At 35.0% G+C, this 60,948-nt stretch overlaps 1 protein-coding gene across 1 annotated transcript; it reads right to left on the bottom strand.

Annotated features, from left to right (window-relative positions):
* Positions 1 to 4,637: 4,637 nt before the first annotated feature.
* LOC134695295 (uncharacterized) lies at positions 4,638 to 26,998 on the bottom strand. Its single transcript, XM_063556518.1, has 7 exons — positions 26,899 to 26,998; positions 24,477 to 24,898; positions 17,301 to 17,469; positions 16,474 to 16,619; positions 14,041 to 14,068; positions 12,349 to 12,408; positions 4,638 to 7,078 (listed from the first exon to the last, which is right to left on the bottom strand). Exons 1-7 carry the CDS (start codon positions 26,996 to 26,998, stop codon positions 4,638 to 4,640), a joined length of 3,366 nt encoding a protein of 1,121 aa, XP_063412588.1.
* Between the last annotated feature and the right edge of the window lie 33,950 nt (positions 26,999 to 60,948).

The raw sequence follows: 60,948 nt of genomic DNA, 5'->3' as shown, positions 1-60,948 counted from the left end.
TTGACATGCAAATTAAAAAAAAATAGGTGAATCATTTTAGTTAATTAACGATTGACAACATGTGAGATTTAGTAAGGTTGCCGGGCTATAAGGAGGTGTTCAACCAGATGGGGTTCATATCGGGAGTACGGGGCATTAAGCAGCTTTTGAGATAGAGGGACCCGTGAATATTTTGGTCTTTTTGGTTGTACATTTTTATTGTAGGAAATCTGGTAGCGGTAATTTTTAATCTTCTTGACCAGAAAAAATCAGTTTGCATAATATATATTAGTACATAAAACGGAGAATGGAAATGATGAATGTGTCAAAGAGACAACAACCCGACCATATTACCGACAACAGTAAAATAGAATATATATGTCAGCCCTTTCCTGACAGAATAAAATGGTCCGATAATAGCATTTTATGATTTATAGAAATCGTTTATAACTAGTACCTGAGGTTTTCAGTAATAATGTAGCCTTTTAAATAAAGGCAACAGTATTATACCGCTGTTCAAAACTCATAAATCCATGGACAAAAAACAAAATCGGGGCAACAAACCAAAACCGAGGGAAACGCATTAAATATAAGAGGAGAACAACGACACAATACCAAAACGCAACAGCACACAGAAACGGACCAAGCAACAGACAATACACCACGAGAATAACAAATATAACATCAAAACCAAATACATGAATATGGGATAGACAAGTACCGTGCCACGTCTTATCTCAAAAATAAGAGAAAACAGAAACGACTCAACGTTAAAATGCAACACACACACAGAAACGAACAATATTATAACAATGGCCATCTTCCTGACTTGGTACAGGACACTTTTAAAGGGGAATAAAAGTGGTGGGTTGAACCTGGTTTTAAGGCATGCCAAACCTCGCACTTTAATGGCACAGTTAAATATAACATTGAAATGAAAACAAAATATTACAGGACTACAATACAAATAAAAAGCAGAACATAGTAGACAAAGAAAAGCATGATTAATAGATAACAAAAAGCATCAGGTTTAAAATTCAATACGCCAAAAACGCTCGTCATTTAAAACGACTATACACATGGAAAAAAGTATTGCAACACCAAATTGAAATCGAAAAAAACACTCTTTATTTTTTTGTGATATAATTTGGTAAAATAGAACTAGTTAAACATAATTTAAGTATCACCTGAGTTTAATTAATAAATATCGACTCGATAAGTTTTTATCTGCACATGCAGTTATTGTACCCGTAAACAGCAAAACAGGTGTTTTTATCCTCATTGTTTTCAAAACTTAAAATGACCAAGTTTTTAAAGTTATGTGATTGACACCTTGTAATGGGTCCCTGACAACTCTTAACTGCAGCAAGATGGCAGATTATCAGCATAAGAGAAGCAGGGATGCCGCGTTAACAACTGCAAGTATTGTTGGTCATCACCATTCCACTATAAGTCGTTTTGAGAATAAAAACTGGCAATAAACGCTGTTAAAGACCTTCCGAGATAATGAAGACCCCTCATACCATTTGCTAGAGAAAATCAAGCATAATGAATGTTGGTCAGAGGAAAACCCATTGCATACAAGACAATCCTAAAAAGAGAGTGGTGGTCATACAGGAACTTTTTAACAAGAACTGTTCGAGATCAACTCATCGCTACTGGTTATCGTGCGATAAGACCATTTTGGAGAACTTTGCTAACGAACAGACACACAATTTTCCGTATCCAATGTAGTGCAGAGCTCGCCAAACTTGGAAATTAGCATCGTGGGATAGATCCAATGTTCAAACGGAATTCGGTTCATCTTCCTTGGCCCGATCGTAGCCCGGATCTGAACCATATCGAGCATATATGGGACACTATTAGGCGGAAAGTGCGCGAAAGGACACCCCAGTTCAAACACATCATGAAATAAACAATGCCCTTCATCAGAAATGGTTGCTGCTACCTTAGCAACTAATTAGTCGATTTATGGCAGGAATCAGAAGACGTTAAGATGCGGTTATCCGTTTGAATGGATGCTGCGCACAAACTACTAATTCTTTGGCGTATAACGATCAACCATGATGTGAACAGTCATCTGAAGACTAATTTTGAAATGTCTGACATTATAAAGTTGGACTACAGTAAAAGTTGTAAAATGCATTTTTTGTACAAAAGACACTTCATTTTGTTATTGAAATTGTGGTTATGCAAATCTTTTTTTTTCAAACATTTTTTGTTCGTTTCAATGCCAATGTTATCATAAACTATGTGTCAATAATATTATACACATATTTTATTATATTTCATCCAAAAAAAGAGGCTGATTTCCAAGTTTTAAAAAATCAAGGTGTTGCAATACTTTTTTCCATGTGTATATATGGTATTAGTTTTTGTCATTGATGAAGGCCGTAGGTTGCCTATAGTAAAAATGTGGCTTACATCGACTTTATTTGTATTTCGCGTTGGTGGATAGTTGTCTCATTGGCAATCATACGGTTTATTACCACATCTCCTTATTGTATATACCTGAATAATCCAGTCGTAATATTCCACTGACCAACGACTATTTCATTAACCCCGTAATTAGGAGAGCCTCAACTACTCGGGATGTTTTTTTTTATATAGTTTCCGTTCTCGAGCGAAAGTCCACATCAGTAAACAAAATAAAACTGGGATCCTCTAAACATGCAATTTTTGTTTTGCTTTTTAACATGCATTTGCTGTAATTAATGGATTAAAATTACTTAGGTATATATTCCATATGGAGGTACTCCGACTTACAAGAGGATTATACACCGAAGACGAACCCGAGCGCCATCTGTCTTCATAATGATCGTTAGCATAATACAACGATGACATTTAACACTTCGACATTTCACACATCCATCGACAATTCACGAATCGACAAGTCACATGTTACAAGTTACAAAACATCAATATACAAAAAGACAATTTACCAATAAAGAATTTTGAAATGTACAAGTTACAAATTGACAATTAACAAATGAAGAAGGTTGAATTTTAATACAAAGATACAATTTACAAATCGACAATTTACGAATGAAGCATTATGAAATTGCACAGTTACAACTGAGACTACTATAACACAGTTATAGTAGTCTCAGGTTACAAGTAACAAACTGACAATTTACCGATTAAGAATGTTGAAACTACAAAGGTGCAAGTTACAAATTGACAATTTACGAATTAAGCATTATGAATTTCACAGTAACAAGTTACAAATTAACAATTTACGAATGAAGCATTATGAAATTGCACAGTTACAAATAACAAACTGACAATTTACCGATTAAGAATGTTGAAACTACAAAGGTGCAAGTTACAAATTGACAATTTACGAATTACGCATTATGAATTTCACAGTAACAAGTTACAAATTAACAATTTACGAATTATCAATTTAGAAATGACACAGTTTCAAGTTACGAATTGACAAGTAACGAATTAAGAATTTTGACCTTGTTGGCTTTCCATATATATTTCGTTTACAGTTTGATTCAGAAGAAAAACCGACAAAGCTAGATAAAAACAATAATTATCTAATTACTACCACAATTTTATATTGATAAGTATCGTAATTTTCTTTGTTATTAATAAATGTTATATGAGTATTGCAAACCTAATCTTTAATTCTATTCTATTTTATGGAAACTTTTAGAAATTCAAATGTGACGTCACTTTGTGCTTTGATCTCGTCGGCTAACTCGGCTGTGTTTATTTATGTGCTGGTTTAGATTGCTTTATGCATACGTTTTTTTCTGTAGCTAGTCACCACTTCGGTGCTATCATGCATATCTATTATATAGTCATTTTTATAAATTTACTGTTTGCAAAAGTATGAGTTTTTCTAAATAATTAGAATGTTCTTATATCCCAGGCAGATAACCTTAGCCGTATTAGGCATAACTTTTGAAGCTTATATTATTTGTGTTTTCCTCAGTCCTATATGTTCTCCTATTTATTTGTATTGTAGTCCTGTCATGTAATATTGTCATTTTAATCATATTTAACAATGCTATACATGCGGAAGTTTTGGCTAGGTTTGACCCACCATTTCGTTTATTAAAATATCCTGTACCATGTCAGGTAAATGGCCATTGTTATATTATAGGTAGTTTATGTGTGTGTTACTTTTTAGTGTTGTGTGTTGATGTTCTGTTGTGTCGTAGTTCTCCTCTTAAATTTGATGTGTTTCCTTAAGTTTTAGTTTGTAACCCGGATTTTTTTTCTCAATCGATTTATGAATTTCGTACAGCAGTATACTACTGTTGCCTTTATTTATATTATGTTGTAAATTGTCTATTAGATATTTATATTTTGTAAATCCAATAAGCTGTATTTGCTTATCCAAATAGTTTTATTAATGCACAAATTGGAAAATAACACTTATATATTGAAAAATAATCTCAATCTTGTGATGTGAATATAAATATATGTCTGAATATTAGTGGCTATAACGTGCAAATGTTCATACCTGTTCAAAGTTTGATTGTGTACATTTCATGCAGTAATGAAACGTAAATGCTTGAAATATCCTTTATTCATATACTGATCATTGAAGAACATTCATTCCTGACAAATCCTATACTTCTTTTTCTCCATGTTCCATATAATTAGTAGTTCGAATTCAAAGGAATAATACAATACATTACTCAAGAAGGTCGTACTTTGAGATTATCTTCAAGAAGTTTGATCATTTCCAAACTTTTTGATTTACGGGCTATGTCTAATGGTGAGCCATTTTTCGAACAAAGACTTACATCTGCATTCGATGCAATTAAAAGCCTTACAATTTCAGTATATTTCTTATGATTTTCATATGCATTTACACCTGAACTAAATGGATCAACACAGCTTAAAGCCACATGTAAAGGTGATTGTCCATCATATGTTCTACACTGTGATACGTCAGCATTCTTCTGAAGTAACAGTTTTACTGTCTTTGTATGTCCACGTGTACATGCCACATATAATGGAGACTCTCCATACATGTCACACTTAGAAACATCAGCATTGTTCTGCAATAACAGTTCCACTACAAATGCATGCCCTTTCACACAGGCCAGAAACAACGGCGTCATCATCCATTGGTTACAGAGAGAAGTATCAGCTTGATTCTGTAATAACAGTTTAACTATATCGCTATGTCCTTGATCACAGGCATCATGCAAAGGAGTCGTTCCCCATACGTCACTCTTAGAAATATCAGCATTGTTCTTAAGTAACAATTCCACTGTATCAGTATGCCCTTTATAACAGGCTTGAAGCAACGAAGTTGTTTCATGTGAGTTACAATACTGAGAGACATCAGCACTGTTCTGAAGTAACAATTTCACTACAGCCGTATGTCCTCCTCTACATGCCAACAGCATTGGAAAATCTCCATTATTTTTACTAAGATTGGCATTTGCTTTGTTTTGCAGTAGCATATTAACTATATCTGTGTATCCTCCTTGACAGGCCTCGTGCAGTGGAAACTCTCTATAATTTGTATCCTGAGAGACATTAGCATTGTTTAGCAATAATATTTTCACTGTATCTGTGTGTCCTCTTTTACAAGCAACATAAAGTGGAGATTCCCCATCATTATTACCCTGAGAGACATTAGCATTGTTCTGTAATAACAAAGAAACTACATGAGTTTTTCCTCCATCCGACGCCTTGTATAAAGGTGTCCTGCCGCTTCCGTCTACCTTATTCACGTTACATTTAACATAACAAATGAGAAACATAACTAAATCATAGTAACCACCTGATGCTGACTCTATTAAAGGTGTTGTATTGAAAGAAGTCTTATAATCATATTTTCTTACTTTGCAACCTTCTGTATCAAGCTCCTTAAGCAAAGTTTTTGCCTCATCATTCCCTTTAAAAGTGTCAATCAATTTATCAATGAATGACTGATATGTCAACTGTTTATTATGAAATGTACTTGTTATGATAAACTCCTTTAAGTCACACAACAATCTTTCAAAATAATCTAGTTCTTGATCTTCCGATAGTTTAATTAAATCATCATTTGTTTGCATTTCCGAGATTGATTTAAATATAAAATAGTCACGAATAAATGTTGAGGGAGCATGATTTATAAAACATTCTGTGAGTTTCTGGCCACATATTACAGCCACCATTTTATAGATTTTGTCATGTATCATTCTGTACTCTGTTCCTCTTCCTTTTAAATAAGTACCATCTAATGTACTAAAACAAGATTTTAAATGACACATTGACGTTTCTTTTGATAAATCAACTTCAAACTCTTTAACAATGGCCTCAATTTTGCCTCTCTTTTTTTCTGGAGCTGAGTTTGATTTCAGCCATTTGGTATCAAATCCATCATCAAATAAGACACATAGAACAAGAACATAGAATTGTGATGTGTTTGTTACAATAATGTGATTGATATTCTTTTGGATACTGTCCACAGGAGCTGTAAACAGTTTGATGACTTCTTCGGATGTTTTGTCTTTTGACAACTTACAAAGCAGCGGAAAGAAATCAACGTTCTCCATAACTTGCACTATACTGCCAATTATATCATCTGGAAGGTAATTTTGCATCATTAGCCTTTGTTCATCTGGAAGAAGACACAACTCTGTTGATAGTAGATTGCATTCTTTTCTAGTGAGAAATGTAATTAGTTGAAACTGTGATTCTTTGTATATATGCAGTCTACAAGAAACCAGTAACTTAGAACCTGATATCTCTGAAATAGCGTCGTCATTTTTAGTGTCTACACTTTTGAATATTTTTTCCATTTTTTCTGAGTAATCTCGCCACGTTTGTAATGTCTGTATATTGATTGTTTCCTTTCCACATATGTCATCTACAACGAAAGCTTGTTTTTTGTTTCCATTATAATAGTTTATTATATCTGATGGTCCTGTTAGAACAGGAATTATCTCATATCCAGACCTGTAACGTAGATGTAAGGCTGCATGGTGTATGTTTGAAGATTTACCACAACCTGAGCTTCCTGTGACAATGATACAGCCGTTTGAGATTGAAGATCGGAGTATGTGTTGTGTTGCTCTAGTGCAAACAAAGGATGATTCGTCTTGTTCCCATTCGTTTATTTCTTGTTCATGTTGTGCTACAAAGAAAAAGTATCATCAAGCTAAGAAAGCGTAACAGTTTCTAGTGAAAATGACAAGAAAACGTTCCTTTAATTAGAGGTGTACATTATGATGAGTATGTCCTGCTTTACTGATTTAAACTAAACACACGTAGAGAGTGTTCAAGGTGCCTCGCGGGTCTAAATCAAAATTTTGATTTAATATAGGATTTTGCTATACTTTTCTTCAAATGAACTTTATCTTTTGTTTGAAAATAATTATAAAAAATATAGGTCATCGATGAGTTAAAAAGACATTTCAATTTCAATGCCAAAAAAAATGGCATTTTTGCACCAAAGGGAGATAATTTGGAACTTTTTTAATGATACTAATGTACATACATTTTAAATGTCATCTGGGGCCAACACATATTGATTTTTTTGAATGATTTTTGAACAATATGATAAGATAACAACTCATAAAGGTAATAAATAAAATTTGTAATGAAAAATAACTGTTCAGTTTTTATCTGAAATTGTTATACCCTCGAACCTTCTTAAACCAAAGGTTATTCAACATATAAAATAGTTTTTGTTCATTCGGTTGACTCTTCCAGACATGTAATTCAACAATAAAAGACATGGATGAGAGACACCTATACAGGTCTAATCTTAATATTGAAACTGGCTAACTAATACTTATTCAATTAAGTGCATATAATGACTCTTGAAAATATGACCACGTCTATATGAACCATGCGAAGAGAAGACTGACTAGTGTTTTCCAAAAAAAATTACCGACGAGATGGTGTCAACTTTCAAAACTAGTCGAATACGTGGACTCATGGAGAGATCAAGAAGTCTTAACGGATAAAAGAGGGAGGAAAGATACCAAAGGAACAGTTAAACTCATAAATCTAAAACAAACTGACAACGTCATGGCTAAAAATGAAAAAGACAAACAGACAAACAATAGTACACATGACACACCATAGGAAACTAAACATGAGCGCCTCTTTAGGGAACTGGAGGCCCTCCAGACAAAAAAAGAGTTCCAGCTATTGGAAGAAGCCACGTCAAATACTTAGCAATAGGTTCAGCTCTCAATACAAGAGAAACTGATACAATCATGAACGTCGAATTGTAGACTCACAGATGAGTATTTTGTTTTAATGGACGATGAACTCGACACTTGCAACTTATTAATAATTGTCAGTTGGTTTTAGATTTACGAGTTTGACTGTCCTTTTGGTATCCTTCGTCCCTCTTTTATTAATAGAGGCTTGTCTAACCGAAGTTATCTACTTGTATTGTTGTTCATCTGATGAGTTAAGCCTTTTTCAACTGATTTTTATAGTTCGTTCTTATGTTGTACTGTTATACCACTGTCCTAGGTTAGGGGGAGGGTTGGGATCCCGCTAACATGTTTAACCCCGCCACATTATTTATGTAGGTGCCTGTCCCAAGTCAGAAGCCTGTAATTCAGTGGTTGTCGTTTGTTTATGTGTTACATATTTTTTTTTCGTTCATTTTTTTTTTACATAAATAAGGCCGTTAGTTTTCTCGTTTGAATTGTTTTACATTGTCTTATCGGGGCCTATTATAGCTGACTTTGCTCATTGTTGAAGGTCGTACTGTGTCCTAATTTTTGTTAATGTCTGTGTCATTTTGGAGTTTTGTGGATAGTTGTCTCATTGGCAATCATACCACATCTTCTTTTTTATATATTAATATAGAAATGACAATGCAACTCGAATATCGCCTTATCTTATCGAAAAATCAAAGACCAGAAAAAACCTAGGAAAGCGGAATCTGAAACATCTCTGATTAGACTGAATTAAAATAAAGCAAAACTGTAAAAAAAGAGGTTATACTCAAAAAAGCTTTAGTTGGAACGAAAATCCGCGCCTGTTGTGCGAGGAAAGGCTGAATATTAAGAAAATTGGAATCTTTTTGAAATCAATAGAAGCTACAGCTGCAGCAGGCAAGGCACATGTCATAGAGTACGTTGAAAGCCAAGCACTGGTTTTTTTCTCGTAAGAAACGAAGATTTCTTCGATAGGCATTTTGACACGACTACTGTTTAGGAAGTGACTGACCTACAAGATAAAAATAAACCCCTTTATAATTAACTAGGCCATGATTCACTACATTTCGTGTCATATGAGGCATTGCAGTTGTTTTACAAACAGCTGATGTCTTGCCTGCAAGTGCTATGTCACAGGACGTTACAGTTGTTCAAGATCAGAGAACCGGAACGTGGGAACAAAAACAGGGCGTATCAGTGAAGATTCCTGTTGAACACAAATCAACTCCCGTGAATCGAACTCCCGTGAATCGAATTTCTACACATTGTCGTTACGGATACTAACAAACAACATGTATCGGAGGCGATACATTGAAAGTTAGTTTTAAGAACGTTATAGATGTTTAACTGTAAATGATTTGTCATAACTGCCTAATATATTTTTTGATGTTTGTTTATCGTGTGCAATTTGTGTACTTGCTTGACACAAAATCATTCTGCACAACATTTAAACTATGAGTTCAAACATTGTAATCATTGATTGTTAGGTATGTTTTTATAAGGGCTGCTAGGTAGATAAGTTTATGCTAATTGGAGCACATTCTTTAAATAGAGTAATTATTTTCATAACTATTATTACTAGTAGTTACAAGTTTCAGATTTGGAACATATAGACCTCATGATTATGTAGACCAAAGTCAGCCAAACATGACATTGACATGAGGGCATCCAACACCGACAACCCTAAAACAAAGCCAATCAGTAATAGAATATTTCAAGTTAATGCCAAGTAGCTTTTTTCTGGCTTTTTTTCTGACTCTCTTTCCAGTATAAACCCATTGTTGTCAAATTAGAATGTGGACTTGAAACACGAGGTTGTTCCAGAATATTCATCCAGATTAAGAACGATACTGGGTTCAATGTTGAGACTAAAGTCACAACAACTACCAATAATGTTTGAACCAAGGTTCATGTCTCATTCTGAGGCTAAATTCAGTGTTACAAAGGTTGTGAAGTAGTCTGGAGACTCAAGAAAACAAATTCTTTATTTCCGACACAATACCACGTTTGTAAATAAATCTATAGCGTTCCGAGCCAATTGAATAGAGCAACGCATACAACACCGTTTGTTAAAAGAAAATGATGCAATTCCACCACCGAGAGAAGTTGATAATGCTGTACATGCCTGAGCTAAGGAATGTTCGAGTAAACCACACACCACTTTACTTCATATCACCAGAAGATTACCATCTTCAAACATTGTCCAACGTTCCCATAACGACCTATCGGCTTAAATTAAGACACAGAAATCAGCGAATTACCAAGAGCGGGGTGTATTGTGCAAACCTACTACCCTTTGATATGTGACAACAGGGGCAAGACTATCATGATGACTGCCATCATTGACGATCATAGCTACTGGTCTCTTGCTTCGGTCTTATTCTTCATTCTTTTTGAAGTACAAAATACGCTACAAAACTATAATATCAACATATGCTGGGAGAGAAGTCATTTTTCGAAAAAAAAGGTTTCGTCTGTGAATCGAAACATGGTAATATTTGATTATATTTCTAATAAAAATGACACAATGTATTATACTTTGTTGTGAGACCTCAGCAGAAATATTCTACCGATTGAGGAATATCACCACATTTTATACCTAATAAAGGCATACTACGTTCTTGACAGGCGCCTATACAGTTCAAACTTGGGTAAATAGTAACAAGAGGGACTAGCAATATTAAACCTGCACCATGTTCCTTTTGAAATCAACGTAAACATAACAAACATTTTGTCTACTAGACAACCATAAACGTTTCAAAAAGGTTTGTGATCCGAGAAAATTACAAAAACTCCGTAACGGAAGATTTACATTAGATGTTGATAAGACTGAAATGTCAAATAAGGACAAAATGATCATGAACTAAATAAAACTCAAACGGGTAGCACTACTACCGTTCAGACTGCCAAGACAGTCGTTGCAAAAAAAACAAGTCAATGAAGCTCTTCGTCTTTCCAATCTGTAAGACACCAGTCTAAGTAGGAACCCAGTAAAGCGATGACACTTTATAAATGTATGTGTACGATTCTAAACAACAGTCAGCTGAGTGAGTTTACTCCACCGTTGGACGGTATATGCCATTATTTTGTGTATATCCCCCAAAGACACCCAATTAAATCAGGTTTGATTTTTCCGACAAATGTTACGAAATTTCGCTAAACAGTGCTAACAAATTGCGACTTAACCAATAATCTCTTGGAAACACTCTTGAGTTTCAGGAAAGAAATGGATACAATTAAAGACGTTTTACTGTTTTGTTGTCAGAAAAGACCATCTATGATTTCTATAGCATAAGTACCACGAAAAAAAATAGAACCTTGTCGAATAACGCATGAGGGTTCATTTTTTTCAAATTGACCGTCATCCGCCGTTTGCTACACTTGGACTCATAGAACAGCTCATGCACCATTACTTGGTTGGGCAACCAGAAGACAAACATTAGGCAAGCAACTTCTATTTCCACGATGGACCATAGAAAGAGATCGGGTCGTTGATCAAGATGACGATCTAGAACCATCCAATCAAAAGCCATGTTAAATAATAACAAAAATTTACAACAAAATGGTAAAAAAATTATTCCTAAATGGGTCAATTGACCATTTTGTCATGATGACTAATTTGTAGATCTTACTTTACTGTCCAATTGTTTTGTTTATAATTTATCTTTATCCATCATAAAATTTAAAATAATAACCAACACTGCAAAATATTCTTCAAATTACCAATTCTATGGCAGCAACCCATCAACCGAATGTCTAATGTGTCTGAAATATTCAAAGCAGATATATCTTGACCTGATGAACATTTTTAACCAAAGAAATATCTGCTTTGAATTTTTCAGACACATTAGACAACCTGTTGATTGGTTGCTGCCATAGAATTGGTAATGTTTTTTGCAAATGCTATAGTTTTAGAGATATACGCCAAAAATCGTATTTAATCCCAATGTTCTAGTTTTAGCCATGACCGCCATCTTGGTAAATAGTTTGGATCATCGGATACATTTTGAAATTAAGATACCATAAGTACGATTTAGGCAAAGTGTGCTTTAATTTGGCCGAGCAGTTTCCGAGGAGAAGATTTTTGTAAAAGTTCACGGACGACAGACCACAGGAGCCTAGTGAAAAAAAACCTACTTGGTCCTTTTAGGCCAGGTGAGCTAAAAAAAGCATTCATCTCTATACAACAACTGGATTATGATAAAGTTTTGATTAGCCATACCTCGGATATTTTCGGGTATATGATGTTCGTCTTTTTGTTTTATTTCTGCCTCCAGGTTTTCTGAAATAACAAAAATGTATTAATCGATACACAAACATATTTTGTATTATTCTGCAATAATTTCTTCCGATAAGTACCACTGATAAGTTTGGCTTTTTTTCTATTGTCTTTCATTTTGTGCTTTGTAAACAGAGTGTACGTATCCTATTTTGTGTGTCTGTTAAATTATTATTTGTTTTATAGTGAAAACGATAATATTAAAATGTTGACTTTTTTTGTTTTTCTACATTCCTTATTATTTCTGTTTGTCTTGCTAACACATTTATGTCTATATGATAGAAATTTATACAAATGTCAAACAAGTGAAAGGTTGAGCAATCTTTAAAACCAGGTTTAGTCCTTCATGTTCTACATCAGGAAATGCACAAACCAATCAGGAATTTTAAAGTTGTTTTCCAATCGGTCGATTTGATGGAGCTTTTAATTTTGGCATTTTATAAAGGAATTTCCATTTTGGATTTCCCTTTGAGTTCGGTATTTTTGTTGTTTTACTTTTTTGGACAGCTTTCAAAACACCATAAAACACACAATGTAAGGTGCGAAAACCAAAAAACATATAAAAAGTGACCTAGACTTTCGATCTTGTAACTCGAATGTCATTGCAAAATACCCCATGAGATTTAACTTTTGGTTTAAGTGTTATGTCAAGGATAAAGGTCAAACTAACAATATGACATTGGGTCCTATTTAAGGTTCTATGACCTGTTGATCATTGTGAAGAGCCTGTGTGTCGATCTGCGACTAAAGGTTTCCGAGATTAAGTGGTCAACTGACATCGGTTAATTGCAGAAGAAAATGATACTGCGAGCTACTGCTCACTGATGATACCCCCGCCGCAAGTGGATAATATTAATAGTGTAAAAATATGCAAGTGTTCGGTAAACAGGAAGTTGTCGAGTGATGAATTTGAAAACGCATCACACGGTATAGCTGACTTATATAGATCCTGAAACCAAATTTCAGAAATCCCTGTATTGTAGTTCCTGGGAAAAATGTGACGAAACTTTTCAACTTGGCTATCATGTGTAAAATCATACAAGTGTTCGGTAAACAGGAAGTTGTCTCGTGATCAATCTGAAAACGCATCACACGGTATAGCTGACTTAGATAAACCCTGAAACCAAATTTCAGAAATTCTTGTATTGTAGTTCCTGGGAAAATGCGACGAAAAATATTCATGGGACGGACGGACTAACGGAAGGACAGACAGAGGTAAACCAGTATACCCCCCTTTTTTAAAGCGGGGGTATAATAACCCTACATAGGCGTCGTCGATGTTTTTGTTCTTAATGTAACGAAATACAATGAACAGAGCCTGAACTGATTGAAATTATCAACCGCAAGATCCTAGTTGCATACGATAAATGGTTTTTAGTTTACTTGGCAACCAAATTGTGAAAACTGCATAAACCTAACAGGTATGTTTGAATAGTTTCGGATGAACATTTAAATATTTAAAAATCACCGGGTAAGGTATTTTTGACATGGAAACAAATTTTGAACTGATTATAAAAAGTTTACAGTTACGTTAACGAAGATAAGTTTTGACGAAACACATAATAATTATCAATATTTATATTGTCATATGATATGTATTAGAAATTAAAATCCAAACAATAGATGAATACTTACTGATTTGTTCTAAATGCAAACGTGATACCTGAGAAATATAATAATATGAAGACTGATTATTAGTGTAATTATAATAACAATATAATTTCATTGCAACATCAAAATGCTGATAACAACTCGCCGCGATATAGACTTTTTGTGTTAATGCGGCGCAAAGCAACCAACACTCAAGCTGATAACAACTTGGATGAAAGCACATCCATGAACACAACGCTTTCGGTAGATTTATTGGCCAAGTGGTTGTGGAACGATTGAACTAGATGTCGGCAAATCTATTTGTTGTTCTTATTGTCGTTAGGGTAGTACGTTATATTTTATATTAAGGATTCGTCACTGTTTAATTTATGGTAGGTAAATTATGCCAGGCGCATATAGATGCAATCCCCTAGTTTAGTTAAGATAAATCAGTTCGAATATTTTGCATTGAGCAAAATGGAAGATATGAGCTACAGATTACCACATGAGATATCATTCTGTGTTTAAGACATCTAAGAATATGACTTATTACACGATTTAAGTTGCTATGCGCATACCAATGTGTGCCTCGAGTGACTTTAATGACCGTATGTGTTTACCGTCAATTAAAATGGGGTCTTTAGATGTAGATTTTCGTGAAGCCATGTTGTTGCCTGTCTTATAAATATCAGGTTTTTTTTTAAAGATTTATAACAATATTCTTATGTTCACTAAGGTACATGTAGCACTACAGTCTAGCACTGATTTTTGAAGATATTTTTTATCACATAATTTTGAAGTAAATATTATTCTGCACAATGAAAAAAAAAACCTAAGTCATTATCACATCACAACAGGGAGTAATGAACTTATGTAAATAAAAGCACATGGTAACTAATCTAAATATAGGCTAGGAGGGCTAATATGTCAATCATCTGCTGATACCAGTGTCTGGCTGTTAATCCCTGACCACAAGATAGATTATTGTGTTTTATCTCATTGTATCATGTGTATGGCAACAAACCTTATTTATATTACATGAAAGTTAACAGAGAAAAGGGAAAGATATGAAAAGGAGAAAATCTAAAGGGAAATAATCTAACCAAAATGAACAAAACTATATATATATATATATATATATATATATGGATAAGAATGTGAAAGTATCTTTGAAAGCCTCTGACAAACTTTTAATGTTATTACTACAAGCAAGAAGAATACGTCTCTGAATCATCTGTTAGGATTTTAGGCATTTTAACAAACTTTAAGTTTATGTGAAATTTATTGATTCCATAAAACTCTAAAATCATGTGTAACAGTCTATTTTCGGGCAGGGTAAGGTCTTGAATATTTTTTTCGGAACATGTCTTGTATTGCAGAATTTTAATGTTCTAGCTTATTTCATAGTGATAATATTGATTATATGCAGCTGGTCATTCTTGTTATTCTCTTATTTTAGATTGTCTGGACAAAGGCGGAGCTTTGTCCATATTCAATCACTACATCACAGATGTTGGTCAAATCTGTGACGTAAAACTCCCGCCAAATGCGAAGTTACTGATGGTCATTTTAAACATAATGCAAAATTTATAGTATTAGAGCATCAAAAACACAAAGTGTGTGATTATATAGATAAATTAATGGTGTCAGAACACTTTTGGGGTGTTCTTAGTGGAATTTATCTATGTATCTATGTAGCATTTATAACGGTTATTATGGGGTAAATCAGTTTTTATTTCATTTCTAAGAACAATTTTTCATGAAAATTGTAAGCAAAAAAATTAGATAGAAACTTTATGGGTACCCCTTTTGGTTTGACTTTGATATATGTGATTAAAGGGAGTATTATCTACAATACTGTGTCCCAGTTTTTTGATCATTTGTTTCTAAATGAATTTATAGGTGTCCAATGAGGAGAGGCGAAATGAGGTTTGGCACCAAGCAGTTAAATCAATATATCTTCTTACTGGAGGCATGTATAAAAAATCGTAGTTTGTGAAAGGTTGATTAGAGTGATGAAAACAAATTTTCACTACCATTTGACCTGAATGTGCTATTTTCATCCAAGTTGGAAAACCATTTTTTGGCAATTAATGAGCTTTATTTTGAGATTAATCATACCAAAAATAAATGTATCTACAGATTAAGAAGGAGTAATATTTCTGCTTTTAAATGAGTAAGAGATTTTAAACATCCATTGAGTAGTTTTCGAGAAATTAATCTTTAAAGACTGTTGGTTCGAGTCAGAAAAATCTGACTGTATTGCTACCTTAATAATGGTATTTTATAAAACGTAATGTTTGCAGGCATGTATAATGGTCAACTTTTAATGAAACTTGAAATAAAAAAAGAGTTTAATCTTGATAGACAATTCCAACGATTTTTTCAGGAATGGACATTTTAAAATTAGATACCTTTGTTATTATAATGTAAAACACATTCTAAATTTACCATCCTTCCTTATAAAGTGTTACTTACCTCTTTTATTTCTTGTTGCAGTCTGATAAACTGATTATCTGTCTCTGTACATAATGTCTGTACATATTCACCCAAAATTTGTGTCTGCCCACTGATTTCTTGCACTATTTCCAAACCTAGTCTTGTTCCACTCAGAAACGCATGACCTGTACAGACAAATCAATGCTTTTATAAATATTTTATATTGATTTGTTACGACAGAAATGCTGAAAATATACGTAATGGTGGTCTGTGATCTGTTTGTTCGTAGTGTTTTATGATATGTAATTAAAGTAAAAGCAATTTGCAGTTTTTAACCAATCGTCCATCTTTACAATATACTGCTTGTACTAAGTTAAATTTTATAAATTTTTGATGAAAAGCCTTCAAGAAAATGTACAAATTAACTATGCTTTAAAGAATGTTCCCATGAGCTATGTCTTGATTGCACATTTACACTTTAATAACTTAAAAATCACCCAATAAAGGGAAAATTTCAGAGTTTGTATGAAAGAGTTTACACAGAGCACACAATTTGCGAATAGTTTTAGCCAATAAATAGATAAATTAAAAGCATACTTCCTATATGCATATCATTTTGTTCATGATTTTTATCTTTATTACAAAAAAAAAAGACAACAATTTCTTTATCGATAAAGATTTTGAATACTTTTGCTTTCTTAATTGGTTTTTATCGTCATCTGTTTATTCCTGTACGAATAGTGGTATATTGTAAACGAAAATGTAATATTTTGTTTAAATACATAAAAGCATTCTTTGATCTTGCAGGGTTAATAAGTGTTATCGTTCATGCAATGACTTTATTTGAATGTTATACAATGTTGTACCATTGGATGCCCATCTATTTAGTTCGACCAATATTCTGTTTTCCTCTGTGTGGCTCAGCTTGAGGTTACTTATAAGCTGTCTCATCAAGTTAAAAGAATCAGTATATTTTGTAGCAGTCCATTCTGTAAAGTCACAATGTGACCAGGGATTACGTATGTTTGATCGTAGCTATTAAAAAAAAATATACATATTACCTTCATATTAATAAATCCAAAGAATAAGTCCAAAATGTATACAAAAAGTAAAATCAAAAATACTTTATAAGGCTAAACCTCTCAATACAGTTGCATCAAATTTAATAATATTGATAATGATACATGAACAAAACAAACAGCCGAAATAGGTAAATAGGTAAAATAAACATCATAAAAGGTAAAAGGTCGTATTCGGAAGGTCACATTAGTGAAAAGGGAACGGGATTTTAGTTACGACACAAGGAACATATCCGATATCATCTACATACATGACATTACAGATATTCCATAACGGTCAAATAACTCGTGATGGCGTCCTTAAAATTTACGAAGTCATGATTTAAGCTTCCCAATGCTTCACTATTGGGACGCTGTAATTATCTCTTTTGTCGTAAAGTTTTGTTTTCAACCTACACTCATAGCAATTTCTAGATATTAATTATACCATTCATTTGGACCATACCATTACTTATCTTCGATATTTGAAACATCAACAAATTAAAAATTTAATAAATTTCATTTTAAACCACCGCATCTTGATCTCGGTGTCCAAGGCAATATGATATGCATGCATACAGTTTTGCGACGTTTTCGTTGTTGCGACAATTGCGACTGGAAAAATGGTGGCAAACAATACTTGTCTTTTAAATTTAGATTGCATTTTTCCTATTAAACGTTTTACGAAATAGTTATAATAAATCTCACATTGTTTAAACTGCTCAACAATCGCAAAACTAATTTTAATTCTATAACACTTCGAATTTTGCAGTATGAAAAATAACATAAAAATCTTACTTATTTCTTAAAACGCTTTTCAGTGTTTAAAAAGAATATTTTTAATAATAACATACGCTTTTGTCGTTCATCTACAAAATAATTTATACATAACTTTTAGCATGTGGTACGCGGGTGTTCCATGTGGATTAATTAGAATTAATGTTGGTATCTTTCGGATTTATGTAAAACTATTACTTTTAATATAAGAGAAGTAAAAAAATCAACGACAAAAATAAAATTCACTTACACAATTTATTATGTGTCTATGGAAGTTTTCATTGAAACCAGATTTGTATTCTAAATACTAAGGATTTTCTTATTCGAAGCATAGATAACATTAGCCGTATTTGGCACCACTTTTTAGAATTTTGGTCACCAACAATCTTTAACATTGAACTTGTTTGGCTTTCTTTACTATTTTAATATGATCGTCACTGGTGAGTCTAATGTAGACGAAACGAACGTACGGTGTATTATATTATAAACCTGTCAAAATGTCATATTGTAATGTTTATTTGTGTATTTCTTTGTCCTAAATGTTCTTGCATTTATTTGTACCGTAGTCTTGTCATGTAATGTAGTAATTTTAATGTTATATTTAAAATTACCATTAAAGCGCGAGGTTTGGCTAGCCACAAAACCAGGTCCAATCCATCATTTTCCTGCACCAAGTCAGAAAAATTGCCATTTTTATATTATAGTTCGTTTGTGTGTGTGTTATATTTTAGTGCTGTGTTTCTGTTGTGATGTAGTTCTCTTATATTTGCTGTGTTTCCCTAAGTTTTAGTTTGTAATCCGGATTTGTTTTTAATGGATTTCCTGTAACTGTGTAGTTTGTACATTTGTGATATGCCTTTTTCATTTGTATTTGTAATTCTTGAGTTCATGTCAATTCAACATTTGTATATTCATCTTTATGTGCTACATTTGTGGTATATGTTTATTGATTACAGTAACTTGTGTATCACTTAATTGTATATTTGTAATTTGTAATTTGTAGATATCAATTAACATCTTTCCTTTTGTGTTATTTGTAAAGGTGTATTATATTTGTAAATCGACACTGATTGCAAATAGGGTGATTTGTTAATTCGATATTTGTACATTCATTTTATGCTACATTTCGTATTTTGATAACAAATGGCGCAGTTAGTTAACAGTTTCGAAGTATAGATAACGTGGATAAAGACATGTACATATTTTTCAAGTATACTCAATAATATTGAAGTATAGAAACCATTTACGCTCTGTGACAGGATTATTATTGATATGTCGGACCAAAACGAAAACTATAACTCTGTTCTTTATTAGTGGCCAGATAGGAAAAATAATTAGAGGGGGACACCTCAATTTAGGGGATTGGGCTGGGTGTTACTTGTCATCCTTTGGGAATTACTTTGCCGAATGCACTTGCCAAGTCATGGCCTTTTTTTTTTAAAGAAAAACATTGAAAATATACCCTGTTTTAGACACGCTCATAAAATGTAAACCCTGTTCTAGACATGTCCAACAAATGTAAAGAGGAAAGGATGGACGTATTCAGGACGTTGGAACTGGACCTTTGATTGCATGAGAATTCAGCATTTACCCCTATCAGGATTAATGAATCAATGATTTAAATTTTCGATACCCGGGAAGTGGTGTTTTATTTTTTTCGGGAATTTGGGATGCAGTGTATAATTTTCGAGGATTCAATTATTCTTTTAAAAGCAAATATGAGGACAGCTTCAATTTTGTTTTAATTAGAAACAAGAGTGCACACGCTAAAATTTCTCGCCTTCTTTACTTATCATTGATATTATGTTGATAGTTCTAAATATAAAGCTTAATTACAACTGTCACATAAACGTAACAATGACCAAGTAAAATAAACATTGCCCAATGAACCATGAAAATGAGGTCAAGGTCAGATCAATCATGCTAGGCAGGCATATACAGCTTACACTTTCCATACAACAAATACAGTTGACCTATTGCTTATAGTTTGAGAAAAACAGACCAAAATACAAAATCTTAGCACTGACAATAAACCATGAAAATGGGGTCAAAGTCAAATAAAACCTGCGTGACTGACATTTAGATCATTAAAAAATTCCATACACCAAGTATAGTTGACCTATTGCATATAGCGCTAGAAAAAAAACAAATTCAAAAACTTACTTTTCACCACTGAACCATGAAAATGAGGTCAAGGTCATATGATATCTGTCAGCTAGACATGTACATCTAACAATCATTCCATACACCATATATAGTAGACCTATTGCATACAGTATACAAAAACCCAGACCAAAACACAAAAACTTAATTATAACCACCATGAAAATGAGATCAAGGTCAGATGAAAACTGCCAGTTGGAAATGTTCACCTTTCAGTCCTTCCATACACCGAATATACTAGACCTATTGCTTAAATATCTAAGATATGGACTTGACCACCAAAACTTAACCTTGTTCACTGATCCATGAAATGAAGTCGATGTCAAGTAACTGTCTGACGGGCATGAGGACCTTGCTAGGTACGCACATATCAAATATAGTTATCCTATTACTTATAATAAGGGAGAATTTAACATTACAGAAATCTTAACTTTCTTTTTCAGTAGTGACTGAACCATGAAAATGGGGTCAAGGACATCAGACATGTTACTGACGGAAACTTCGTAACATGAGCATCCATATAAAGCATCCAGTAGCCGTCGCCTCCGTCTCCCTCGCCGGATCACTATCCTATGCCAAATTTTCTGCGACTGCAGTCGCAGGCTCGACAAAAAACCAACAAGCTAACTAAATATTACTAGTATGTCATATACATATACATATTCATGTCGATACCTGTAACTTGGCATTGCAAAAGGTCATGTTTTTCTCTGGCTGTTTATGACGTCTTTACACTAAATTCATTGGATGTTGGATGTGTACGGATTGATAGTTTAGTCTTAGATGCATGATTTTTTTTATTAGTTGTTAGTGGCTTTGAACACTAGCAGTCAAATAACTGCGAGTACTCTCAGATCTGTTAATTGCGTCTTTGTGTGTCTGGATGTAAAAGTACCCGGCCACGTCCACTTGTATTTTTGTCCATCTGATGAGTTAAGCCTTTTTCAATTGATTTTTATAGTTAGTTCTTATGTTGTACTGTTATACCACTGTCCCAGGTTAGGGGTAGGGTTGGGATCCCGCTAACATGTTTTACCCTGCCACATTATTTATGTATGTGCCTGTCCCAAGCCAGGAGCCTGTAATTCAGTGGTTGTCGTTTGTTCATGTGTTACATATTTGTTTTTCGTTCATTTTTTTTTACATAAATAAGGCCGTTAGTTTTCTCGTTTGAATTGTTTAACATTGTCATCTGGGCCTATTATAGCTGATTATGCGGTATGGGCTTTGCTCATTGTTGAAGGCCGTACGGTGACCTATAGTTTATAATGTCTATGTCATTTTGGTCTTTTCTGGATAGTTGTCTCATTAGCAATCATACCACATCTTCTTTTTTTTTATATTTGAAGTTTTTTTTCATCATCCAACAAACGAATGAATAGTATAGATATGGCTCTACAGTTTTGAAAACCGTATGAAATTAGGTTTATATTCGGATACAGAAAAGATGAAACTCTACACAATTATAATTTTCTTAGCAAAAAGGAACAAACATATGTTAAAATATAAATAGAGTGTTTAAGTAAGAAATATTAAGAAATTAATTGTCCACTTAATCATATGTTAATTTAAACTGAAGGTTTAGTTTTTTTGTGTCACGCGTCCTTACATTTTGTTTATTGTTGGTTGCTATATCAAGACTATTGGCACATGTCTAGTGTACATACAGGTCGAAAGAAACAATTGTAATTTGGCATAAGTTTTTCAATTTCTGAGACCCCAGCATCATTAAGGAGACATTATCTAGTACCTGGTTCAAAGAAAGGGATATCGCTAAGTGTTATCTTTAGAGGTAAATATTGGTATTTCCGAGGTCTAACTCACTATCAAGGCGTAATTATACGTAGATCATTTGACCACCTTATTTCAGTCATTATTACTGATTTCTATTTTCTACTTTGGTAATTTTGATTTAAATAGCCAGTTTTAATACATGATTAAACAAAAAGAGTAAATTTATATGTTAATTTATATTTCAAAACGTAATGAAAGTATGTATACACTAATCGAAATATACTTAACTTCCCACATTTTATATTTTATTTGATTAAAAAATAAAACAAAATAATACTTTTTATTTATCGGAACTTCAATGTACCAACAGATACTGCGCAGTTACATAATATAAGACTAGGATATTATTAATGTAATATGCATTTTGTCTAAAGTATGTCAATAACTTAGTATCTATATTATTATTTTCATCATTCTTTTTATTATTTTTTTTGGGTAAAAATCCAAACAAAGGACAACGAGAAACACGTGAATATAGGTATACCTCTTTTGTACATCCCTCCCTCAGAACAAAACCACAAATCAAGCAATTAGAGACATCAACTAACCCTGTCACAATAATTGATAATAATAAAAAAAAAAGAAACGATCTAAAATTAACAAGTTCACTCTATGTAGTATATGTTCTTTTAACCTCTAGATTTTGTTTCACTATCAATGAAACATACACAATAATCGCAACCTATTCACTTCTTTTTGCTAACTTTCACGAGTTTACGCCTTAGGAATGTCACCTATGACTGTCTTTGAGATATATTTTGATATGATATTGAGATCATCATTTGAGCAATTTTTTCACCAATCGGCCGGACTAATAGTTGTAATAGGTCTTAATAAGAATTGATATTATTTTTTTTTAACTTTGCCATAATTATTTATATTTTAATTGATTTCAACAATTGAAAAAATAAAAGTATAGGGCTTTCTTTGCAAAATTGTCAGATTTGTATACATTATGCATAGCAAATTCAATTTTTGGGTATAGAAATAAAACAAAACAATATAATTTTGAGATAAATTTAAGAAAATACCTCTAACACTGTGCTTTCATAAAATAAAACGAAAATGCGGGGCGTCGAGACTAACTTTCTTCATACTGAATAACACATTTCTTAATGAAAGATATAATATCAAAGTTATCACACCTTATAAACAAAGTTTTCAAAAGTTAAATCAAACAACAAATATTTTTTTTTGTATTTCAGGACTGCGGAAGAGAACCGATCTACCTTTAACTAATACATGTAATAGTTAAGAACAAAATGTACAAAAGGTATGTATTTTTTTTTAGCATGTTCATCAACTTATTTCTTAATTACTCACATTCATCACTGTTTTATAGCCTGACATTTTAATTATGTTGAATAGTTTTACTGGACTTTTTGAACCAAAAATCGTATTGTTTGAAACGATTGATAATAGTTTAATCAGCGTAGCGATATGTACTACGACACGGGTAGTTCTACAAAGAATGAATGTGTTTAATGGAGCCATGGCTATTAGTTAATTGTGATTTAACTTAACTTAAAGAGAAATATTGGAGTAGGATTAAAAATTATTTGAAGGTTTTTTTTTATAAACCTTTTTATCAATTGTTAAATAAAATTGAGAATGTAGCGAGAAATTCCCGCACCCGGAGGCGTCCTTCAGCTGGCCCCTAAACAAATATATACTAGTCCAGTGATAATGAACGCCATACTAATTTCCAAATTGTACACAAGAAACTAAAATTAAAATAATACAAGACTAACAAAGGCCAGAGGCTCCTGACTTGTGACAGGCGCAAAAATGCGGCGGGGTTAAACATGTTTGAGAGATCTCAACCCTTCCCCTATACCTCTAACCAATGTAGAAAAGTAACTGCATAACAATACGCACATTAAAATTCAGTTCAAGAGAAGTCCGAGTCTGGTGTCAGAAGATGTAACCAAAGAAAATTAACAAAATGACAATAATACATAAATAACAACAGACTACTAGCAGTTAACTGACATGCCAAATCCAGATTTCAATTAAACTGACTGAAAGATTATGATTTCATCATATGAACATCAGGCACAATCTATTTCAGATTGGGCTAGTACCAATGTGGTCGATCAATCTAAATTATCTGGTGTACACGAATTGATGCGTTAGAGCGTTGAAGTTAAAGACAGAAATTTCGATGACAGCCAAAATCCAACATATCATTGACAACTGTTGGAATTTTTTTAATTATAGAATAAAGTATAGACTGGTATCTCTACTTACCAGTTTGGCATCAGATTGTATAACTACTGGAAATCTGTCAATGTTAACAATGATTCCAAGCAGAGCAGATGAGTCACAGGAATCATCAAATGCTGTGAAGTGTGCCATGTGTGTCTGGAGGAACAATTTTGATAAATCCACAGGACTTTTAATTTTGTAATCATATAGAGCTTTGGTTCTTCCAAAACTAGTTTTGTTGTTGTTTATTGCTTCATAATTAAGTATTGTGTTAGTAGGAGCATATCTCTTTAAATGACTGCCATATATTTGCTGATGAACTTTCTTCAATCTTGTGAGAGAATAACAAAGTTTGGTAACAACAGGAAGCACAAATGTTCTTAGTACTGGGGATATTATTGTGTGAAGGCAAATGCCAACAACTAACCATCTCTTTCTACTGTCATTTAAATCATTTGGAGTTCCTTAAAAAAAAATGAAGATTTTTAAACAATTTTTAAAAACACATATAATTCAAATTGCTTCACATTAGATAGTTAATGTATTTGGCATTCTACATACGTCATTTTATTATCATTAGTTTGACATTTAATTTCTTGGTTATGTTACCTTATATACCGTTATTTTAATTTGCTGATTTTTTTTGGAAGTTTTCTTTGAATCGTGATTTTTCGATTTGAGGCAAAAGTTGTTTACCGATGCTCAAATATCTTAAAAATGATAAATTAACTTATATTATTTTAGTTATATAGTTGTAGGAAATCTGTTGTAATCAAATAGAGATTTTAGTAAAATTATTTCAAAAAATCTAAATCACGCCGCATCATGAAAAGGAAAACATGGTAAAAGTGTGAACTAATTAATGATCAAATCTTCAACTCATCTGCATAAACATATTTGAAAAGACTAAGATGATAAACCATATTCTAATGCACATCTTTGACTTCATCGTAAGGTCATTGGTTTTTTAAAAATTACACCTATTCTACAAAATTGATTTTTAAGGCAAAAATCCAAGGTTAATATCACTCATTCATGTAAAAATTGTGATGATTAATGATTTATTGAAGTGTGCAAACTGTATCCCAATTGAATTTTACTGACTCCATTGAAGTTGGATTAAGTTTCAATAAGTTCGTACCTAAAACTTAAATTCACCCCGCGTTCCAGAGGGAGACACAATTGCACCCTTTTTGTGCAAGATTTGTTGTCAGTTTATTTCTAATCTATGAGTTTGACTGTCCCTCTTGTCATTTACCTATCACACCAATTGTTCCAAAAAGTACTTACTTGACAGGTTAAATTTTATCTTCAAAACAAAATATAGGAAATAAGGGGGAAGAGTCAGAGAAACTTCACAAAACACTGAACATGGCTTGCTTTGTCTACTATAACAGAGAGATCATGTATGGTATACAAGGCATTTTTTATAAAGTGTGTTTGATGTGATTTATCGTTTTATTTTGCCATTTGATTATGGACTTTCCGTTTTAAATTTTTCTCGGAGTTCAGTATTTGTGTACTTTTTTTTAAGGACGAATATTTTGCTTTCCCCTATTAGTCTTTGCTGCATTGGCATTTATTAAAACAAAAAAAAAGAAAGAATAAAGTGTTACGCTATCCTGTACCATTTTGAAAATTGCACACGTAGTTCCATTGTATATAAGTAATTCTAACATGACGTCCTTCAAACGCTTTGAGTACACACCCGTGGTAAAATATGAATATATTGCATTGGCTGTTCCGATCGTACTCCCACGTCATATGTTTTTTTATGAATGAAGTACCCGACGTCATAGAATGATGACGTTATAATTTAAGCATTTTACGGGAAAATACACGCTTTTGATATCGAAAATCATCACAACAATGAAACGTAAACAAACGATGATAAAATGTGGTATAAGCCCATTTTTTATATACATATAAGACATATAAATAAGTTATCATTAAAATTCATCCTAATCTATCTAAATAAGTGTTGTAAATAGTTTGAGCATGTCACTTATTCTGTTTCCTCCGTTCTTTTACGCCAATCTAAAAGTGCGTTAATTTGTGGGAACGGCAAATAATGGCCTCCACCTAGAGCGCTTCAATCCAAAAAAAATGCCGTATTTGTCCTATTAGAATCGAAATAATTCATGGGGGCTTGAATATATCTAGATTTTACCACTCGCTATCGCTCAGGGTAAAATATTTGTCATAAAGGGCCAACCCGTGGTAAAATAACGATATATTCAAGCCCCCATGAATTATTTCTTAAATAAACTGCTCCGGACGTTAACAAAGCAATTTTTCACTCTTTGTAGTTCTGTTAACACACGTACGCATCCTTTCACCTAAAGTTTCCAAAATTATCGTTTCAAATTAAGTTAAGAATCAAATAGTCTTTAGCTACTTGTCAAAGGTTTTTTTTATGTTTTTAACATAAGGTGTACAAAATATAGCAAACAGTTCTTTATACCTGTACTTCTTGGTACTTTTTTCTTTATTTCTTCTATTTGTCTCTGTAAATCCGGTGGTATATTTCGTTTCAACGGCCTAGGTTCTGTAGGTTCGGTCATTTTGTGTTGAGAAATATACTATTTATTCTTTATCCTAGTTGTCATATCTGATTATGCATTCCGGTTACACAAAGAATTGCATTCTATTAGACGGTTCTTTTGTTAGAATAACTGCAAGGAGAAAAAAACAAGGATTAGTAATCTCAAGAAGATAAATAGTTGATATGAAAAATACATTTTTAACTCCGTTTCCGTTGGCACCAATATGCGGACAAATCATACATTTTAAACTTTTCGTGACTAGTCTAGAAATTTACGACTTTTCTTTAAAGATATCATTGGTAAACAGTCTGAAACCGGATAATTTAAATGAAAGGACAACCAAGCACTATTGTTTGAGCTGTAATGCTAAGGGGAAGCCCCTCCCCATTTCTTATAAAAAAGGAGATGTAAACAAAGTTTTTGTTATTCTCTTTTTTAAGTCGTTAAAAAATGCATAAGTGAAAATGAAGTCGTTTACTTGAAGATTAGTAGACTATACAGAAGAGGTTTTTGTTTACTTCTTTCTGGAAAGTTTCCCCACTCAAGCACACACACATTGATGAATTTCACTCCTACAAACATCATGTTTTTAAAAAGCATAAAAAAGAAAATTAGGAAATTATAGGATATCTTTCACATTCTTATACTAAATATAAATAAACTCATCATAGATACCAGGACTAAATTTAGTAAAAACAGCAAATATAAATATTGGCAAACTTTTAGAGCAAATGATCACACATTTTTAATTCAATTCGAAAGATATATTGAAATACAAAGAAAATATAGTATTTGTCCAGTAAGTATAGATTATAAAAATTTAACCATTTTTTTTGTAAAAATTAGAACTCAATAATAAAGGTAGAAAGTATCTTTTGAACTACTTGCTTTGTATAACCAAGCAACTTAATGACATTGAAATGAAATGAAAAATATCGCAGAATACTTCACCAATCAACCTCCTTAGATTTCAAAGCAATCAGGCTTTCACTCATTAGTAGAAATGAGGACAAAAACCCTTCAGAATAAAAATTGAGTGCAGCAAATTGTGTGATATATTATCTAAATATGTATTGTTTTATATTGTTTGTGTAGCATGTATACATGTTCATGCTCAGCCCAAAATAGGTTAACTGAAAAACATATATTATTTATATATCATGTATATTATACAAAGAAGGGCATGCATCAAAAAGAGAATCTTAAGGCCGTTAGTTGTCTCGCTTGAATTGTTTTACATTGTCTTATCGGGGCCTTTTATAGCTGACTTAAGCGGTATGGGCTTTGCTCGTTGTTGAAGGCCGTACGGTGGTGCGCATCTTTTTTTTGTTACGGGTCTCTAAAAGTACACAATGTTGATGTTTTTTTCCATTTTTCATTAATTTTACCCATTTTTGGGCTATTATCGTGAACAAAATCACAGTTCTACAATTTAACTTTTTTCATACTCTTAATAAAGATGAAGTGGACCAATCTGAATAAATTAAACTCAAAAAAACTAAAGGTAGGTGTTAAAATAAGAAAGTTTTATCATATTTTGATGCTTTCTCGTGTCAAATTTACCATGTTGTCAATTTTGTGAATTAGTGATTTTTCTCTGTTTAAAGAACAAAATGCATTATATTTCAACTTCCTTGTAATAAATGATTGAAAAAAGTACATATCTAAGAAATTTGAAAAGAAAAACTTATAAGGGATGTTTATGTTTCTGGTAAAATCATTTTTTGTACCCCTCAACCATTTTTCTCAAAATTTTACTTTTAAAAAAACTGACTTGGTTAGTAATAAAATTTGAAAATTTCATTTCTAAAAACTACTGATTGGAAATAAACAATTCTGTCACAGAGTTAAGTTTGATTATGATAATTATCAAATTCATTGCTATTTTCCACTTGTATCACATGTTTTGGAAATAATTCCAGAACGAGATTTCAATGAGACTGAATGAGACTGAAATGTCAGAAGAATACATCCTTAATGCAGACTTCAAAATTGAAATGATATGCTCCGTAAAAAGAAACATTATCTAATCTGTACATGGTGCCTGTTTAATCCATTCATTAAACCAACTAGTAAGTCCCCTAACAAACAAGAAGATAGTTTTCTATAAAACAAAAAATGATAAATAAAAATGAACAGTTTAAATTTTCAAATAATATTCATTTCATTGTTGACACATCTTTTTTTTATTAGATTACGATTTAAATCAAATTGTATCCGGTAATTTTATCTTTTACTTTATTTTGCCAGCGGTAAAAAGTAAAAAAAGTACAATAACTTCTTTTCTACTTTTCTTCCGGTACTGAAAAAAAGCGGTGCCCTTGTTTATCGCGTGTTTCGGCTTGTACAGCACATTTTGTCTCTCTTCCCGTTAAAAGGTCACAACTTCATTAAAACTATCCGCAAATTGTTGTCGAGGGAAATACCTTCATTTGGAATGGTGTGTAAATCTATGGGTCCCGTCATCGTTTGCGTCGGCGACGATGTAAAATAGCATTATTAAATTGTGACTTTATATGTTAGTCTTTCTCCCGGAAAACTACGCAATTTCTGCCATAGATTTAAAGAAAACAAAAATCTGCCTTAGATTTGATTTGTTTGATGTTTGTTACGTCACATATGCCAAAGATTAGTAATCTGACATAGATCTGGAACCAGTCATAGATTTAAGTCCTACATATTTTGTCAGGACATAAGCATTTTGTTGGAAGCAAATAAATATCTAAAAATGAATTAAGGAAAAGTTGAGGAAATATGAAAATTTAAATTTACTTTGTTTATGATGACAGATTTATATGGTTTAAGATGGTATTACATACTGAAGATACATAAAGTATGACTATATTAACTATTCTAACATAAGAATTTTTCTGTATGTAGGTGTTAGTGTCTCAAAATCGTCTAAGTGTGATTTATGATTTTCAACCAAGAAATATTTATTAAGTTGGAAATCATAAATTTCACTAAATTTTGATAATAAATATATACCTATAAAAATGCCCTCCGTTACAAACAAAAACAAAGTAGAATCACCAATACGTTTTCTTAACAAAAGACTTTTATCTAGTTGTCCCCTGCAGCTGATGCACTTCTTGAACGTCACTATAAAAAAGAAACCCTATTGAATTGTCTGCTGAATTGTTGATCATCAATTATTTGAAACTTATAGTTTCTATAATCACTGTAGTTTCATTTTTTTCATTGTAAACCAAGGCCGACGTTGCTTTATTATATCTTATCTTATATTATACCCAGGTGCGGGTTACAAGCCGATTTACGACTCTTCGTATAAGTATAGATTCTTTTTATTCTTTCTTTTCTCTGTAGAGGTAAAATGTCTTAAGTTTTGTAGTATATGGGGAAAACTGCTGTCAACACCATTCTTCGAGTTCCTAAGTGAACATATAACAAAATCCGAGAAATCTGTAAAATTGGGTACACAACGAATATCTCTTTTATTACTTGAAAGATCAAGATGTTAAAGTTAATATCAATTCTTACGACCGCAACTTGGCTATTAACAAACCGGTAAAAGACACAAGAACAAAAATAAAACAGAATTATCCTTGCCATGCTATTAGAAAAGTAAGTAGCTACGAAAATAATGTCCGCTGGTTCAAAGTATTAAATGGATAAGTCCTGGTCTGCTCAACAAGAAAACAACCATTTACGGTATTTTGTTGCCGCACATTTACAGTGGGCAGTTCCAAATTTTTTTAAATTACTGCAACAAAAAAGCTACTAGATGAATCATCTTGATTGACGATGTACACGTGCTAGAAAGTATGAACCTTAAAATTGTGAATGGAAATGGGGAATCTTAGTATCTTTTGCATCTCTATAGTGAATTGTGTTTACAAATATGTGACCCGCCATGACATTTGCAGGCTTATGGAGGTAGAACGTCATTGTTAATTTTCAACTACATAATAATTTTATTCATCAAATATTGCTTGTCATTGGTAGAAAAATTAAAAACATGATAAATATCGAGATTCAATGATATACGTATTTGTGAAGAAGAGATTAACACATTCCTTGGCTTCTTTTTTGCGGACGCCGAACTATACATCATATATAAGTTTTGAAGAAGTTTGACTTTATCGTTTTAATTGAAAAATATTTGAAACTACATTTCAAATTTATATAAATAAAAATCAAATTTCTGCTCTATAGATTTCCTTTCATAAATGAAGTCTGAAATAAATCCATGATAAATGCACCGCATCGAATACTTATAAGAGAACACCTACTTATAAACGGTTACGCGTCGCATACTATGTTTAGAGACATGCATAATAAATCTCAAATAAAAAAGAAATTCTAAAAGCTTAGTTTGACAACTATTAAATTAACTTCATTTCAACAAGTTTAAATAACATGTTTCAAATTGAGCTACAAACAAAACAAAAATGCTCCTAAAGATTTTCTTTCAAAAATGAAGTCTGGAAAATATCCATAATAAATGCACCATATCAAATGCATATATATATGAGAACACCTACTTATAAATGTTACGCTTCGCATACTATGTTTAGAGACATGGATAATAAATCTAAATTAAAAGAAGGAATTCTTAGAGCTTACTGTGACAAATTTTAAACTAACTTCATTTCAACAAGTTTAAATTACATGTTCTAAAATAGAGCTAAGAATTGTTTGTATTGTAGTAAATTTAATTTTTTGAAATTGTATTCAAATATGCTATTGAACACCACTAAGAGCCAATAAATACAATAATTTTGTATTTTATATATTAGTGACTTCAACAAATAAAAGTCGTCATAGAACAGTCTCATTACCATACCGTTATTCGAAATGACTCGTTTCATTGCTTTTACAACAAGTATGTCATAATACCATGACAGAGAGTTTGTTTCTGAATATTCTACATAAATATACAAAAAACAATTTTTAGACAATTTCCCCCCCCCCCCCCTTAGCCTTGAAGTGGCTAGTCACATATAATTTACGGCGTTTTTATCAGAATGACGTTCTACCTCCACAAGCCTGGATAAGTCGTGGCTGGTCACATATTCGTTCATTCTTCTATAGATCTATAGGAAACTAATGTTTATCATCACGTTAATTATGAAGGAAAGTTTTTGAGATAGTTGAAATATTGATTCATTTTTTACGTTATACTTTTAGACTCTTATATGTATATGAATATATATACAAAACAAATTTCTTTTCAAGCGGTGTACAGAATTATATATTAAAAATTAAATACACAAAAAGAGTTTTAAAAGCAGCATTGTCTAGCGCTTTCATCCATCTTGGGACTTTTCAAGACTATGAACGTCATTAGTATTATGACGCAACGTCATTGTTCGTAACATATTAGTAGTATGTTCATGTAACTACTAAGCATTAAGCAAGGCGTCAAACACTTTTATGAATTTTCTTTCTAGTTCTTTACGGTATTCTTCTGATGGTTTCGTACATTTGAAGAAATGGAAAAAATGAATTTTTCTCCCGCACAAATGTCTAAATTTTCGCTCAACGGAATGTGTCTGTTATATATATATATATTCATTAAATAAAATAGTAAAATAAGTAAAAAGTTAACAGTTCCATTCTATCGCTTTCATCCTTCCATTGTGACTCTTCAATGGAAGGATGAAATCGATAGAATTGAACTGTTTAATGTTTTACTTATTTTACTTTTTTAATGAATATAAATATCTGCACATGTGAACATTATCTTTTAAGCCTATATATATATACATATCTGATCTCCAAAACCTTACCATCACAAGCTTAGCTTGGTCGAGGGCCAATATAATTGCTCGGGAAAGGCTTTGTATTAGAAAGCTAAGAACAGTGTCTCCAGATGGCATAAACGAAAAAACATAGAATGAGTCACTCATTTTCCCTACCATCACTCATTTTCCTGTAATAACTGTGTTTCCTACCATCACTTGTTTCCAGTAACTTCGGCTTCCGTACTGGACATACAGTTTTAAGGACTTTTAAAAATTATACCAGTTTAAATAACATGATGTCATTTTTTTTGGGAAGGATATACAAGTACGCATCCACGTTCAATTATTTTACCTTAGTAAATTATTATAAAATTTGACTTATTTTTCTAATCATTAAAAAAAACTGCAATTTGGGAGGCTTAAATACACCGTCTCTGTTGCAATTGCTCTACCGTTGTCAAATTTGAAATATGATACTAACTTAGATCAGTTAGGTCAGTTCATGGGAGTGTTTTTCCACGCAGTTGTTGTAACATCTTTACTGTCGTCACCTTCTGAATTTTAAAGTTGTGCCAGTCCATATCGCAAATCACTTTTTAAAATTTTGGTATATCTTTGCACTCTTTGCGTTGTGTTTTGAAATTTAAAAATTTTACCAGCGTCTCTGATGTTTGCTTAAACTGTTTTTTAGTGTATAAGTTTCAAGAATATGATTATAGTTTTATAATTATAATTATAATAGATTGACATGATTCATTTTACATCGTGAGCATACTGATGAAGGATATCTGTTATTCGAAATATCTAACATTTGTTCATTTTATTGTTATGTTATGGTGATGTTGTAAAATTGGTAAATCAATTGAGAAAAATGCAAATCCGGGTTTCAAACTAAAATTGAAGGAACCACATCAAATATAAGAGGAGAACAACGACACAACAGAAACATAACACTTATGAAACTCACACATAAACAAACTTTAATTTAACAATGCAATTTTCTCTACTTGGAACAGGACATTTTAACCCCAAAAGTGGGTTGAACCTGGTTTTGTGGCCAGCCAAACCTCTTGCGTTCATGGGCAATGTTAAATATAACATTAAAATGACAATACCACATGACAGGACTCAGAATGTAACTTTAACACACGAATGGGTGTTATAGAAAATAGTTGTTATAATATATATGTTCACGCAATATTTCACTAAATAAATTAGTTTCATCAGGCGTTTGCAGACATCCAGGTGAAAAATATAAAAAAAAACCGAACAAATATATATACAATTGAATTTTTATGAGATAAAAATATGAACGTAAAGTTAAGTAATATTTTCATAATACCGCTTATCAAGGCACGTATAAATAACAACAAAACATATTAATATTGAGCTTTCAGTGTTATCATTCAACCGAAATGCTATGAATGAATAAATTGTTTACACAGCCTGTTCAATGACTATTTATCCTAAACTTACCCGGGTAGCTATGCTACCAACTTAAAAAAACTAGTATTTAGATGATAATTATTACAACTACAACATACGATAAAACGAGAATTCTTGATGAATAAACCAAACTACACCAAAGAAACGAGGAAAAGGGATTAAAATGAATCAAACAAACGATTAAGGGGCACAGCTGAACAGACATACCGGTAAACAAATACAAGTTTAAATATATTCGACAATTTAATACTTTAAATCAAAACATACTTGTCAAAAATTACCTGATTCACACGGTTCATCAACAGGCTATGAAATATGCGTCCATTATCACTGAACAAGTAACATTTAGGGGCCAGCTGAAGGACTCCTCCGGGTGAAGGAGTTTCTTGCTGCATTGAAGATCCATTGGTGGTTTTCGGCTGTTGTCTGCTCTATGGTCGGATTGTTGTCTCAGTGACACATTCACCATTTCCATTCTTAATTTTAGTGTCTATATCATATGTAATCCTATTTTCATTTGGCAAAGGTCAATTTTCTTTTTTAATGAAACTATAAAAAATATGAAATACACTGGAAACGGTTGTCATTTATATACATATACACATGTATCTATATAGGATATACAAAAGAAAAAAGTACACGTTAAATGAGGAAATTGTGGAAGTGCACTTACCGATGTCCTCAGTGAATTTCGTCTATTTTAACTAAAATTCAGAAAGAATTGGTTCTCTTTGAATAAAACGACTTTACTGTCCATATGGTACATTAAATTGAATGTTATCTACACTCAAAGTAATGAATCACACGTATTGACACACTTTGGTAATTTTGAATAGATCTCCGTTTAAATCAGTAGGTGTATGATATGTTTGGTATCTAATTGGTTATAAGTTGATATTATAAGTTTATAAAAGACGAAATGAGTGGTCTTTACATTTATTGTATTCATTATGTATTGGGTATATTATATCTGTACAAAAAATATATAAAATAATAATGCAATTGGCTGCGTGAAATCATACATTTTGTAACCCAAAAGGTTAAAGGGTATGAACAAATGCAATCATTTTCATAAACATGACTTTTTAATGAACAACTTATATGAACAAAAAATATAGCGATATCTTTTAAATTCAACACACCCAAAGGATAATAAAATTTTGAGAGAAGGGTGTTGTTTTTTAATGTGTTTTAATATTTGAAATATTATATAGTTATCAAAGGTACTATGATTATAATTTAGTACGCCAGACGCGTTTCGTCTACATAAGACTCATCAGTAACGCTCATATCAAAATATTTATCAAGCCAAACAAGTAAAAAGTTGAAGAGCATCGAGGATACAAAATTCCAAAAAGTTGTTCCAAATATGGCTATGGTAATCTATGCCTGGGATAAGAAAATCCTTAGTTTTTCGAAAAATCAAAAGTTTTGTAAACATTGTATTTCCGAATTTTCAAAAATTAAACAGGCAATTCCTAAAGATTTCGTGCAAATTTTGAAATCTTGCGGAAACCAGAATTAGCATCATGAAAGTAAATTAAAGATTTCAAATGACCTTGAGATCATTAATTTAAACAACCAAAAAATCAAACCATCAAAGTTAAAACTCAATTATATTCGTACGGTTTTAAATAAAGATGTATCTCCAAAATGTCAAATTAAGTGGGAGGAAATATATGGAAGAAATTTACCTTGGGAAAATATGTGGTCGGGACTAAAATTTTTGAAAATTGAAAATAAAGTAAAAGAATTCCAATGGAAATCCTTGCACAATATTTTATATACTGAAGAAAGATTAAAAAAAATGAAGATATCAAATGGAAAATGCCACATTTGTCAAAATGACAATAATATAGAAACCCTGCAACACTTATTTTTCAGTTGTAGTACATCACAGTTAATTTTAAAAAACCTCCAAGAAATACTGATTAAGTCAAAAATAGGAATAAGTAATCCTTTTGGTGAAAAGGAGGTTCTATTGGGTATTAACACTGAACAACTAAAATATGATAATTTTTTAAACATAATAATCATATATTTTAAATGGACACTATGGAAAATCAGGAATTCAATAAAATTTAATAAAACGCCTAAAACACCACAAGATATTTATAAAATCTGGAAACAAAACTTGAAATATAATCTAAAATTTGTTCTTCTTTTGAAAGGCGTTGATATCATTAATAAGACAAAATTGGAGTCTGTAATAATGAAAATTTAGACATTTTTTATACAGCTTGAGTCAAATTACATTTTTTATGGTTTATAGTATTAGAACAATAATTGTATCAAAAACAAATGATAAAAAAATGTATTAGCCTATTATGGTTATTGTAGTAAATGCACATCTTTTATGTGGGTATCTTATAATTATTTACTTACAATTTTGAAATTAAAGTGTAGAACTGTTTTTTAGAAATGTATTCCAAGGTTAAAAGTGGATAACTTTTTTTTATTGCCTTCTATTTCCCCTGGATAGATGGTTTCTTTTTGTAAACAGGGACCCTTAGCCTGATCCTGGATGACTAAGGTAATTGTACACAGGAAATATTTAGAAATAAAACGTTTGTATGTCTTAAAAAAAAAAAAGTTTTGTAAACAGGAAATTTGCATAAAATGATCACATTATTGATATTCATGTCAACACCGAAGTGTTGACTACTGGGCTGGTGATATCCTCGGGGACGAAACGTGCACCAGCAGTGGCATCTACCCAGTGGTGTAAATAGTTATCAAAGGTACCAGGATTATAATTTAATACACCTATTATGGATATGACGGTAGTAGCTTTATTATTAGTAATAAACTTTTGGCCAAGGCGAATCCAAATGCATTTAGTAGTATACGAAAGATAATACACTTGCTGTTACCTCCCATCCAGCAATCTATAGCATAATAATTCATTTAGAATAGTACTGTTCTGTTACTTGAATGGCAGTAACATCAATTTCCTTTATATTGACAACGATGAGTGAACATTATTAACAGATAAAATAGACAAAAGTGTCACAAATACGGGTACAACAGTAACACGAAACCCACCAAAACTGGGGGTGATTTCAGGTGCTCCTGAAGGGTAAGCAGAATATGTCCCCCTGTCGCGACCGTCATGTTGCTCATGTTATTACAACGCCGGTTTTATCTACTATTTTCTTCTGAAGGAAATGTCTATACTTAGGAATATGGCTTTATATTGTAATTCCTTACATGTGATTGAGCTTTTGTTTTACCATTTGATAAGGGACTTTCAGTTTGGAATTTCGAGAAGTTCAGTATTTTTGTTATGGGATTTTTTTCACTATGAAAGATAACGAAGCATATTTATTCTTCTGAATTCATTATATTTGCGGAATTCATAGTACAGCTCATCGTACAGACTAGATGACATTTCTCAATTTACAGTGTAAAGTTAGATTCATTCTTTTTCCAACTTTAGAATACGACCATGCTATTTGTTGTAGTGAAGTCGAATACAACTCGGAGATTACCGTCAAATCCTATATTATGTATATACGATTATTATATGTTCAAACAGGGGAGATCCCACCCCGAAGCAGCGGACATCATTTCAATGCGTTGCCTGGTTAACTAATTCCTCTTAATCGGTTGCCTGTTCGACGTATTTATCTCGATGCGTTGCCTTCATTTCAACCCGTTTCCTGTTCGACTGATTCAATTCAATTCGTTGCCTGTTCGACTTATTCATTCCAATGCGTTGCATGTTCGACTAATTCATTTCAATCGATTGTCTTTTTGACTAATTGATTTCAATCGGATGCCTATACGACTTATTCATTTTCATCCGTTGCTTGTTGGAGTTATTCATTTCTATCCTTTGACTATTCGTCTTATTCATATTATTTTCTCTTTTACATGTACACCTTTATTTCCTGTACTCAATGTTGTTGTGGTAATTCATTTGTATTCATATACATCCTATATGGCAACCCTTACTAGTTTTTTTTTTTTAAATCTTTGGGTCAAGAGAATTATCCGATCAGCACTATGTCACTAAAATGAATATGTCGAAAAAACTTATTTAACAACTTAACTCGACCTGAAAATCTGCTGTTCAGTCTATTTAGATCTGTTAAAATGCAGATGACTGATAAATGGGTTAAATGTACTGGTGAGGGAATTGATATACTGCATTATGAATTCCATGATTAAAATTATGAACGAAATATTTGTGGAAAAGTCTCACCAGTGGCATACGAATCAAAACTGTTAAAAAGATCATAATACAGTGCGGAGAGAAAGAGCATCGAGGATCCCGGAGTTCGTTTTGTCAAATGAAGTCAATGCAATTTATTCCTTGACTAAAATATCCATAGTTTTCCGAGGAAAGAATCATTCAATATATAATTATGACCATATCAATATGACACATGTGCGGACTACTATGCTAGTGATACCCTCAGGTCAAACTCTGTTAGTAGTAAAATCCTGTTACTGAGGTGCTGACTACTATGCTAGTGATACCCTTAGGTCAAACTTTCTTTGTAGTAAAATCCTGCTACTGAGGTGTTGACTACTATGCTAGTGGTACCCTCAGGTTAAACTCTGTTAGTAGTAAAATCCTGTTACTGAGGTGCTGACAACTAGGCTAGTGAAACCCTCGAGTCAAACTCTCTTAGTAGTAAAATCCTGTTACTGAGGTGCTGACTACTAGGCTAGTAAAACCCTCGAGCCAAACTCTCTTAGTAGTAAAATCCATGTTACTGAGGTGCTGACTACTATGCTAGTGAAACCCTCAGGTCAGACTCTCTTTGTAGTAAAATCATGTTACTGAGGTGTTGACTACTATGCTAGTGAAACCCTCAGGTCAGACTCTCTTTGTAGTAAAATCCTGTTACTGAGGTGTTGACTTCTATGCTAGTGATACCCTCAGGCCAATCTCTCTGTGTAGTAAAATCATGACACTGAGGTGTTGACTACTATGCTAGTGATACCCTCAATTAAACTCTCTTAGTAGTAAAATAAATGTTACTGAGGTGCTGACTACTATGCTAGTGAAACCCTCAAGTCAAACTCTCTTTGTAATAAAATCCTGTTACTGAGGTGTTGACTACTATGCTAGTGATACCCTCAGGCCAATCTCTCTGTGTAGTAAAATCATGTAACTGCGGTGCTGACTACTATGCTAGTGATATCCTCAGTTTAAATCTCTTAGTAGTAAAATCATGTTACTGCGGTGCTGACTACTATGCTTGTGATACCCTTAGGTCAAACTCTCTTAGTAGTAAAATCCTGTTACTGAGGTATTGACTACTATGCTAGTGATACCCTCAGGCCATTCTCTCTTAGTAGTAAAATCATGACACTGAGGTGTTGACTACTATGCTAGTGATACCCTCAGTTCAAACTCTCTTAGTAGTAAAATCCATGTAACTGAGGTGCTGACTACTATGCTAGTGAAACCCTCAGGTCAAACTCTCTTTATAGTAAAATCCTGTTACTGAGGTGTTGACTACTATGCTAGTGATACCCTCAGGGCAATCTCTCTGTGTAGTACAATCATGTAACTGCGGTGCTGACTACTATGCTAGTGATACCCTCAGTCCAATCTCTCTTTGTAGTGAAATCATGACACTGAGGTGTTGACTACTATGCTAGTGAAACCCTCAGTTCAAACTCTCTAAGTAGTAAAATCCATGTTACTGAGGTGCTGACTACTATGCTAGTGAAACCCTCAGGTCAAACTCTCTTTGTAGTAAAATCCTGTTACTGAGGTGTTGAATACTATGCTAGTGATACCCTCAGGCCAATCGCTCTGTGTAGTAAAATCATGTAACTGCGGTGCAGACTACTATGCTAGTGATATCCTCAGTTCAAATCTCTTAGTAGTAAAATCATGTTACTGCGATGCTGACTACTATGCTAGTGATACCCTCAGTCCAATCTCTCTTTGTAGTAAAATCATGACACTGAGGTGTTGACTACTATGCTAGTGATATTCTCAGTTCAAACTCTCTAAGTAGTAAAATCCATGTTACAGAGGTGCTGACTACTATGCTAGTGAAACCCTCAGGTCAAACTCTCTTTGTAGTAAAATCCTGTTACTGAGGTGTTGACTACTATGCTAGTGATACCCTCAGGCCAATCTCTCTGTGTAGTAAAATCATGTAACTGCGGTGCTGACTACTATGCTAGTGATATCCTCAGTTTAAATCTCTTAGTAGTAAAATCATGTTACTGCGGTGCTGACTACTATGCTTGTGATACCCTTAGGTCAAACTCTCTTAGTAGTAAAATCCTGTTACTGAGGTATTGACTACTATGCTAGTGATACCCTCAGGCCATTCTCTCTTAGTAGTAAAATCATGACACTGAGGTGTTGACTACTATGCTAGTGATACCCTCAGTTCAAACTCTCTTAGTAGTAAAATCCATGTAACTGAGGTGCTGACTACTATGCTAGTGAAACCCTCAGGTCAAACTCTCTTTATAGTAAAATCCTGTTACTGAAGTGTTGACTACTATGCTAGTGATACCCTCAGGGCAATCTCTCTGTGTAGTACAATCATGTAACTGCGGTGCTGACTACTATGCTAGTGATATTCTCAGTTCAAATCTCTTAGTTTTAAAATCATGTTACTGCGGTGCTGACTACTATGCTAGTGATACCCTCAGTCCAATCTCTCTTTGTAGTGAAATCATGACACTGAGGTGTTGACTACTATGCTAGTGAAACCCTCAGTTCAAACTCTCTAAGTAGTAAAATCCATGTTACTGAGGTGCTGACTACTATGCTAGTGAAACCCTCAGGTCAAACTCTCTTTGTAGTAAAATCCTGTTACTGAGGTGTTGAATACTATGCTAGTGATACCCTCAGGCCAATCGCTCTGTGTAGTAAAATCATGTAACTGCGGTGCAGACTACTATGCTAGTGATATCCTCAGTTCAAATCTCTTAGTAGTAAAATCATGTTACTGCGATGCTGACTACTATGCTAGTGATACCCTCAGTCCAATCTCTCTTTGTAGTAAAATCATGACACTGAGGTGTTGACTACTATGCTAGTGATATTCTCAGTTCAAACTCTCTAAGTAGTAAAATCCATGTTACAGAGGTGCTGACTACTATGCTAGTGAAACCCTCAGGTCAAACTCTCTTTGTAGTAAAATCCTGTTACTGAGGTGTTGACTACTATGCTAGTGATACCCTCAGGCCAATCTCTCTGTGTAGTAAAATCATGTAACTGCGGTGCTGACTACTATGCTAGTGATATCCTCAGTTCAAATCTCTTAGTAGTAAAATCATGTTTCTGCGGTGCTGACTACTATGCTAGTGATACCCTTAGGTCAAACTCTATGTGTAGTAAAATCCTGTTACTGAGGTGCTGAGAACTAGGCTAGTGAAACCCTCGAGTCAAACTCTCTTAGTAGTAAAATCATGTAACTGCGGTGCATACTATTATGCTAGTGATATCCTCAGGCCAATCTCTCTGTGTAGTAAAATCATGACACTGAGGTGTTGACTACTATGATAGTGAAACCCTCAGGCCAATCTCTCTGTGTAGTAAAATCATGTAACTGCGGTGCTGACTACTATGCTAGTGATATCTTCAGTTCAAATCTCTTAGTAGTAAAATCATGTTACTGCGGTGCTGACTACTATGCTAGTGATACCCTTAGGTCAAACTCTCTTAGTAGTAAAATCCATGTTACTGAGGTGTTGACTACTATGCTAGTGAAACCCTCAGGTTAAACTCTCTTTGTAGTAAAATCCTGTTACTGAGGTGTTGACTACTATGCTAGTGAAACCCTCAGGCCAATCTCTCTGTGTAGTAAAATCATGTAACTGCGGTGCTGACTACTATGCTAGTGATATCTTCAGTTCAAATCTCTTAGTAGTAAAATCATGTTACTGCGGTGCTGACTACTATGCTAGTGATACCCTTAGGTCAAACTCTCTTAGTAGTAAAATCCATGTTACTGAGGTGTTGACTACTATGCTAGTGAAACCCTCAGGTCAAACTCTCTTAGTAGTAAAATCCTGTTACTGAGGTATTGACTACTATGCTAGTGATACCCTCAGGCCAATCTCTTTGTGTAATAAAATCATGACACTGAGGTGTTGACTACTATGCTAGTGATACCCTCAGTTCAAACTCTCTTAGTAGTAAAATCCATGTAACTGAGGTGCTGACTACTATGCTAGTGAAACCCTCAGGTCAAACTCTCTTTGTAGTAAAAGCCTGTTACTGAGGTGTTGACTACTATGCTAGTGATACCCTCAGGCCAATCTCTCTGTGTAGTAAAACCATGACACTGAGGTGTTGACTACTATGATAGTGAAACCCTCAGGCCAATCTCTCTGTGTAGTAAAATCATGTAACTGCGGTGCTGACTACTATGCTAGTGATATCTTCAGTTCAAATCTCTTAGTAGTAAAATAATGTTACTGCGGTGCTGACTACTATGCTAGTGATACCCTTAGGTCAACCTCTCTTAGTAGTAAAATCCATGTTACTGAGGTGTTGACTACTATGCTAGTGAAACCCTCAGGTTAAACTCTCTTTGTAGTAAAATCCTGTTACTGAGGTGCTGACTACTATGCTAGTGATACCCTTATAATTAGGTCAAACTCTATGTGTAGTAAAATCCTGTTACTGAGGTGTTGACTACTATGCTAGTGATACCCTCAGGGCAATCTCTCTGTGTAGTAAAATCATGTTTCTGCGGTGCTGACTACTATGCTAGTGATATCCTCAGTTCAAATCTCTTAGTAGTAAAATCATGTTACTGCGGTGCTGACTACTATGCTAGTGATACCCTCAGTCCAATCTCTCTTTGTAGTGAAATCATGACACTGAGGTGTTGACTACTATGCTAGTGAAACCCTCAGTTCAAACTCTCTAAGTAGTAAAATCCATGTTACTGAGGTGCTGACTACTATGCTAGTGAAACCCTCAGGTCAAACTCTCTTTGTAGTAAAATCCTGTTACTGAGGTGTTGAATACTATGCTAGTGATACCCTCAGGCCAATCGCTCTGTGTAGTAAAATCATGTAACTGCGGTGCAGACTACTATGCTAGTGATATCCTCAGTTCAAATCTCTTAGTAGTAAAATCATGTTACTGCGATGCTGACTACTATGCTAGTGATACCCTCAGTCCAATCTCTCTTTGTAGTAAAATCATGACACTGAGGTGTTGACTACTATGCTAGTGATATTCTCAGTTCAAACTCTCTAAGTAGTAAAATCCATGTTACAGAGGTGCTGACTACTATGCTAGTGAAACCCTCAGGTCAAACTCTCTTTGTAGTAAAATCCTGTTACTGAGGTGTTGACTACTATGCTAGTGATACCCTCAGGCCAATCTCTCTGTGTAGTAAAATCATGTAACTGCGGTGCTGACTACTATGCTAGTGATATCCTCAGTTCAAATCTCTTAGTAGTAAAATCATGTTTCTGCGGTGCTGACTACTATGCTAGTGATACCCTTAGGTCAAACTCTATGTGTAGTAAAATCCTGTTACTGAGGTGCTGAGAACTAGGCTAGTGAAACCCTCGAGTCAAACTCTCTTAGTAGTAAAATCATGTAACTGCGGTGCATACTATTATGCTAGTGATATCCTCAGGCCAATCTCTCTGTGTAGTAAAATCATGACACTGAGGTGTTGACTACTATGATAGTGAAACCCTCAGGCCAATCTCTCTGTGTAGTAAAATCATGTAACTGCGGTGCTGACTACTATGCTAGTGATATCTTCAGTTCAAATCTCTTAGTAGTAAAATCATGTTACTGCGGTGCTGACTACTATGCTAGTGATACCCTTAGGTCAAACTCTCTTAGTAGTAAAATCCATGTTACTGAGGTGTTGACTACTATGCTAGTGAAACCCTCAGGTTAAACTCTCTTTGTAGTAAAATCCTGTTACTGAGGTGCTGACTACTATGCTAGTGATACCCTTATAATTAGGTCAAACTCTATGTGTAGTAAAATCCTGTTACTGAGGTGTTGACTACTATGCTAGTGATATCCTCAGTTCAAATCTCTTAGTAGTAAAATCATGTTTCTGCGGTGCTGACTACTATGCTAGTGAAACCCTCAGGTCAAACTCTCTTTGTAGTAAAATCCTGTTACTGAGGTGTTGACTACTATGCTAGTGATACCCTCAGGCCAATCTCTCTGTGTAGTAAAATCATGTATCTGCGGTGCTGACTACTATGCTAGTGATATCCTCAGTTAAGATCTCTTAGTAGTAAAATCATGTTACTGCGGTGCTGACTACTATGCTAGTGATACCCTTAGGTCAAACTCTCTTAGTAGTAAAATCCTGTTACTGAGGTATTGACTACTATGCTAGTGATACCCTCAGGCCAATCTCTTTGTGTAATAAAATCATGACACTGAGGTGTTGACTACTATGCTAGTGATACCCTCAGTTCAAACTCTCTTAGTAGTAAAATCCATGTAACTGAGGTGCTGACTACTATGCTAGTGAAACCCTCAGGTCAAACTCTCTTTGTAGTAAAAGCCTGTTACTGAGGTGTTGACTACTATGCTAGTGATACCCTCAGGCCAATCTCTCTGTGTAGTAAAATCATGACACTGAGGTGTTGACTACTATGATAGTGAAACCCTCAGGCCAATCTCTCTGTGTAGTAAAATCATGTAACTGCGGTGCTGACTACTATGCTAGTGATATCTTCAGTTCAAATCTCTTAGTAGTAAAATAATGTTACTGCGGTGCTGACTACTATGCTAGTGATACCCTTAGGTCAACCTCTCTTAGTAGTAAAATCCATGTTACTGAGGTGTTGACTACTATGCTAGTGAAACCCTCAGGTTAAACTCTCTTTGTAGTAAAATCCTGTTACTGAGGTGCTGACTACTATGCTAGTGATACCCTTATAATTAGGTCAAACTCTATGTGTAGTAAAATCCTGTTACTGAGGTGTTGACTACTATGCTAGTGATACCCTCAGGGCAATCTCTCTGTGTAGTAAAATCATGTTTCTGCGGTGCTGACTACTATGCTAGTGATATCCTCAGTTCAAATCTCTTAGTAGTAAAATCATGTTACTGCGGTGCTGACTACTATGCTAGTGATACCCTCAGTCCAATCTCTCTTTGTGGTAAAATCATGACACTGAGGTGTTGACTACTATGCTAGTGATACCCTCAGTTCAAACTCTCTTAGTAGTAAAATCCATGTTACTGAGGTGCTGACTACTATGCTAGTGAAACCCTCAGGTCAAACTCTCTTTGTAGTAAAATCCTGTTACTGAGGTGTTGACTACTATGCTAGTGATACCCTCAGGCCAATCTCTCTGTGTAGTAAAATCATGTAACTGCGGTGCTGACTACTATGCTAGTTATATCCTCAGTTAAGATCTCTTAGTAGTAAAATCATGTTACTGAGGTGCTGACTACTATGCTTGTGATACCCTTAGGCCAAACTCTCTTAGTAGTAAAATCCATGTTACTGAGGTGTTGACTACTATGCTAGTGAAACCCTCAGGTTAAACTCTCTTTGTAGTAAAATCCTGTTACTGAGGTGCTGACTACTATGCTAGTGATACCCGTAGGTCAAACTCTATTTGTAGTAAAATCCTGTTACTGAGGTGTTGACTACTATGCTTGTGGTACCCTCAGGTTAAACTTTGTTAGTAGTAAAATCCTGTTACTGAAGTGCTGACAACTAGGCTAGTGAAACCCTCGAGTCAAACTCTCTCAGTAGTAAAATCCTGTTACTAAGGTGCTGACTACTATGCTAGTGAAACCCTCAGGTCAGACTCACTTTGTAGTAAAATCCTGTTACTGAGGTGTTGACTACTATGCTAGTGATACCCTCAGGCCAATCTCTCTGTGTAGTAAAATCATGACACTAAGGTGTTGACTACTATGCTAGTGATACCCTCAGTTCAAACTCTCTTTGTAGTAAAATCCTGTTACTGAGGTGTTGACTACTATGCTAGTGATACCCTCTGGCCAATCTCTCTGTGTAGTAAAATCATGTAACTGCGGAGCTGACTACTATGCTAGTGTTATTCTCAGTTTAAATCTCTTAGTAGTAAAATCATGTTACTGCGGTGCTGACTACTATGCTAGTGATACCCTTAGGTCAAACTCTCTTAGTAGTAAAATCATGTTACTGAGGTATTGACTACTATGCTAGTGATACCCTCAGGCCAATCTCTCTGTGTAGTAAAATCATGACACGGAGGTGTTGACTACTATGCTAGTGATACCCTCAGTTCAAACTCTCTTAGTAGTAAAATCCATGTAACTGAGGTGCTGACTACTATGCTAGTGATACCATTAGGTCAAACTCTCTTAGTATTAAAATCCTTTTACTGAGGTATTGACTACTATGCTAGTGATACCCTCAGGCCAATCTCTCTGTGTAATAAAATCATGGCACTGAGGTGTTGACTACTATGCTAGTGATACTCTCAGTTCAAACTATCTTAGTAGTAAAATCCATGTTACTGAGGTGCTGACTATTATGCTAGTGAAAACCTCAGGTCAAACTCTCTTTGTATTAAAATCCTGTTACTGAGGTGTTGACTTTTATGCTAGTGATACCCTCAGGCCAATCTCTCTGTGTAGTAATATCATGTAACTGCTGTACTGAATACTATGCTAGTGATATCCTCAGTTTTAATCTCTTAGTAGTAAAATCATGTTTCTGAGGTGTTGACTACTATGCTAGTGATACCCTCAGGCCAATCTCTCTGTGTAGTAAAATCATGACACTAAGGTGTTGACTACTATGCTAGTGATACCCTCAGTTCAAACTCTCTTTGTATTAAAATCCTGTTACTGAGGTGTTGACTACTATGCTAGTGATACCCTCAGGCCAATCTCTCTGTGTAGTAAAATCATGTAACTGCGGAGCTGACTACTATGCTAGTGTTATTCTCAGTTTAAATCTCTTAGTAGTAAAATCATGTTACTGCGGTGCTGACTACTATGCTAGTGATACCCTTAGGTCAAACTCTCTTAGTAGTAAAATCCTGTTACTGAGGTATTGACTACTATGCTAGTGATACCCTCAGGCCAATCTCTCTGTGTAGTAAAATCATGACACGGAGATGTTGACTACTATGCTAGTGATACCCTCAGTTCAAACTCTCTTAGTAGTAAAATCCATGTTACTGAGGTGCTGACTACTATGCTAGTGATACCCTTAGGTCAAACTCTCTTAGTAGTAAAATCCTGTTACTGAGGTATTGACTACTATGCTAGTGATACCCTCAGGCCAATCTCTCTGTGTAATAAAATCATGGCACTGAGGTGTTGACTACTATGCTAGTGATACTCTCAGTTCAAACTATCTTAGTAGTAAAATCCATGTTACTGAGGTGCTGACTATTATGCTAGTGAAAACCGCAGGTCAAACTCTCTTTGTATTAAAATTCTGTTACTGAGGTGTTGACTTTTATGCTAGTGATACCCTCAGGCCAATCTCTGTGTGTAGTAAAATCATGTAACTGCTGTGCTGACTACTATGCTAGTGATATCCTCAGTTTTAATCTCTTAGTAGTAAAATCATGTTTCTGCGGTGCTGACTACTATGCTAGTGATACCCTCAGTCCAATCTCTCTTTGTAGTAAAATCATGACACTGAGGTGTTGACTACTATGCTAGTGATACCCTCAGTTCAAACTCTCTTAGTAGTAAAATCCATGTAACTGAGGTGCTGACTACTAGGCAAGTGAAACCCTCAGGTCCAACTCTCTTTGTAGTAAATTCCTGTTACTAAGGTGTTGACTACTATGCTAGTGATACCCTCAGGCCAATCTCTCTGTGTAGTGAAATCATAGCCCTGAGATGTTGACTTCTATGATAGTGATACCCTCAGTTCAAACTATCTTATAATTAGTAGTAAAATCCATGTTACTGCGTTGCTGACTACAATGCTAGTGAAACCCTCAGGTCAAACTCTCTTTATAGTAAAATCCTGTTACTGAGTTGTTGACTACTAAGCTAGTGATACCATCAGGTAAATCTCTCTGTGTAGTAAAATCATGTAACTGCGGTGCTGACTACTATGCTAGTGATATCCTCAGTTCAAATCTCTTAGTAGTAAAATTATATTACTGCGGTGCAGACTACTATGCTAGTGATACACTCAGCCCAATCTCTCTTTGTAGTAAAATCAAGAAACTGAGGTGTTGACTACTATGCTAGTGATACCCTTAGTTCAAACTCTCTTAGTAGTAAAATCCATGTTACTGAGGTGCTGACTACTATGCTAGTGAAACCTTCAGGTCAAACTCTTTGTAGTAAAATCCTGTTACTGAGGTGTTGACTACTATGCTAGTGATACCCTCAGGCCAATCTCTCTGTGAAGTAAAATCCTGTTACTGAGTTGTTGACTACTAAGCTAGTGATACCATCAGGTAAATCTCTCTGTGTAGTAAAATCATGCAACTGCGGTGCTGACTACTATGCTAGTGATATCCTCAGTTCAAATCTCTTAGTAGTAAAATCATGTTACTGCGGTGCAGACTACTATGCTAGAGATACACTCAGCCCAATCTCTCTTTGTAGTAAAATCATGAAACTGAGGTGTTGACTACTATGCTAGTGATACCCTCAGTTCAAACTCTCTTAGTAGTAAAATCCATGTTACTGAGGTGCTGACTACTATGCTAGTGAAACCCTCAGGTCAAACTCTTTGTAGTAAAATCCTGTTACTGAGGTGTTGACTACTATGCTAGTGATACCCTCAGGCCAATCTCTCTGTGTAGTAAAATCATGGAACTGCGGTGCTGACTACTATGCTAGTGATATCCTCAGTTCAAATCTCTTAGTAGTTAAATCATGTTACTGCGGTATTGACTACTATGCTAGTGATACCCTTAGGTTAAACTCTCTTTGTAGTAAAATCCTGTTACTGAAGTGCTGACTACTATGCTAGTGATACCTTAAGGTCAAACTCTATTTGTAGTAAAATCCTGTTACTGAGGTGTGACTGCTATGCTTGTGGTACTCTCAGGTTAAACTCTGTTAGTAGTAAAATCCTGTTACTGAGGTGCTGACAACTAGGCTAGTGAAACCCTCGAGTCAAACTCTCTTAGTAGTAAAATCCTATTACTTAGGTGCTGACTACTAGGCTAGTAAAACCCTCGAGTCAAACTCTCTTAGTAGTAAAATCCATGTTACTGAGGTGCTGACTACTATGCTAGTGAAACCCTCAGGTCAGACTCTCTTTGTTGTAAAATCATGTTACTGAGGTGTTGACTACTATGCTAGTGAAACCCTCAGGTCAGACTCTCTTTGTAGTAAAATCCTGTTACTGAGGTGTTGACTACTATGCTAGTGATATCCTCAGTTCAAATCTCTTAGTAGTAAAATCATGTTTATGCGGTGCTGACTACTATGCTAGTGAAACCCTCAGGTCAAACTCTCTTTGTAGTAAAATCCTGTTACTGAGGTGTTGACTACTATGCTAGTGATACCCTCAGGCCAAACTCTCTTTATAGTAAAATCATGTTACTGCGGTGCTGACTACTATGCTAGTGATACCCTTAGGTCAAACTCTCTTAGTAGTAAAATCCTGTTACTGAGGTATTGACTACTATGCTAGTGATACCCTCAGGCCAATCTCTTTGTGTAATAAAATCATGACACTGAGGTGTTGACCACTATGCTAGTGATACCCTCAGTTCAAACTCTCTTAGTAGTAAAATCCATGTAACTGAGGTGCTGACTACTATGCTAGTGAAACCCTCAGGTCAAACTCTCTTTGTAGTAAAAGCCTGTTACTGAGGTGTTGACTACTATGCTAGTGATACCCTCAGGCCAATCTCTCTGTGTAGTAAAATCATGACACTGAGGTGTTGACTACTATGATAGTGAAACTCTCAGGCCAATCTCTCTGTGTAGTAAAATCATGTAACTGCGGTGCTGACTACTATGCTAGTGATATCTTCAGTTCAAATCTCTTAGTAGTAAAATCATGTTACTGCGGTGCTGACTACTATGCTAGTGATACCCTTAGGTCAAACTCTCTTAGTAGTAAAATCCATGTTACTGAGGTGTTGACTACTATGCTAGTGAAACCCTCAGGTTAAACTCTCTTTGTAGTAAAATCCTGTTACTGAGGTGCTGACTACTATGCTAGTGATACCCTTATAATTAGGTCAAACTCTATGTGTAGTAAAATCCTGTTACTGAGGTGTTGACTACTATGCTAGTGATACCCTCAGGGCAATCTCTCTGTGTAGTAAAATCATGTTTCTGCGGTGCTGACTACTATGCTAGTGATATCCTCAGTTCAAATCTCTTAGTAGTAAAATCATGTTACTGCGGTGCTGACTACTATGCTAGTGATACCCTCAGTCCAATCTCTCTTTGTGGTAAAATCATGACACTGAGGTGTTGACTACTATGCTAGTGATACCCTCAGTTCAAACTCTCTTAGTAGTAAAATCCATGTTACTGAGGTGCTGACTACTATGCTAGTGAAACCCTCAGGTCAAACTCTCTTTGTAGTAAAATCCTGTTACTGAGGTGTTGACTACTATGCTAGTGATAACCTCAGGCCAATCTCTCTGTGTAGTAAAATCATGTAACTGCGGTGCTGACTACTATGCTAGTTATATCCTCAGTTCAAATCTCTTAGTAGTAAAATCATGTTACTGAGGTGCTGACTACTATGCTTGTGATACCCTTAGGCCAAACTCTCTTAGTAGTAAAATCATGTTACTGAGGTGTTGACTACTATGCTAGTGAAACCCTCAGGTTAAACTCTCTTTGTAGTAAAATCCTGTTACTGAGGTGCTGACTACTATGCTAGTGATACCCGTAGGTCAAACTCTATTTGTAGTAAAATCCTGTTACTGAGGTGTTGACTACTATGCTTGTGGTACCCTCAGGTTAAACTTTGTTAGTAGTAAAATCCTGTTACTGAAGTGCTGACAACTAGGCTAGTGAAACCCTCGAGTCAAACTCTCTCAGTAGTAAAATCCTGTTACTAAGGTGCTGACTACTATGCTAGTGAAACCCTCAGGTCAGACTCACTTTGTAGTAAAATCCTGTTACTGAGGTGTTGACTACTATGCTAGTGATACCCTCAGGCCAATCTCTCTGTGTAGTAAAATCATGACACTAAGGTGTTGACTACTATGCTAGTGATACCCTCAGTTCAAACTCTCTTTGTAGTAAAATCCTGTTACTGAGGTGTTGACTACTATGCTAGTGATACCCTCTGGCCAATCTCTCTGTGTAGTAAAATCATGTAACTGCGGAGCTGACTACTATGCTAGTGTTATTCTCAGTTTAAATCTCTTAGTAGTAAAATCATGTTACTGCGGTGCTGACTACTATGCTAGTGATACCCTTAGGTCAAACTCTCTTAGTAGTAAAATCCTGTTACTGAGGTATTGACTACTATGCTAGTGATACCCTCAGGCCAATCTCTCTGTGTAGTAAAATCATGACACGGAGGTGTTGACTACTATGCTAGTGATACCCTCAGTTCAAACTCTCTTAGTAGTAAAATCCATGTAACTGAGGTGCTGACTACTATGCTAGTGATACCATTAGGTCAAACTCTCTTAGTAGTAAAATCCTTTTACTGAGGTATTGACTACTATGCTAGTGATACCCTCAGGCCAATCTCTCTGTGTAATAAAATCATGGCACTGAGGTGTTGACTACTATGCTAGTGATACTCTCAGTTCAAACTATCTTAGTAGTAAAATCCATGTTACTGAGGTGCTGACTATTATGCTAGTGAAAACCTCAGGTCAAACTCTCTTTGTATTAAAATCCTGTTACTGAGGTGTTGACTTTTATGCTAGTGATACCCTCAGGCCAATCTCTCTGTGTAGTAAAATCATGTAACTGCTGTGCTGACTACTATGCTAGTGATATCCTCAGTTTTAATCTCTTAGTAGTAAAATCATGTTTCTGCGGTGCTGACTACTATGCTAGTGATACCCTCAGTCCAATCTCTCTTTGTAGTAAAATCATGACACTGAGGTGTTGACTACTATGCTAGTGATACCCTCAGTTCAAACTCTCTTAGTAGTAAAATCCATGTAACTGAGGTGCTGACTACTAGGCAAGTGAAACCCTCATGTCCAACTCTCTTTGTAATAAATTCCTGTTACTAAGGTGTTGACTACTATGCTAGTGATACCCTCAGGCCAATCTCTCTGTGTAGTGAAATCATGGCACTGAGATGTTGACTTCTATGATAGTGATACCCTCAGTTCAAACTATCTTATAATTAGTAGTAAAATCCATGTTACTGAGTTGCTGACTACAATGCTAGTGAAACCCTCAGGTCAAACTCTCTTTATAGTAAAATCCTGTTACTGAGTTGTTGACTACTAAGCTAGTGATACCATCAGGTAAATCTCTCTGTGTAGTAAAATCATGTAACTGCGGTGCTGACTACTATGCTAGTGATATCCTCAGTTCAAATCTCTTAGTAGTAAAATTATATTACTGCGGTGCAGACTACTATGCTAGTGATACACTCAGCCCAATCTCTCTTTGTAGTAAAATCAAGAAACTGAGGTGTTGACTACTATGCTAGTGATACCCTTAGTTCAAACTCTCTTAGTAGTAAAATCCATGTTACTGAGGTGCTGACTACTATGCTAGTGAAACCTTCAGGTCAAACTCTTTGTAGTAAAATCCTGTTACTGAGGTGTTGACTACTATGCTAGTGATACCCTCAGGCCAATCTCTCTGTGAAGTTAAATCCTGTTACTGAGTTGTTGACTACTAAGCTAGTGATACCATCAGGTAAATCTCTCTGTGTAGTTAAATCATGCAACTGCGGTGCTGACTTATATGCTAGTGATATCCTCAGTTCAAATCTCTTAGTAGTAAAATCATGTTACTGCGGTGCAGACTACTATGCTAGTGATACACTCAGCCCAATCTCTCTTTGTAGTAAAATCATGAAACTGAGGTGTTGACTACTATGCTAGTGATACCCTCAGTTCAAACTCTCTTAGTAGTAAAATCCATGTTACTGAGGTGCTGACTACTATGCTAGTGAAACCCTCAGGTCAAACTCTTTGTAGTAAAATCCTGTTACTGAGGTGTTGACTACTATGCTAGTGATACCCTCAGGCCAATCTCTCTGTGTAGTAAAATCATGTAACTGCGGTGCTGACTACTATGCTAGTGATATCCTCAGTTTTAATCTCTTAGTAGTAAAATCAAGTTTCTGCGGTGCTGACTACTATGCTAGTGATACCCTCAGTCCAATCTCTCTTTGTAGTAAAATCATGACACTGAGGTGTTGACTACTATGCTAGTGATACCCTCAGTTCAAACTCTCTTAGTAGTAAAATCCATGTAACTGAGGTGCTGACTACTAGGCAAGTGAAACCCTCAGGTCCAACTCTCTTTGTAGTAAATTCCTGTTACTAAGGTGTTGACTACTATGCTAGTGATACCCTCAGGCCAATCTCTCTGTGTAGTGAAATCATGGCACTGAGATGTTGACTTCTATGATAGTGATACCCTCAGTTCAAACTATCTTATAATTAGTAGTAAAATCCATGTTACTGAGTTGCTGACTACAATGCTAGTGAAACCCTCAGGTCAAACTCTCTTTATAGTAAAATCCTGTTACTGAGTTGTTGACTACTAAGCTTGTGATACCATCAGGTAAATCTCTCTGTGTAGTAAAATCATGTAACTGCGGTGCTGACTACTATGCTAGTGATATCCTCAGTTCAAATCTCTTAGTAGTAAAATTATATTACTGCGGTGCAGACTACTATGCTAGTGATACACTCAGCCCAATCTCTCTTTGTAGTAAAATCAAGAAACTGAGGTGTTGACTACTATGCTAGTGATACCCTTAGTTCAAACTCTCTTAGTAGTAAAATCCATGTTACTGAGGTGCTGACTACTATGCTAGTGAAACCTTCAGGTCAAACTCTTTGTAGTAAAATCCTGTTACTGAGGTGTTGACTACTATGCTAGTGATACCCTCAGGCCAATCTCTCTGTGAAGTAAAATCCTGTTACTGAGTTGTTGACTACTAAGCTAGTGATACCATCAGGTAAATCTCTCTGTGTAGTTAAATCATGCAACTGCGGTGCTGACTTCTATGCTAGTGATATCCTCAGTTCAAATCTCTTAGTAGTAAAATCATGTTACTGCGGTGCAGACTACTATGCTAGTGATACACTCAGCCCAATCTCTCTTTGTAGTAAAATCATGAAACTGAGGTGTTGACTACTATGCTAGTGATACCCTCAGTTCAAACTCTCTTAGTAGTAAAATCCATGTTACTGAGGTGCTGACTACTATGCTAGTGAAACCCTCAGGTCAAACTCTTTGTAGTAAAATCCTGTTACTGAGGTGTTGACTACTATGCTAGTGATACCCTCAGGCCAATCTCTCTGTGTAGTAAAATCATGTAACTGCGGTGCTGACTACTATGCTAGTGATATCCTCAGTTCAAATCTCTTAGTAGTTTAATCATGTTACTGCGGTATTGACTACTATGCTAGTGATACCCTTAGGTTAAACTCTCTTTGTAGTAAAATCCTGTTACTGAAGTGCTGACTACTATGCTAATGATACCTTAAGGTCAAACTCTATTTGTAGTAAAATCCTGTTACTGAGGTGTGACTGCTATGCTTGTGGTACTCTCAGGTTAAACTCTGTTAGTAGTAAAATCCTGTTACTGAGGTGCTGACAACTAGGCTAGTGAAACCCTCGAGTCAAACTCACTTAGTAAAAAAATCCTATTACTGAGGTGCTGACTAATAGGCTAGTAAAACCCTCGAGTCAAACTCTCTTAGTAGTAAAATCCATGTTACTGAGGTGCTGACTACTATGCTAGTGAAACCCTCAGGTCAGACTCTCTTTGTAGTAAAATCATGTTACTGAGGTGTTGACTACTATGCTAGTGAAACCCTCAGGTCAGACTCTCTTTGTAGTAAAATCCTGTTACTGAGGTGTTGACTACTATGCTAGTGATACCCTCAGGCCAATCTCTCTGTGTAGTAAAATCATGTGACTGCGGTGCTGACTACTATGCTAGTGATATCCTCAGTTCAAACTCTCTAAGTAGTAAAATCCATGTTACTGAGGTGCTGACTACTATGCTAGTGAAACCCTCAGGTCAAACTCTCTTTGTAGTAAAATCCTGTTACTGAGGTGTTGACTACTATGCTAGTGATATCCTCAGTTCAAATCTCTTAGTAGTAAAATCATGTTTCTGCGGTGCTGACTACTATGCTAGTGAAACCCTCAGGTCAAACTCTCTTTGTAGTAAAATCCTGTTACTGAGGTGTTGACTACTATGCTAGTGATATCCTCAGTTCAAATCTCTTAGTAGTAAAATCATGTTTCTGCGGTGTTGACTACTATGCTAGTGATACCCTCAGGCCAATCTCTCTGTGTAGTAAAATCATGTTACTGCGGTGCTGACTACTATGCTTGTGATACCCTTAGGTCAAACTCTCTTAGTAGTAAAATCCTGTTACTGACGTATTGACTACTATGCTAGTGATACCCTCAGGCCATTCTCTCTGTGTAGTAAAATCATGACACTGAGGTGTTGACTACTATGCTAGTGATACCCTCAGTTCAAACTCTCTTAGTAGTAAAATCCATGTAACTGAGGTGCTGACTACTATGCTAGTGAAACCCTCAGGTCAAACTCTCTTTATAGTAAAATCCTGTTACTGAGGTGTTGACTACTATGCTAGTGATACCCTCAGGGCAATCTCTCTGTGTAGTACAATCATGTAACTGCGGTGCTGACTACTATGCTAGTGATATCCTCAGTTCAAATCTCTTAGTAGTAAAATCATGTTACTGCGGTGCTGACTACTATGCTAGTGATACCCTCAGTCCAATCTCTCTTTGTAGTGAAATCATGACACTGAGGTGTTGACTACTATGCTAGTGAAACCCTCAGTTCAAACTCTCTAAGTAGTAAAATCCATGTTACTGAGGTGCTGACTACTATGCTAGTGAAACCCTCAGGTCAAACTCTCTTTGTAGTAAAATCCTGTTACTGAGGTGTTGACTACTATGCTAGTGATACCCTCAGGCCAATCTCTCTGTGTAGTAAAATCATGTTACTGCGGTGCTGACTACTATGCTAGTGATATCCTCAGTTCAAATCTCTTAGGATTAAAATCATTTTACTGCGGTGCTGACTACTATGCTAGTGATACCCTCAGTCCAATCTCTCTTTGTAGTAAAATCATGACACTGAGGTGTTGACTACTATGCTAGTGATATCCTCAGTTCAAACTCTCTAAGTAGTAAAATCCATGTTACTGAGGTGCTGACTACTATGCTAGTGATACCCTTAGGTCAAACTCTCTTAGTAGTAAAATCCATGTTACTCAGGTGTTCACTACTATGCTAGTGAAACCCTCAGGTTAAACTCCCTTTGTAGTAAAATCATCTTTCTGAGGTGCTGACTACTATGCTAGTGATACCCTTAGGTCAAACTCTATGTGTAGTAAAATCCTGTTACTGAGGTGTTGACTACTATGCTTGTGGTACCCTCAGGTTAAACTCTGTTAGTAGTAAAATCCTGTTACTGAGGTGCTGAGAACTAGGCTAGTGAAACCCTCGAGTCAAACTCTCTTAGTAGTAAAATCCTATTACTGAGGTGCTGACTACTAGGCTTGTAAAACCCTCGAGTCAAACTCTCTTGGTAGTAAAATCCATGTTACTGAGGTGCTGACTACTATGCTAGTGAAACCCTCAGGTCAGACTCTCTTTGTAGTAAAATCATGTTACTGAGGTGTTGACTACTATTCTAGTGAAACCCTCAGGTCAGACTCTCTTTGTAGTAAAATCCTGTTACTGAGGTGTTGACAACTATGCTAGTGATACCCTCAGTTCAAACTCTCTTAGAAGTAATATCCATGTTACTGAGGTGCTGACTACTATGCTAGTGAAACCCTCAGGTCAAACTCTCTTTGTAGTAAAATCCTGTTACTGAGGTGTTGACTACTATGCTAGTGATACCCTCAGGCCAATCTCTCTGTGTAGTAAAATCATGTAACTGCGGTGCTGACTACTATGCTAGTGATATCCTCAGTTTAGATCTCTTAGTAGTAAAATCATGTTACTGCGGTGCTGACTACTATGCTAGTGATACCCTTAGGTCAAACTCTCTTAGTAGTAAAATCCTGTTACTGAGGTATTGACTACTATGCTAGTGATACCCTCAGGCCAATCTCTTTGTGTATTAAAATCATGACACTGAGGTGTTGACTACTATGCTAGTGATACCCTCAGTTCAAACTCTCTTAGTAGTAAAATCCATGTAACTGAGGTACTGACTACTATGCTAGTGAAACCCTCAGGTCAAACTCTCTTTGTAGTAAAAGCCTGTTACTGAGGTGTTGACTACTATGCTAGTGATACCCTCAGGCCAATCTCTATGTGTAGTAAAATCATGACACTGAGGTGTTGACTACTATGCTAGTGATACCCTCAGTTCAAATTATCTTAGTAGTAAAATCCATGTTACTGAGGTGCTGACTACTATGCTGTTGAAACCCTCAGGTCAAACTCTCTTTGTAGTAAAATCCTGTTACTGAGGTGTTCACTACTATGATAGTGATACCCTCAGGCCAATCTCTCTGTGTAGTAAAATCATGTAACTGCGGTGCTGACTACTATGCTAGTGATATCTTCAGTTCAAATCTCTTAGTAGTAAAATCATGTTACTGCGGTGCTGAATACTATGCTAGTGATACCCTTAGGTCAAACTCTCTTAGTAGTAAAATCCATGTTACTGAGGTGTTGACTACTATGCTAGTGAAACCCTCAGGTTAAACTCTCTTTGTAGTAAAATCCTGTTACTGAGGTGCTGACTACTATGCTAGTGATACCCTTAGGTCAAACTCTATGTGTAGTAAAATCCTGTGACTGAGGTGTTGACTACTATGCTAGTGAAACCCTCAGGCCAATCTCTCTGTGTAGTAAAATCATGTAACTGCAGTGCTGACTACTATGCTAGTGATATCCTCAGTTCAAATCTCTTAGTAGTAAAATCATGTTACTGCGGTGCTGACTACTATGCTAGTGATACCCTCAGTCCAATCTCTCTTTGCAGTAAAATTATGACACTGAGGTGTTGACTACTATGCTAGTGATACCCTCAGTTCAAACTCTCTTAGTAGTAAAATCCATGTTACTGAGGTGCTGACTACTATGCTATTGAAACCCTCAGGTCAAACTCTCTTTGTAGTAAAATCCTGTTACTGAGGTGTTGACTACTATGCTAGTGATACCCTCAGGCCAATCTCTCTGTGTAGTAAAATCATGTAACTGCGGTGCTGACTACTATGCTAGTTATATCCTCAGTTCAAATCTCTTAGTAGTAAAATCATGTTACTGAGGTGCTGACTACTATGCTAGTGATACCCTTAGGCCAAACTCTCTTAGTAGTAAAATCCATGTTACTGAGGTGTTGACTACTATGCTAGTGATACCCGTAGGTCAACCTCTATTTGTAGTAAAATCCTGTTACTGAGGTGTTGACTACTATGCTTGTGGTACCCTCAGGTTAAACTCTGTTAGTAGTAAAATCCTGTTACTGAAGTGCTGACAACTAGGCTAGTGAAACCCTCGAGTCAAACTCTCTTAGTAGTAAAATCCTGTTACTAAGGTGCTGACTACTATGCTAGTGAAACCCTCAGGTCAGACTCTCTTTGTAGTAAAATCCTGTTACTGAGGTGTTGACTACTATGCTAGTGATACCCTCAGGCCAATCTCTCTGTGTAGTAAAATCATGACACTAAGGTGTTGACTACTATGCTAGTGATACCCTCAGTTCAAACTCTCTTTGTAGTAAAATCCTGTTACTGAGGTGTTGACTACTATGCTAGTGATACCCTCAGGCCAATCTCTCTATGTAGTAAAATCATGTAACTGCGGTGCTGACTACTATGCTAGTGATATCCTCAGTTTAGATCTCTTAGTAGTAAAATCATGTTACTGCGGTGCTGACTACTATGCTAGTGATACCCTTAGGTCAAACTCTCTTAGTAGTAAAATCCTGTTACTGAGGTATTGACTACTATGCTAGTGATACCCTCAGGCCAATCTCTTTGTGTAGTAAAATCATGACACTGAGGTGTTAACTACTATGCTAGTGATACCCTCAGTTCAAACTCTCTTAGTAGTAAAATCCATGTAACTGATGTGCTGACTACTATGCTAGTGAAACCCTCAGGTCAAACTCTCTTTGTAGTAAAAGCCTGTTACTGAGGTGTTGACTACTATGCTAGTGATACCCTCAGGCCAATCTCTATGTGTAGTAAAATCATGACACTGAGGTGTTGACTACTATGCTAGTGATACCCTCAGTTCAAATTATCTTAGTAGTAAAATCCATGTTACTGAGGTGCTGACTACTATGCTAGTGAAACCCTCAGGTCAAACTCTCTTTGTAGTAAAATCATGTAACTGCGGTGCTGACTACTATGCTAGTGATATCTTCAGTTCAAATCTCTTAGTAGTAAAATCATGTTACTGCGGTGCTGACTACTATGATAGTGATACCCTTAGGTCAAACTCTCTTAGTAGTAAAATCCATGTTACTGAGGTGTTGACTACTATGCTAGTGAAACCCTCAGGTTAAACTCTCTTTGTAGTAAAATCCTGTTACTGAGGTGCTGACTACTATGCTAGTGATACCCTTAGGTCAAACTCTATGTGTAGTAAAATCCTGTTACTGAGGTGTTGACTACTATGCTAGTGAAACCCTCAGGCCAATCTCTCTGTGTAGTAAAATCATGTAACTGCGGTGCTGACTACTATGCTAGTGATATCCTCAGTTCAAATCTCTTAGTAGTAAAATCATGTTACTGCGGTGCTGACTACTATGCTAGTGATACCCTCAGTCCAATCTCTCTTTGCAGTAAAATCATGACACTGAGGTGTTGACTACTATGCTAGTGATACCCTCAGTTCAAACTCTCTTAGTAGTAAAATCCGTGTTACTGAGGTGCTGACTACTATGCTAGTGAAACCCTCAGGTCAAACTCTCTTTGTAGTAAAATCCTGTTACTGAGGTGTAGACTACTATGCTAGTGATACCCTCAGGCCAATCTCTCTGTGTAGTAAAATCATGTAACTGCGGTGCTGACTACTATGCTAGTTATATCCTCAGTTCATTTCTCTTAGTAGTAAAATCATGTTACTGAGGTGCTGACTACTATGCTAGTGATACCCTTAGGCCAAACTCTCTTAGTAGTAAAATCCATGTTACTGAGGTGTTGACTACTATGCTAGTGAAACCCTCAGGTTAAATTCTCTTTGTAGTAAAATCCTGTTACTGAGGTGCTGACTACTATGCTAGTGATACCCGTAGGTCAAACTCTATTTGTAGTAAAATCCTGTTACTGAGGTGTTGACTACTATGCTTGTGGTACCCTCAGGTTAAACTCTGTTAGTAGTAAAATCCTGTTACTGAAGTGCTGACAACTAGGCTAGTGAAACCCTCGAGTCAAACTCTCTTAGTAGTAAAATCCTGTTACTAAGGTGCTGACTACTATGCTAGTGAAACCCTCAGGTCAGACTCTCTTTGTAGTAAAATCCTGTTACTGAGGTGTTGACTACTATGCTAGTGATACCCTCAGGCCAATCTCTCTGTGTAGTAAAATCATGACACTAAGGTGTTGACTACTATGCTAGTGATACCCTCAGTTCAAACTCTCTTTGTAGTAAAATCCTGTTACTGAGGTGTTGACTACTATGCTAGTGATACCCTCAGGCCAATCTCTCTGTGTAGTAAAATCATGTAACTGCGGAGCTGACTACTATGCTAGTGTTATTCTCAGTTTAAATCTCTTAGTAGTAAAATCATGTTACTGCGGTGCTGA

The sequence above is a fragment of the Mytilus trossulus genome, chromosome 13 (genome assembly GCF_036588685.1).
Source record: "Mytilus trossulus isolate FHL-02 chromosome 13, PNRI_Mtr1.1.1.hap1, whole genome shotgun sequence".
NCBI classification, from domain to species: Eukaryota; Metazoa; Mollusca; class Bivalvia; order Mytilida; family Mytilidae; genus Mytilus; species Mytilus trossulus.
The sequence above is the reverse complement of the archived record's forward strand: the minus strand, read 5'-3'. Positions and strand labels throughout refer to the sequence as shown.

Coding starts and splice junctions, on each gene's coding strand:
- LOC134695295 (XM_063556518.1), bottom strand. CDS start 26,998: ATGACCGAACCTACAGAACCTAGGCCGTTGAAACGAAATATACCACCG. Junction 17,470..24,476: donor TACAATCTGATGCCAAACTG/GTAAGTAGAGAT, acceptor TTTTTTTAATAG/CTACGATCAAACATACGTAA. Junction 12,409..14,040: donor TTTGCATTTAGAACAAATCA/GTAAGTATTCAT, acceptor TTGTTATTTCAG/AAAACCTGGAGGCAGAAATA.